Source organism: Macaca fascicularis, chromosome 10 (assembly GCF_037993035.2).
Source record: "Macaca fascicularis isolate 582-1 chromosome 10, T2T-MFA8v1.1".
NCBI classification, from domain to species: Eukaryota; Metazoa; Chordata; class Mammalia; order Primates; family Cercopithecidae; genus Macaca; species Macaca fascicularis.
The window spans coordinates 54,085,071-54,157,159 of NC_088384.1; the positions used below are offsets into that span (position 1 = coordinate 54,085,071).

General features: G+C 43.9%; 1 protein-coding gene and 1 pseudogene across 1 annotated transcript; both read right to left on the minus strand.

Moving 5' to 3' along the window:
* Positions 1-925: 925 nt before the first annotated feature.
* On the minus strand, positions 926-2,447 carry LOC135965335 (mediator of RNA polymerase II transcription subunit 28 pseudogene; annotated as a pseudogene).
* A 3,880-nt stretch (positions 2,448-6,327) lies between these two features.
* LOC135965527 (uncharacterized) lies at positions 6,328-47,745 on the minus strand. Its single transcript, XM_074003213.1, is given in 7 exon segments — positions 6,328-6,533; positions 6,536-7,314; positions 8,038-9,190; positions 31,536-31,631; positions 31,967-32,093; positions 34,757-34,832; positions 47,632-47,745. Coding segments are annotated over 6 exon segments (2,262 nt in total). The 5' UTR covers positions 34,805-34,832; positions 47,632-47,745; the 3' UTR covers positions 6,328-6,474.
* Between the last annotated feature and the right edge of the window lie 24,344 nt (positions 47,746-72,089).

Sequence of the window (72,089 nt, forward strand, 5' to 3'; positions counted from 1 at the left end):
GAAAACCTCACGCAATGAGAGCCTGAAACAATGCTTGTATTTCTTAACAGCAATTCAACAGAGTATCTAAAGTGGCCTGTGGAACGAACGAGAGAGCAAAATATCTTCCCAAAGGCAGAGGCGCTGCATGCTCTTGGTGGAGGTTAAGTAGCCAAGGATCGCACCTGCAAGCCCACCTCCACCCTGAGACCCCAGTCCCTTGGAATCAACTCCACAGCAAAAATCTTCCTTAATGGAAAATCTCTCTCTTCCAAAAATGTAAAATAAAAACAATATAAGCAAACAAAACTGAAAACAAAAAAAGATAATCAGAGCAAGCTTTAGCCTCTCATACTTCACCTATGCCCCAACTGCCATGTTACTGAGAACAGGGTCTGCCCCATTACTTAAATGGATTCCTTATTGCAGAACATGACAAAATTTAGCATATCACTGATCCTACTATGTCCCTCCCTATAAAAAAAAAAAAAAAGTAAACCAACACCACACAAAATATAACCTTACCCTGAATAAAAGTCAGCCTCAACCTAAGGATCCTACTGTAATGTGACTACCCTAACCCAGGAAACCTTAATCCTATTCTGACCTATTCACACAAAAAATCCCCATTCTAAGAGCTTTGGACACATTACAAACATGGTTGCATTAGATTCCTCTTCTGAAGTATTCTGAAGTCTTGAAACAGCAAATTTACATATTTTTCTATACTACCACTGAAGGGTAATTATCACAAAAGGCCTACAACCAAAATCCTAATCCCCTGATTCTCAGGCTATTGCAATTTTTTTTCCCTCAGATCAAATAATAGGAAATACACACAAAAAAATGAAAAGTCATACAAACATAAAAACACAGAATCTATAAGTGTCACCACACTGACAGTATTAACTGTGCTAAAGAGAAAAATAATTTGGTTTATTCAAGCTCTGGGCATTTTGTAAAGTACTTAAGACATTAACAGCTTATAAAAATAGTGAAAAAAATTTAGGTGGGAGCATAAAACTAACTCCTTCATTCAAAATCCCAAGTTCACGAGAAGGGATTTGTGGCTAACTGTCTGCACAGGGCGGCCTCAGACACCAGCCCAATCTTGGGCTGATGGCCTTGACCTTTGTGCTCAGGTCAGCTTCTGGGGTGCAGGGATGTTGGCAGATGCCTGCTTGAGGTACACGGAGGAGCCCTGAGGGCTGCTGGCTGGTGTTCTGTGCTGCACATTTGATGCCCTTCAGCCCCTGTTGCCAATGCCTCAGCTTTGTCAAGTGCTTCTGGACAGTGTGTGTTTCTGTTGTAATTCATTCCTTAGTTCTGAGATATCCTCTTTGGTAACTTGCTCTGGTGTCTGGACAAATAATTGCAATCGTTTTCTGTAGGAAAACATTCTGCCTGTGTTGCAATATCCAGAAACTCCTAGATATACTGATCAACACCAGTTTAAATGTTTTCCTGATCAATGCCATTGACATAGTCCTCACTCACCAGAGAAGCTAAGCAAGCCTTGAAAGATGACTCCAACTCATTCACCCGGTACTGTTAGAAGGTCTCAGAGTATCTGGTGCTGCCTGAAGAAGTGAAGCCTGGCCCCGGAGCTCCAGTGTGGGTGGTGGGATCCCTGGTAGCTGCTAAGAGAACATATCACCTAGTGGAGCCACCATGTCTTGAATAGCCTGTATTTCTTTATGATTCAATCTTGTTATATAAAATGCATCTAGGAATTTATTCGTTTCCTCTAGGTTTTCCACTTTGTTAGTGTGTAGTTGCTTATAAGAGTCTCTAATGATCCTTTGCATTTTTGTGGAATCAGTTGTAATGTTTTCTTTTTCATTTCTAATTTTATTTATTTGAGCTTCCTCTTTGTATTGTTGGTTAGTCTGGCTACTGGTTTATTGATTTTCTTTATCTTAAAAAAAAATAAAACAAACAAACAAAAAAAACACACAACTTTCCCTGTGATTGTTTCCTTGTAGATTTTGTCTCTATTTTGTTTTATTCTGCTCTGATCTTTATTCTGTCTTCCTTTTACTAATTTGGGGTTTGGTTTTTCTTTCCTTGAGGTGTCTCATTAGGTTATTTGAAGTCTTTCTGCTTTTTGACTCTAGTTATTAATTGTTACAAATTTCCCTCATGGCAATGCTTTTGTTGTATCCCATAGGTTTTAAGATGTGTGTTTCCAACATTTTTTACTTGAAGAAATGTTTTTATTTCCTTCTTAATTTCTTCATTGACCATCATTCAGGAATATGTTAATTTCCATGTATTTGTAGTTTCTAAAGTTCCTCTTGTTATTGATATGTAGTTTTATTCCATTGTTGTCTGAGAAGATACTAGATGTGATTTAAATTTTTTTTTTTTTTTTGAGATGGAGTCTCGCTCTATCGCCCACACTGGAGTGCAGTGGCGGATCTTGGCTCACTGCAAGCTCCACCTCGTGGGTTCATGCCATTCTCCTGCCTCAGTTTCCTGAGTAGCTGGGACTACAGGTGCCCACCACCACGCCCAGCTAATTTTTTGTATTTTTACTAGAGACGGGGTTTCACCATATTAGCCAGGACGGTCTTGAACTCCTGACCTTGTGATCTGCCCGCCTCAGCGTCCCAAAGTTCTGGGATTACAGGCCTCAATTTTTAAAAATTTGTTGAGGCCAGGCTTGGTGGCTCATGCCTGTAATCCTGGTGTTTTGGGAATCTGAAGCTCCTCAAGTGGGAGGATTCTTTGAGGCCCAGAGTTTGAGACAAGACTGGGCAACATAGTGAGACACTGTCTCTACAAAACGTTGAAAATTAACTAGGCATTGTGGTGTGCACCTGTAGTCCTTATTACTTGGGAGGCTGAAGAGGGGATCATTTGAGCTCAAGAGTTCAAGGCTGCAGTGAGCTATGATAACAGCACTGCACTCCTGCCTGGATGACAGAGCGAGACCCTGTCTTTAAAAAAAAAAAAAAGTTGAGACTTGTTTTGTGGCCTAATGTATTAGGTTTACCCTGGAGAATGTTCCATGTGATGATGAGAAGAATGTGTGTTCTATAGCTGTTGGATAAAAGATTCTGAAATATCTGTTAGGTCCATTTGGTCTAAAGTGCAGTTTAAATCCAATGTTTGTTGATTTTTCTGTTTAGATGATCCAATGCTGACAGTGGCGTGAAGTTCTCAATAGTTATTGTCTTGGAATCTTTATTTTATGTAGTATTTGCTTTATGTATCTGAGTGCTCTGTTGTTGGATACATATATATTTAGAGTTGTTATCTACTCTTACACTCTGATAGCATTTTTGCTATGAAGTGAATCTCCTGGGTTGGATGTTATATTACTTGGTATTTCATGTCTTTGGATCAGGCATGAGTAATAGTGCTGGCTGAGCCTTACAGGACTAGAAAGGCAAATCCATGTTTGGAATAAATCCAGGTATTTATCCCTGTGAGGCTGAATCACTGTTTTTTAGAGGCTGGCAGGTGGCTGATGTAGTCAGTTTGTCCCCAGGTAAATAGTTTATTTTCTTGAGGAATACTGTCATATTAGGGACTCAACTTTCTGCTGATACATGCTGGGTAGTTCTTGGCAATTTTTTTTTTTTTTTTTTAGATGGAGTCTCGCTCTGTCACCCAGGCTGGAGTGCAGTGGCGCGATCTTGGCTCACTGCAAGCTCCACCTCCCGGGTTCACACCATTCTGCCTCAGCTTCCCGAGTAGCTGGGACTACAGGCACCCGCCACCACACCCGGCTAATTTTTTGTATTTTTAGTAGAGACTAGGTTTCACCATGTTAGCCAGGATGGTCTTGATCTCCTGACCTCGTGATCCACTTGCCTCGGCCTCCCAAAGTGCTGGGGTTACAAGTGTAATCCCAAATATAATTATGTATTTATATATTATATATATGTGTGTGTGTGTGTGTGTGTGTGCATATGTATTTGTCGAGCTTTCCTGTTCATCATTATATTGTGCATTGCCCATTTAATCAGCACAATCAGTGAAATGAGTTTCTACTTTGTTGCTCCTATTAGGATGTGTTTTTTTTTTAGAATGTTAGAAATGTTGCAGAAACTAATTCAACCTTTTTTTTTTTGTTTTTGTTTTTGTTTAGACAAGGTCTCACTCTGTTGCCCAGACTTGAGTGCAGTGGTGTGGTCACAGCTCACTGCAGCCTCAACTCCCCAGCCTCAGGTGATCCTCCCATCTAAGCCTCCCAAGTAGCTTGGACTACAGGCATGTGCCACCACACCTGGCTAGTTTTTTGTAGAGATGGGATTTTGCCACTTTAGCCAGGCTGGTCTTGAACTCCTGCACTCAAGCGATCCACTCAACTTGGCATCAGAATGTGTTGGGATTATAGGCATGAACCACTGTGTCTAATCTCTAATTCAACTGTTTTACTTCACTTCTCCATATGCACATTCTACCAGTGCACTAACTTCATGTTGAGTAAGAAACAGGGAAAAAGTAGCTATGAGTTGCCTTATGTTTCCAATCCCATCTGTGTGATCATTTTCCTGCTCAAAAGGAACTTGAGCAGGAAATGTGTTGACCAGGTTCCTTGGCTGTTTATGCTAAGATGTTGTCTTCTGAATTCAAATCAAATTCTGGGTCCAAATGGACAGTGGTGTCTCTTGGGGCTGTCAGTGTCCCTGATTACTCAGATGTAAATGTGTTTAATACGGAAGAGAAGCACAGAATTCTGGTGAACCCACAATGTATAGTGAAACTCAAAATGAGTATGAGGAAAGTTATGGAAGTTGAAGGGCAAGCATCACAAATACCGTTTACAAAAGGATAGGCATATTGCATGTATCTTCCCTGTGCTGGACAGGGGTTGTGTACAGCTATGTAGGGCACATGTGCATTAAGCTGGCCTTAATTGTGAAGGTTCTGTGGTAATGAATGGTGGAAATGCTATTCATAAGGAAGGATGGGCCATTTCTACACACTCAGATGGTCTGTGGCTGGGAGCATGGCAGAGGCAATCTTGGGCATCCATGGAGATGTTCCTGTATCATTTTTCAGGATCCCAGATTTTCCTCACAAAGGGTCTGACCTCTACAAAATAGACATGCATTGGCTAAGCATTCCAACATCTGTAGAGCTCTGCCACTGTAACTACAAGGCCTTCAGCCTACATATTTGGGCAATGATTCTGCCTTCTATCCAAGAAAATAAAGGCCTCGTAAGCACTCATCAAGGAGTCCTGGTTTACTTAACCACTGTTTGCTAATGGCTGAATGACGTCTTCAATTTCTCAAGGTCCTTCTGCAGGTGGTAATGCAGATCAGCGATAATCAGTCTACTCCGCTCTTTGTAGGCACTTTCTCTACATTTTCTAAGGCCTGCATCATCACACATGCCACAGCATTCTCTATCATTGAAGCATTTTCTCAGGAAATCACCTGTGAAATATTTTGCAGCTAACCACCTACCTGTGCCCCACTAGCCAACCTGCTTTACTCCTGCCAGGCAGGTGAGTGGTCCCCAGATCCCTATTTTACCACCTGTTTTGTCAGACTGTTCTTGGTATCACTGTGTTGGAGGGAGTTCTCTGCAAAGACCAAGATGGGACTGCATGTACAGAGATTTTATTTCAAGATATGATTGTGAGAGAATGATGAGGGGAGCAGTTACTTAGTCTATTTGAGCTGTTATAACAAAATACCACTGGCTAGGAAATGTATAAAGAGGACTTTATTTTCCCAGAGTTCTGGAGGCGAAGTTCATCATCAAAATATCAGTAGGTTCAATTGTCTGTTGAGGGCTCATGTCTGTTTCTAAGATGATGCCTTCATGCTGCATCTTTTGGAAGGGAGGAGCATTGTGTCCTCACAGAGCAGAAAATAGAAGGGCCACAGGACAAACTCCCTCTATCAAGCCTTTTCATAAGGGCACCTGATCCCATTCACAAAAACTCTATCTTCATGACTTGACTTAATCACTTCCCAAAGGTCCCACTTCCTAATACTGTCACACTGTTTCAACAGTAAACAGTTTATGTAGCGTTTCAACATAAATTAAGGAGGGGACAAAACATTCAAACCAAGGAAGGCTGGGAGGGCAGCCAGAGGGAAGGAAAGTGCAAGAAGAGGTTTGGTGGAGGTGTCCTAGATTGCCTGCAGTCCAAGGAGGTTGGGGAGATTGTCAGTAACAGACTTCCCTTGGTATCCCTGCTCTGCAGTCACTGGCTAAGAGCAGTCCTTAGAAAAAACAGCCTGGCACAAATACAAGAACATGTGCTCAGTAGGAAAGAGACCATATTTCCCCAATAGCCTAAATAATGCCCTCCCCTCAACTGGCATCTCTGTTCCTTAAACATTGACCTCTTTTCTCCGAATCTCTTGGGGACACATGGGTTGAATTCAGGTTCTCTGTGGCCCTCTGGATTCTGTCTGCCTTTGTTATATCTTCACAAACAAGTTATGCAGCCTCAACTGAAGCTTGTAACAAAGCAAAGTTACTCTCCTGTGTGTGTCCTCTGATGGCTGGTGAGATATGGCTTCAAGATGAAGCCTCACCCACACTCCCTGTACAAAAACCCTTCTCACGTAAGTGTCTAAGTGCTTACTGTAGTCTGACTTATTGCTAAACTTTCGTCCACACTCTTGGCATTCATAAGGCCTCTCTCCTGTGTGTATTCTTTCATGCACAGTGAGGTCTGACTTACTGGTATAGCCTCGCTTACACTCCTGGCACACAAAAGGCTTCTTGGAGTGTATCCGCCAGTGGTGTCTGGTGAGACTTCTCTTCCAGCTGAAGCCTTGTCCACACACATTACACACGAAGGGCTTCTCCCCTGAGTGTGTCCTCTGGTGTGTGAGGAGATTTCCCTTCCAGTTGAAGCCTCGACCACACTACTTGCATACAAAAGGCTGCTTGCCAGAATGTGCAAGCTGGTGTTTCACAAGGTTTGACTTCCAGATAAATCCTTGCCCACATTCACTACAGATGAAAGGCTTCTCCCCCGAGTGTGTCTTCTGGTGGAAGAGGAGAGTTGACTTTAGGATGAAGCCTCGCCCACAATCCTAGCAATTAAATGGCCTTTCCCCTGAGTGTGTCCACTGATGTCTAAGATTTGCCTTCAAACTAAAACTTTTCTCACACTGCTTGCACATGAAGGGTTTCCCTCCTGAGTGTGTCCTCTGATGTATGGTGAGATTTGGCTTCAAGGTAAAGCCTCGCCCACAATCCCTGCAGAAAAAACGTTTCTCTCCCAAGTGTGCCCTCAGGTGCTTGTTATACAAGGACTTATCCCGAAACCTTCGCCCACACTCCCGACATCCATAAGGCTTCTCTTCTGAGTGTGTCCTCTGGTGTAATGTGAAGGTTGACTTTTGGATATGTGGGGAAAAGGAAGAGAGATCAGCCTGTTACTGTGTCTATATAGAAAGAAGTAGACATAAGAGACTCCATTTTGTTCTGTATTTGTGATGCTGTTAATCTGTGACCCTACCCCCAACCTTGTCCTTTGCAAGAAACATGTGTTGCGGTGACTCAAGGTTTAATGGATTTTGGGCTGTGCAGGATGTGTCTTTGTTAAACAAATGCCTGAAGGTAGCTTGCTGGTTAAAAGTTATCACCATTCTCTTAATTTCAACTACCCAGAGACACGTACACAGCCAAAGGTTGCAGGGACCTCTGCCTAGGAAAGCTAGGTATTGTCTAAGGTTTCTCCCCATGTGATAGACTGAAACTATGCTGCCAAAAAGTTTATGGAGATGTTTACATATGCATCTCAAGGCACAGCATTGTCCTTTGAACTTATTCATGTCACAGAGGTTTTTGTTCATATGTCTTACTGCCGATTTCCTCTTTTTTCTTTGATCCTATTGTCCTGCCACTCCCCTGTCTTTAAGATGGTAAAGATAATTATCAATAAATACTAAGGGAACTCAGAGACTGGGGCCGGCGTGGGTCCTCTGTAAGCTGAGCGCCGGTCCCCTGGGCCCCCGCTTTTCTTTCTCTATACTTTGTCTCTGTGTCTTATTTCTTTTCTCAAGTCTCTCGTTCCACCTTACGAGAAACACCCACAGGTGTGGAGGGGCAGGCCACCCCTTCAGGATAAAGCCTCGTCCACAGTCCTTGCACACAAAAGGCTTCTCCTCTGAGTGTGTGATCTGATGTTTCACGAGGGTTGACTTCTGAATAAACCCTTGCCCACATTCTCTACAAACGAAAGGTTTCTCCCCTGAGTGTGTTCTCTGGTGGTAGATGAGAGTTGACTTTTGGCTAAAGCTTCGCTCACAATCCTTGCACACAAAAGGCTTCTCCCCTGAGTGTGTTCTCTGGTGTCTGAGGAGACTTCCTTTCACGCTAAAACTTTGCTCACACTGCCTGCACGCGAAGGGCTTCTCCCCTGAGTGTGTCCTCTGGTGTGTGATGAGGTGTGACTTATTGCTAAAGCCTCGGCCACACTCCTGGCATCTGTAAGGCTTCTCTCCTGAGTGTATTCTCTTGTGCACAACGAAGTATGACTTATTAGTATAGCCTCGCCCACACTCCTTGCACACAAAAGGCTTCTCCCCTGAATGTGCCTTCAAGTGCTTGTTGTATGAGGACTTATCATTAAACCTTCGCCCACACTCCTGGCATTCATAAGGCTTCTCTCCTGTGTGTGTTCTCTCATGCACAGTGAGGTATGACTTACTGGTGTAGCCTCGTCCACACACCTTGCACAGAAAAGGCTTCTCTCCTGAGTGTGTCCTCTGGTGTCTGAGATTTGCTTTGAGGCTGAAGCCTCGCCCACACTCACTGCATACATAGGACTTCTCTCCTGTGTGTGTCTTCTGGTGCAAGAGCAATGCTGACTCATTTCTAAAGCCCTGGTGACACTCCCTGCATGTAAAAAGTTTCTGCCTGGAATGTGCTTTTTTGTGTATGATTACTATCGTCTTCTGGCTGAAGTCTTGCCCACGCTCTGCACACCTGAATGCTCCCCATCTTGAATTTTCTATTCCTTTCAATACTTTGTCTATTTCTGTAGGATTTTCCCTCTGGCCTTGACTAGACTCTATTTCCACTACACTGTTCCTCCTCCTTGAGCTTACTGCATGTCTTAGGGGTGGGCTGGAAAATGCCATGGGCTTAGAGCTTTTTTCTTTCTCTTGACCTTCAGCTGTGTCACTCTGGAAGCTTTGATCAGAAAATTGTAGTTGCTGTTGCCTCTGATGTGCAAGTCCAAGATTCTTGGGCCGCAGGACATGTTCTGCATATATTCCTGGAGAACAGACCAACAATGAGACTGAATCAGTAATGAAAAGTCTTCTATCAAATAAAAACCTAGGACCCAATTGCTTTACTGCTTAATTCTAGTAAACTCATAGAGAACAACAAACATCAATTCTTCTCAAACTATTCCAAAAACCTGAAGCGGGGCGGGGAGGAATTCTTCCTAACTCATTCTACAAGACCAGCATTATCCTGATACCAAAAACAGACAAGAACACAACAAAAACAGAGAACTACAGGCCAATATCCCTGATGACGCTAAATGGAAAAATCCTCAACAAAATACTAGCAAACCCAATCCAGTAACACAGAAAAGATAATACACCATGACCAAATGAGATTTATCCCAGGTATGCAATCATGATTCAACATACACAAATCAATACTTGTGATACATCACATCAACAGAGTGAAGGACCAAAAGACATATGATCATCTCAACAGATACAGAAAAGGATTTGATATAATTCAAAATCCCATTATGATAAAAACTTTTGTTTTTTTGAGACGGGGTCTCACTCTGTTGCCCAGGCTGGAGTGCAGTGGCATGATCATGGTTCACTGCAGCCTCAACCTCCCAGGCTTACACGATCCTCTCACCTTAACTTCCCAAATAGCTGAACTCCAGGTGCCTGCCTGTAGTCAAGCCACAGGTGCCACTGCCTGGCTAATTTTTGTATTTTTTGTAGAGATGGGATTTCGCCATGTTGTCCAGGAAAAGTACTCCAAAACTTGTCGGATATATGATTATATGAGCTTTCCTACATCATCTGTATAATTTCTAATTTTTCTGATCACTCAGATAATGAGAGTTAAGTTTGCTGATTCTATAAAGTTACAGGGTAACTTACAATGGTGTTATTTTGGCACTACCCACAAACAATCTTCTCATACCTGCACTGAACCAGCTTTGTCATTCTGCCAGTAACCTCACTTATGAGTTAAATAAAATCCTAACATGTACTCCCATTACATTAAACATGCACACTTTCAGAAGTCAGTGGTAGACAAGAAGCCTTTTATTTTAATTAACTGACAGACAAATCAGCAAGCAATTAATATGGGGGCGAGAGAAGGGAGTTGATAATGGACTGAACGTTAGCATCTCCCCCAAACTCATATGTTGATGCCTTAACCTCCAATGTGATGGTATTTGGAGGTGGAGTTGTTGGGAGATAAACAGGTTTAGTTGAGATCATGGGGTGACTATGAGAGGACACAGCAAGAAGGTCGCAGCCTGCGAGCCAGGATGGGGACCCTCACAATGAAGCAAAGGTGCCAGCACCTTCATCTTGGAATTCCCAGATTCTAGAACTGTAAGAAATAAATGTCTGTTGTTTAAGCCTCCCAGTCTATGATATTTTGTCATTTCTATGATATTTGAGATGACTAAGAAACGAGTCTCTTCCCACCTATGCAAACTGAGGGAGTGGCACCGATCATAAATCCAAAAGCAGAGACTTCATACCCATGAAAACACAGACCGGCTCCAAATTTCTCAGTGGATGCCCCCACATTTTTTATGGGGTGGTGGGAAGCAAGGAATGAGAAAGAACTCCACAGTCTGTATGAACCTGCTTTTTTGGGAAACAACAGGACAAAGTCAACAACAATAACCATAAAAAAAAAATCAACCTGCTAATTTTCTGACAGAGAGTATACTGTGTAATTCCACTTACAAGAAGTTCTAAGATAGGTGAAATTAAGGCATATTGAACAAAATCCAAATAGTGATTTTCTCTGGTGGATGTGGGGGCAGGAAATGACTGGAAAAAGGCATAAGAGTACTTCTGGGGTGAAAGTAATTGTTATGTGTTGTCATAGGGGTCCAGATTACATAAAGATATGCATATGTCAAAGCTCACTGAATGTTACACTTAAGATTTATGCATCTTACATAAGTCCTAAGAAGAACCACAAAGAAACATTATAATATTACTTATTGATATGCATGCTGAAGTGTTTATCAGTAAAGGATAATGATGTCTCCAATATTAAAGAGCATCAAAAGGAAGATGGACTTATGGAGAAAGCAATGTACAGCTGAATAAGTAAGTGATAAAGAATATGGAGCACAGAGCTAAATGCTGACTGTAGGTGGTAGACTGACAGGTGTTCATTCTATAAGCCTTTCAACTTTTTAGTATCCACCAAAATATAATTGTTTAACATTTGCTTTACAAAAAAATGCTGGAAGAAAGAAAGTATTATAGGCTGTAAACTCAAAATATACATGCCATGAAATAAGGAAAGTTAAATGATCATTACAGTCACCAAAAATATCTTAAGAACTAATATTAATATTAAATGAAATAGATAATAATATAGTAACTATTATTATGTTTTACAAATGAAATATGATGACCAGGATTTGCTTCAAAATAATCCAGGAATGGGAGATGAGGGTGAAAGTACAGAGGACACAAGATTCCCTGTAAGCCAATAAAATTATAATAATTCTAACCTTGCATGTATTTAATAGTAGGCTAAAATATACAAAGTAGGTCCTACAAAACTTAGTAGATACAGAACAATTCACTATGAATATAGAAGATGTAAAAATCATCTTTTCAAGTATTGGATAGTTCAAACTGCCCTCCCTAAAAAAAATCTGTAAAGACACAGAAGAGTTAAGCAACAACAACAAAAATTTTTATATATAATTGGCCAAGCATGGTGGCTCATGTCTGTAATCCCAGCACTTTGGGAGGCCGAGGCGGGTGGATCACCTGAGGTCAGGAGTTCAAAACCACCCTGGCCAACATGATGAAACCCATCTCAAGTAAAAATACAAAAAAAAATTAACCAGGGGTGGTGGTGAGCACATGTAATCCCAGCTACTCAGAAAGCTAAGACAGGAGAATTGCTTGAACCTGGGAGGCGGAGGTTCCAGGGAGCCAAGATCGTGTCACTGCACTCCCGTCTGGGTTACAAGAGTGAAACTCCGTCTCCAAACAAAACAAAACAAAACAAAACAAAACTTCATATCTTTAAATCTTTGTATCTTTATAAACTTGATCTACGAAGGGTTTCTTAAACAAGACATAAAGAGACTTCTAAGTACTCGAGGAGAACTGCAGCTAAGTAAGGCTAAATCTGTCCACACATTCACTAAATAGGATATAAAGGTCAATAGAAACAGATGACCCTGAAACTGACACAAAACAAGACAGAGAAAACTAAATTTATCATTGTCATAAGCAGAAAACTTAACATCACTTTTTAGCAGTCTCCTGTGGTCTCACTGTGAGGAGTGAGGGAAGCCAGTAAACTAGAATGAAAAGAGAAGAGAGGAAAACAGTGCCTAACTGTGAACTAAAACTGCTCCAAGAGAGAACAAGTCCACCCTAGAGGCAAGAATCATCATCATCATCGTCGTCGAGGCAAGAATCATCATCATCATCATCATCGAGTCCTGATGATCATCATTATCATGATCATCATGAGTCCTGATCATCATCATCATCATCATGAGTCCGGATCATCATCATCACCATCATCATGAGTCCTGATCATCATCATCATCATGAGTCCTGATCATCATCATCATCATCATCATGAGTCCTGATTATCATGATCATCATGAGTCCTGATCATCATCATCATCATCATGACTCCTGATCACCATCATCATCATCATCATGAGTCCTGATCATCATCATCATCATCATGAGTCCTCATCATCATCATCATCATGAGTCCTGATCATCATAATCATCGAGTCCTGATCATCATCATCATCATGAGTCCTGATCATCATCATCATGAGTCCTGATCATCATCATCATCGAGTCCTGATCATCATCATCATGAGTGCTGATCATCATCATCATCATCATGAGTCCTGATCATCGAGTCTTGATCATCATCATCATCATCATGAGTCCTGATCATCATCATCATCATGAGTCCTGATCATCATCATCATCATGAGTCCTGATCATCATCATCATCATGAGTCCTGATCATCATCATCAACATCATGAGTCCTGATCATCATCATCATCATGAGTCCTGATCATCATCATCATCAAGAGTCCTGATCATCATCATCATCATGAGTCCTGATCATCATCATCATCATCATCATGAGTACTGATAATCATCATCATCATCATGAGTCCTCCTCCTCCTCATCATCATCATCATCATCATCATGGGTCCTGATCATCATCATGAGTCCTGATCATCATCATCATCATGAGTCCTGATCATCATCATCATCATCATGAGTCCTGATCATCATCATCATCATCAAGAGTCCTGAGCATCATCATCATCAGTCCTGATCATCATCATCATCATCATGAGTGCTGAGCATCATCATCATCGTGTCCTGATCTTCATCATCATCATCATGAGTCCTGATCATCATCATCATCATTATGAGTCCTGATCATCATCGAGTCGTGATCATCATCATCATGAGTCCTGATCATCATCATCATCATCACCATGAGGCTTGATCATCATCATGAGTCCTGATCATCATCATCGAGTCCTGATCATCATCATCATGAGTCCTGATCATCATCATCATCATCATCATGCGTGTTGATCATCATCATCATCATGAGTCCTGATCATCATCATCATCGAGTCCTGATCATCATCATCATCATGAGTCCTGATCATCATCATCATCATCAAGAGTCCTGAGCATCATCATCACCATGAGTCCTGATCATCATCATCATCATGAGTCCTGACCATCATCATCATCATGAGTCCTGATAATCATCATCATCGAGTCCTGATCATCATCATCATCATCATGAGTCATGATCATCATCATCATCATCATCATGAGTCCTGATCAGCATCATCAAGTCCTGATCATCATCATCATGAGTCCTGATCATCATCATCATCATGAGTGTTGATCATCATCATCATGAGTCCTGATAATCATCATCATCATCGAGTCCTGATCATCATCATCATCATCATGAGTCCTGATCATCATCATCATCAAGAGTCCTCCTCATCACCATCATCATCATGAGTCCTGGTCATCATTATCATCATCATGAGTCCTGATCATCATCATCATCATGAGTCCTGATCATCATCAACATCATCATGAGTCCTGATCATCATCATCATGAGTCCTGATCATCATCATCATCATCATCATCATGAGTCCTGATCATCATCATCATGAGTCCTGATCATCATCATCATGAGTCTTGATCATCATCATCATGAGTCCTCATCATCATCATTGAGTCCTGATCATCATCATCGAGTCCTGATCATCATCATCATAATCATCATGAGTCCTGATCATCATCATCATCATGAGTCCTCATCATCATCATCGAGTCCTGATCATCATCATCATCATGAGTCCTGATCATCATCATCATCATCATCATGAGTCGTGATAATCATCATCATCATCATGAGTCCTCCTCCTCCTCCTCATCATCATCATCATGGGTCCTGATCATCATCATGAGTCCTGATCATCATCATCATCATGAGTCCTGATCATCATCATCATCGAGTCCTGATCATCATCACCATCATCAAGAGTCCTGAGCATCATCATCATCTTCAGTCCTGATCATCATCATCATCATGAGTCCTGAGCATCATCATCATCATGAGTCCTGATTATCATCATCATCATCATGAGTCCTGATCATCATCGAGTCATGATCATCATCATCATGAGTCCTGATCATCATCGAGTCGTGATCATCATCATCATGAGTCCTCATCATCATCATCATCACCATGAGGCTTGATCATCATCATCATCATCATGAGTGTTGATCATCATCATCATCATGAGTCCTGATCATCATCATCGAGTCCTGATCATCATCAGTCCTGATCATCATCATCATCATCATGAGTGTTGATCATCATCATCATCATGAGTCCTGATCATCATCATCATCGAGTCCTGATCATCATCATCATCATGAGTCCTGATCATCATCATCATCAAGAGTCCTGAGCATCATCATCATCATGAGTCCTGATCATCATCATCATCATGAGTCCTGAGCGTCATCATCATCATCATGAGTCCTGATCAACATCATCATCATCATGAGTCCTGATCATCATCATCATCAAGAGTTCTGAGCATCATCATCATCATCAGTCCTGATCATCATCATCATCATCATGAGTCCTGAGCATCATCATCATCATGAGTCCTGATCATCATCATCATCATGAGTCCTGATCATCATCATCATCATCATCATGAGTCCTGATCATCATCATCATCATGAGTCCTCATCATCATCATCATTATGAGTCCTGATCATCATCATCATCATCATGAGTCCTCATCATCATCATGAGTCCTCATCGTCTTCATCATCATGAGTCCTGATGATCATCACCATCATCATCATGAGTCCTGATCATCATCATCGAGTCCTGATCATCATCATCATTATCATGAGTCCTGATCATCATCATCATCATCATGAGTCCTGATCATCATCAACATCGAGTCCTGCTTATCATCATCATGAGTCCTGATCATAATCATCGAGTCCTCATCATCATAATCATGAGTCCTGATCATCATCATCATCATCATCGAGTCCTGATCATCATCATCATCAGTCCTGATCATCATCATCATGAGTCCTGATCATCATCATCAGTCCTGATCATCATCATCATCATGAGTCCTGATCATCATCATCATCATCATGAGTCCTGATCATCATCATCATCATGAGTCCTGATCATCATCATCATCATCGAGTCCTGATCATCATCATCATGAGTCCTGATAATCATCATCATCATGAGTCCTCCTCCTCCTCAACATCATAATCATCATCATGGGTCCTGATCATCATCATGAGTCCTGATCATCATCATCATCATGAGTCCTGATCATCATCATCATCAAGAGTCCTGAGCATCGTCATCATCATCAGTCCTGATCATCATCATCATCATGAGTCCTGATCATCAACATCATCATCATGAGTCCTGATCATCATCATCGAGTCATGATCATCATCATGAGTCCTGATCATCATCATCATGAGTGTTGATCATCATCATCATCATGAGTCCTGATCATCATCATCATCGAGTCCTGATCATCATCATCATCATCAAGAGTCCTGAGCATCATCATCATCATCAGTCCTGATCATCATCATCGAGTCCTGATCATCATCATCATGAGCCTGATCATCATCATCATCATCATGAGTCCTGATCATCATCAACGAGTGGTGATCATCAGCATCATCATGAGTCCTGATCATCATCATGAGTCCTGATCATCATCATCATTATGAGTCCAGATCATCATCATCATCATCATGAGTCCTGATCATCATCATCATCATCCAGTCCTGATCATCATCATCATGAGTCCTGATTATCATCATCATCAGTCCTGATCATCATCATCATCATGAGTCCTGAACATCATCATCATCATGAGTCCTGATCATGATCATCATCATCATGGGTCCTAATCATCATTATCATCATCATGAGTCCTGATCATCATCATCATCATGAGTCCTGATCATGATCATCATCATCATGAGTCCTGATCATCATCATCATCGAGTCCTGATCATCATCATCATCATGAGTCCTGATCATCATCTTCATAATCATGAGTCCTGTTCATCATCATCATGAGTCCTGATCATCATCATCATCATGAGTCCTGAACATCATCATCATCATCATGAGTCCTGAACATCATCATCATCATGAGTCCTGATCATCATGAGTCCTGATCATCATCATCATCATCATCATGAGTCCTGATCATCATCATCATGAGTCCTGATCATCATCTTCATAATCATGAGTCCTGTTCATCATCATCATGAGTCCTGATCATCATCATCATCATGAGTCCTGAACATCATCATCATCATCATGAGTCCTGAACATCATCATCATCATGAGTCCTGATCATCATGAGTCCTGATCATCATCATCATCATCATCATGAGTCCTGATCATCATCATCATGAGTCCTGATCATCATCATCATCATCATGATTCCTGATCATCATCATCATGAGTCCTGATCATCATCATCATCATGATTCCTGATCATCTTCATGAGTCCTGATCATCATCATCATCATCTTGAGTCCTCATCATCATCATGAGTCCTGATCATCATCATCATCATGAGGCCTGATCATCATCTTCATAATCATCATGAGTCCTGATCATCTGCATCATCATCATGAGTCCTGATCATCATCATCATCATGAGTCCTCATCATCATCGAGTCCTGATCATCATCATCATCATCAGGGGTCCTGATCATCATCATCATCATCATCATCATGAGTCCTGATCATCATCATCATCATTCTTGATCATCATCACCATCATCATTAGTCCTGATCATCATCATCGAGTCCTGATCATCATCATCATCATCATGAGTCCTGATCATCATCATCATCGAGTCCTGATCATCATCATCATCATCATCATGAGTCCTGATCATCATCATCATGATTCCTGATCATCATCATCATGTGTCCTGATCATCATCATCTTGAGTCCTCCTCATCATCATCATGAGTCCTGATAATCATCATCATGAGTTCTGATCATCATCATTGAGTCCTGATCATCATCATCATCATGAGTCCTCATCATCATCATTGAGTCCTGATCATCATCTTCATGAGTCCTGATCATATCATCATCATCATCATCATCATCATCATGAGTCCTGATCATCATCATCATCATCATGGGTCCTGATCATCATCATCATCATCATCATGAGTCCTGATCATCATCAGTCCTGATCATCACCATCATCATTAGTCCTGATCATCATCATCCAGTCCTGATCATCATCATCATGAGTCCTGATCATCATCATCATCATCATCATGAGTCCTGATCATCATCATCATCATGAGTCCTGATCATCATCATCATCATGATTCCTGATCATCATCATCATGTGTCCTGATCATCATCCTCATCATCATAAGTCCTGATCATCATCATCATCATTAGTCCTGATTATCATCATCATCATCATCATCATCATGAGTCCTGATCATCATCATCATCATGAGTCCTGATCATCATCATCATCATGATTCCTGATCATCATCATCATGTGTCCTGATCATCATCCTCATCATCTTGAGTCCTCATCATCATCATCATGAGTCCTGATCATCATCATCATCATCATAATGAGTCCTGGGCATCATCATCATCATCGAGTCCTGACCATCATCATCATCATCGAGTCCTGATCATCATCATCATCATCATGAGTCCTGATGATCATCATCATCATGAGTCCTGATCATCATCATCATGAGTCCTGATCATCATCGAGTCCTGATCATCATCATGAGTCCTGATCATCATCATCATGAATCCTGATCATCATCATGAGTCCTGATCATCATCATCATCATCATGAGTCCTGGGCATCATCATCATCATCGAGTCCTGACCATCATCATCATCATCGAGTCCTGATCATCATCATCATCATCATGAGTCCTGATGATCATCATCATCATGAGTCCTGATCATCATCATCATGAGTCCTGATCATCATCGAGTCCTGATCATCATCATCAGTCCTGATCATCATCATCATGAGTCCTGATCATCATCATTGAGTCCTGATCATCATCATCATCAGTCCTGATCATCATCATCCGCATCATCATGAGTCCTGATCATCATCATCAAGTCCTGATCATCATCATCATGAGTCCTGATCATCATCATCATGAGTCCTGATCATCTGCATCATCATCATGAGTCCTGATCATCATCATCATCATGAGTCCTGATCATCATCATCATGAGTCCTGATCATCATCATCATCATCATGAGTCTTGATCATCATCATCATCATCATGAGTCCTGATCATCATCGAGTCCTGATCATCATCATCATGAGTCCTCATCATCATCATGAGCCCTGATCATTATCATCATCATCATCATCATGAGTCCTGATCATCATGGAGTACTGGTCATCATCATCATCATCATCATGAGTCCTGATCATCATCTTCGAGTCCTGATCATCATCATCATCATGAGTCCTGATCATCATCATCATCATCGAGTCCTCATCATCATCAGTCCTGATCATCATCATCATTATGAGTCCTGATCATCATCATCGAGTGCTGATCATCATCATCATCATGAGTCCTGATCATCATCATCATCATGAGTCCTGATCATCATCATCATCGAGTCCTCATCATCATCATCATGAGTCATGATCATCATCATCGAGTCCTGCTTATCATCATCATCATGAGTCCTGATCATCATCATCATTGAGTCCTGATCATCATCTTCATCATCATGAGTCCTGATCATCATCATCATCATCATGAGTCCTGATCATCATCATCATCATCATCATGAGTCCTGATCATCATCATCATCATCATCATCAGTACTGATAATCATCATCATCCTCATGATCAGGACTCATGAGTCCTGATCATCATCATCATCATCATGAGTCCTAATCATCATCATCATCATGAGTCCTGATCATCATCATTATCAGTCCTGATTATCATCATCAACATCATGAGTCCTGATCATCATCATCATCATCATGAGTCCTGATCATCATCATCATGAATCCTGATCATCATCATCATGAGTCCTGATCATCATCATCATCATCATCGAGTCCTGATCATCATCATCATGAGTCCTGATAATCATCATCATCATCATGAGTCCTCCTCCTCCTCCTCATCATCATCATCATCATCGTGGGTCCTGATCATCATCATGAGTCCTGATCATCATGATCATCATGAGTCCTGATCATCATCATCATCATAAGTCCTGATCATCATCATCATCATCATCAAGAGTCCTGAGCATCATCATCATCAGTCCTGATCATCATCATCATCATCACGAGTCCTGAGCATCATCATCTTCATGAGTCCTGATCATCATCATCATCATCATGAGTCCTGATCATCATCATCATCATCATGATTCCTGATCATCATCATCATGTGTCCTGATCATCATCCTCATCATCTTGAGTCATCATCATCATCATAAGTCCTGATCATCATCATCATCATTAGTCCTGATCATCATCATCATCATCATCATCATCATGAGTCCTGATCATCATCATCATCATGAGTCCTGATCATCATCATCATCATAATTCCTGATCATCATCATGTGTCCTGATCATCATCCTCATCATCTTGAGTCCTCATCATCATCATGAGTCCTGATCATCATCATCATGAGTCCTGATCATCATCATCATGAGTCCTGATCATCATCGTCATAATGAGTCCTGAGCATCATCATCATCATTGAGTCCTGACCATCATCACCATCATCGAGTCCTGATCATCATCATCATCATGAGTCCTGATCATCATCATCATCATCATCATCATGAGTCCTGATCATCATCATCATGAGTCCTGATCATCGAGTCCTGATCATCATCATCATGAGTCCTGATCATCGAGTCCTGATCATCATCATCATAATCATCATGAGTCCTGATCATCATCATCATCATCATCATGAGTCCTGATCATCATCATCGAGACCTGATCATCATCATCATCATGAGTCCTGATCATCATCATCATCATCATCATCATGAGTCGTGATAATCATCATCATCATCATGAGTCCTCCTCCTCCTCATCATCATCATCATCATGGGTCCTGATCATCATCATGAGTCCTGATCATCATCATCATCATGAGTCCTGATCATCATCATCATCATCGAGTCCTGATCATCATCACCATCATCAAGAGTCCTGAGCATCATCATCATCTTCAGTCCTGATCATCATCATCATCATGAGTCCTGAGCAGCATCATCATCATGAGTCCTGATTATCATCATCATCATCATGAGTCCTGATCATCATCGAGTCATGATCATCATCATCATGAGTCCTGATCATCATCGAGTCGTGATCATCATCATGAGTCCTGATCATCATCATCATCACCATGAGGCTTGATCATCATCATCATCATCATGAGTGTTGATCATCATCATCATCATGAGTCCTGATCATCATCATCGAGTCCTGATCATCATCATCAGTCCTGATCATCATCACATCATCATGACTGTTGATCATCATCATCATCATGAGTCCTGATCATCATCATCATCGAGTCCTGATCATCATCATCATCATGAGTCCTGATCATCATCATCATCAAGAGTCCTGAGCATCATCATCATCATGAGTCCTGATCATCATCATCATCATGAGTCCTGAGCGTCATCATCATCATCATGAGTCCTGATCAACATCATCATCATCATGAGTCCTGATCATCATCATCATCAAGAGTTCTGAGCATCATCATCATCATCAGTCCTGATCATCATCATCATCATCATGAGTCCTGAGCATCATCATCATCATGAGTCCTGATCATCATCATCATCATCATGAGTCCTGATCATCATCATCATCATCATGGGTCCTGATCATCATCATCATCGTGTCCTGATCTTCATCATCATCATCATGAGTCCTGATCATCATCATCATCATGAGTCCTCATCATCATCATCATTATGAGTCCTGATCATCATCATCATCATCATGAGTCCTCATCATCATCATGAGTCCTCATCGTCTTCATCATCATGAGTCCTGATGATCATCACCATCATCATCATGAGTCCTGATCATCATCATCATCATGAGTCCTGATCATCATCATCATTATCATGAGTCCTGATCATCATCATCATCATCATGAGTCCTGATCATCATCAACATCGAGTCCTGCTTATCATCATCATGAGTCCTGATCATAATCATCGAGTCCTCATCATCATCATCATGAGTCCTGATCATCATCATCATCATCATCGAGTCCTGATCATCATCATCATCAGTCCTGATCATCATCATCATGAGTCCTGATCATCATCATCAGTCCTGATCATCATCATCATCATGAGTCCTGATCATCATCATCATCATGAGTCCTGATCATCATCATCAAGTCCTGATCATCATCATCATGAGTCCTGATAATCATCATCATCATGAGTCCTCCTCCTCCTCAACATCATAATCATCATCATGGGTCCTGATCATCATCATGAGTCCTGATCATCATCATCATCATGAGTCCTGATCATCATCATCATCAAGAGTCCTGAGCATCGTCATCATCATCAGTCCTGATCATCATCATCATCATGAGTCCTGATCATCAACATCATCATCATGAGTCCTGATCATCATCATCGAGTCGTGATCATCATCATCATGAGTCCTGATCATCATCATCATGAGTGTTGATCATCATCATCATCATGAGTCCTGATCATCATCATCATCGAGTCCTGATCATCATCATCATCATCAAGAGTCCTGAGCATCATCATCATCATCAGTCCTGATCATCATCATCATCGAGTCCTGATCATCATCATCATCATGAGCCTGATCATCATCATCATCATCATGAGTCCTGATCATCATCAACGAGTGGTGATCATCAGCATCATCATGAGTCCTGATCATCATCATCATCATGAGTCCTGATCATCATCATCATTATGAGTCCTGATCATCATCATCATCATCTTGAGTCCTGATCATCATCATCATCATCCAGTCCTGATCATCATCATCATGAGTCCTGATCATCATCATCATCATGAGTCCTGAACATCATCATCATCATCATGAGTCCTGAACATCATCATCATCATGAGTCCTGATCATGATCATCATCATCATGGGTCCTAATCATCATTATCATCATCATGAGTCCTGATCATCATCATCATCATGAGTCCTGATCATGATCATCATCATCATGAGTCCTGATCATCATCATCATCGAGTCCTGATCATCATCATCATCATGAGTCCTGATCATCATCATCATAATCATGAGTCCTGTTCATCATCATCATGAGTCCTGATCATCATCATCATCATGAGTCCTGAACATCATCATCATCATCATGAGTCCTGAACATCATCATCATCATGAGTCCTGATCATCATCATGAGTCCTCATCATCATCATCATCATGAGTCCTGATCATCATCATCATGAGTCCTGATCATCATCATCATCATCATCATGATTCCTGATCATCATCATCATGAGTCCTGATCATCATCATCATGATTCCTGATCATCATCTTCATGAGTCCTGATCATCATCATCATCATCTTGAGTCCTCATCATCATCATCATGAGTCCTGATCATCATCATCATCATGAGGCCTGATCATCATCTTCATAATCATCATGAGTCCTGATCATCTGCATCATCATCATGAGTCCTGATCATCATCATCATCATGAGTCCTCATCATCATCGAGTCCTGATCATCATCATCATGAGTCCTGATCATCATCATCATCATCATGGGTCCTGATCATCATCATCATCATCATCATCATGAGTCCTGATCATCATCATCATCATTCTTGATCATCACCATCATCATTAGTCCTGATCATCATCATCGAGTCCTGATCATCATCATCATCATCATGAGTCCTGATCATCATCATCGAGTCCTGATCATCATCATCATCATGAGTCCTGATCATCATCATCATGATTCCTGATCATCATCATCATGTGTCCTGATCATCATCATCTTGAGTCCTCCTCATCATCATCATGAGTCCTGATAATCATCATCATGAGTTCTGATCATCATCATTGAGTCCTGATCATCATCATCATCATGAGTCCTCATCATCATCATTGAGTCCTGATCATATCATCATCATCATCATCATCATGAGTCCTGATCATCATCATCATCATCATGGGTCCTGATCATCATCATCATCATCATCATGAGTCCTGATCATCATCATCATCATCATGGGTCCTGATCATCATCATCATCATCATCATGAGTCCTGATCATCATCAGTCCTGATCATCACCATCATCATTAGTCCTGATCATCATCATCCAGTCCTGATCATCATCATCATGAGTCCTGATATCATCATCATCATCATCATGAGTCCTGATCATCATCATCATCATGAGTCCTGATCATCATCATCATCATGATTCCTGATCATCATCATCATGTGTCCTGATCATCATCCTCATCATCATAAGTCCTGATCATCATCATCATCATCATTAGTCCTGATTATCATCATCATCATCATCATGAGTCCTGATCATCATCATCATCATCATGAGTCCTGATCATCATCATCATCATGATTCCTGATCATCATCATCATGTGTCCTGATCATCATCCTCATCATCTTGAGTCCTCATCATCATCATCATGAGTCCTGATCATCATCATCATCATCATAATGAGTCCTGGGCATCATCATCATCATCGAGTCCTGACCATCATCATCATCATCGAGTCCTGATCATCATCATCATCATCATGAGTCCTGATGATCATCATCATCATGAGTCCTGATCATCATCATCATGAGTCCTGATCATCATCGAGTCCTGATCATCATCATGAGTCCTGATCATCATCATCATGAATCCTGATCATCATCATGAGTCCTGATCATCATCATCATCATCATCATGAGTCCTGGGCATCATCATCATCATCGAGTCCTGACCATCATCATCATCATCGAGTCCTGATCATCATCATCATCATCATGAGTCCTGATCATCATCATCATCATGAGTCCTGATCATCATCATCATGAGTCCTGATCATCATCGAGTCCTGATCACCATCATCAGTCCTGATCATCATCATCATGAATCCTGATCATCATCATTGAGTCCTGATCATCATCATCATCAGTCCTGATCATCATCATCCGCATCATCATGAGTCCTGATCATCATCATCAAGTCCTGATCATCATCATCATGAGTCCTGATCATCATCATCATGAGTCCTGATCATCTGCATCATCATCATGAGTCCTGATCATCATCATCATCATGAGTCCTGATCATCATCATCATCATGAGTCCTGATCATCATCATCATCATCATGAGTCTTGATCATCATCATCATCATCATGAGTCCTGATCATCATCGAGTCCTGATCATCATCATCATGAGTCCTCATCATCATCATCATGAGCCCTGATCATTATCATCATCATCATCATCATGAGTCCTGATCATCATGGAGTACTGGTCATCATCATCATCATCATCATCATCATGAGTCCTGATCATCATCTTCGAGTCCTGATCATCATCATCATCATGAGTCCTGATCATCATCATCATCATCATCATGAGTCCTCATCATCATCAGTCCTGATCATCATCATCATTATGAGTCCTGATCATCATCATCGAGTGCTGATCATCATCATCATCATGAGTCCTGATCATCATCATCATCATGAGTCCTGATCATCATCATCATCGAGTCCTCATCATCATCATCTTGAGTCATGATCATCATCATCGAGTCCTGCTTATCATCATCATCATGAGTCCTGATCATCATCATCATTGAGTCCTGATCATCATCTTCATCATCATGAGTCCTGATCATCATCATCATCATCATCATGAGTCCTGATCATCATCATCATCATCATCATGAGTCCTGATCATCATCATCATCATCATCATCATCAGTACTGATAATCATCATCATCCTCATGATCAGGACTCATGAGTCCTGATAATCATCATCATCATCATGAGTCCTAATCATCATCATCATCATGAGTCCTGATCATCATCATTATCAGTCCTGATCATCATCATCATCATGAGTCCTGATCATCATCATCATTATGAGTCCTGATCATCATCATCATGAATCCTGATCATCATCATCATGAGTCCTGATCATCATCATCATCATCATCGAGTCCTGATCATCATCATCATGAGTCCTGATAATCATCATCATCATCATGAGTCCTCCTCCTCCTCCTCAGCATCATCATCATCATCATCGTGGGTCCTGATCATCATCATGAGTCCTGATCATCATGATCATCATGAGTCCTGATCATCATCATCATCATAAGTCCTGATCATCATCATCATCATCAAGAGTCCTGAGCATCATCATCATCAGTCCTGATCATCATCATCATCATCACGAGTCCTGAGCATCATCATCTTCATGAGTCCTGATCATCATCATCATCATGAGTCCTGATCATCATCATCATCATCATGATTCCTGATCATCATCATCATGTGTCCTGATCATCATCCTCATCATCTTGAGTCATCATCATCATAAGTCCTGATCATCATCATCATCATTAGTCCTGATCATCATCATCATCATCGAGTCCTGATCATCATCATCATCATGAGTCCTGATCATCATCATCATCATAATTCCTGATCATCATCATCATGTGTCCTGATCATCATCCTCATCATCTTGAGTCCTCATCATCATCATGAGTCCTGATCATCATCATCATGAGTCCTGATCATCATCATCATCACGAGTCCTGATCATCATCGTCATGAGTCCTGAGCATCATCATCATCATTGAGTCCTGACCATCATCACCATCATCGAGTCCTGATCATCATCATCATCATGAGTCCTGATCATCATCATCATCATCATCATCATGAGTCCTGATCATCATCATCATGAGTCCTGATCATCGAGTCCTGATCATCATCATCATGAGTCCTGATCATCATCGAGTCCTGATCATCATCATCATCAGTCCTGATCATCATCATCCTCATCATCATGAGTCCTGATCATCATCATGAGTCCTGATCATCATCATCATCATGAGTCCTGATCATCATCATCATGAGTCCTAATCATCATCATCATCATGAGTCCTGATCATCATCATCATCATGAGTCCTGATCATCATCATCATCATGAGTCCTGATCATCTTCATCATCATCATGAGTCCTGATCATCATCTGCATCATCATCATGAGTCCTGATAATCATCATCATCATGAGTCCTGATCATCATCATCGAGTCGTGATCATCATCATCATCATGAGTCCTGATGATCATCATCATCATCATCATGAGTCTTGATCATCATCATCATCATGAGTCCTGATCATCATCGAGTCCTGATCAACATTATCATGAGTCCTCATCATCATCATCATGAGTCCTGATCATTATCATCATCATCATCATCATGAGTCCTGATCATCATGGAGTACTGGTCATCATCATCATCTTCATCATCATGAGTCCTGATCATCATCTTCGAGTCCTGATCATCATCATCATCATGAGTCCTGATCATCATCATCATGAGTCCTGATCATCATCATCATCAATGTTAATCATCATCATGAGTCCTGATCATCATCATCATCATGAGTCCTCATCATCATCAGTCCTGATCATCATCATGAGTCCTGATCATCATCGAGTGCTGATCATCATCATCATCATGAGTCCTGATCATCATCATCATCGAGTCCTCATCATCATCATCATCATGAGTCATGATCATCATCATCATCGAGTCCTGCTTATCATCATCATCATGAGTCCTGATCATCATCATCATTGAGTCCTGATCATCATCCTCATCATCATGAGTCCTGATCATCATCATCATCATCATCATCATCATCAGTACTGATAATCATCATCCTCATGATCAGGACTCATGAGTCCTGATAATCATCATCATCATCATGAGTCCTAATCATCATCATCATCATGAGACCTGATCATCATCATCATCATCAGTCCTGATCATCATCAACATCATGAGTCCTGATCATCATCATCATCATGAGTCCTGATCATCATCATCATCCTCATCGAGTCCTGATCATCATCATCCTCATGAGTCCTGATAATCATCATCATGAGTCCTCCTCCTCCTCCTCCTCATCATCATCGTGGGTCCTGATCATCATCATGAGTCCTGATCATCATCATCATCGAGTCCTGATCATCACCATCATCATGAGTCCTGATCATCATCATCATCATCATCATGAGTCCTGATCATCATCATCATCATAAGTCCTGATCATCATCATCATCATGAGTCCTGATCATCATCATCATCGAGTCCTCATCATCATCATCATCATGAGTCCTGATCATCATCATGAGTCCTGATCATCATCAACATCATCATGAGTCCTGATCATCATCATCATCATCATGAGTCCTGATCATCCTCATCATCATCATCATGAGTCCTGATCAAAATCATCATCGAGTCCTGCTCATCATCATCATCATCATGTGTTGATCATCATCATGAGTCCTGATCATCATCATCATCGAGTCATCATCATCATCATCATCATGAGTCATGATCATCATCATCGAGTCCTGCTTCTCATCATCATCATGAGTCCTGATCATCATCGAGTCCTGATCATCATCATCATCATGAGTCCTGATCATCATCATCATCATCATCATGAGTCCTGATCATCATCATCATCATCAGTACTGATAATCATCATCATCCTCATGATCAGGACTCATGAGTCCTGATAATCATCATCATCATCATGAGTCCTAATCATCATCATCATCATTGAGTCCTGATCATCATCATCATCAGTCCTGATCATCATCATCAACATCATGAGTCCTGATCATCATCATCATGAGTCCTGATCATCATCATCATGAGTCCTGATCATCATCATCGAGTCCTGATCATCATCATCATGAGTCCTGATCATCATCATCATCAGTGTTAATCATCATCATCATGAGTCCTGATCATCATCATCATCATCATGAGTCCTGATCATCATCATCGAGTCCTGATCATCATCATCATCATCATGAGTCCTGATCATCATCATCATGATTCCTGATCATCATCATCATGTGTCCTGATCATCATCATCATCTTGAGTCCTCATCATCATCATGAGTCCTGATCATCATCATTATGAGTCCTGATCATCATCATCATGAGTTCTGATCATCATCATCATCGAGTCCTGATCATCATCATCATCATGAGTCCTGATCATCATCATCATCATGAGTCCTCATCATCATCATCGAGTCCTGATCATATCATCATCATCATCATCATGAGTCCTGATCATCATCATCATCGAGTCCTGATCATCATCATCAGTCCTGATCATCATCACCATCATTAGTCCTGATCATCATCGAGTCCTGATCATCATCATCGTGAGTCCTGATCATCATCATCATCATCGAGTCCTGATCATCATCATCATCATGAGTCCTGATCATCATCATCATCATGATTCCTGATCATCATCATAATGTGTCCTGATCATCATCCTCATCATCTTGAGTCCTCATCATCATCGAGTCCTGATCATCATCATCATCATCATGAGTCCTGATCATCATCATCATCATCATGAGTCCTGATCATCATCATCATCATCATGATTCCTGATCATCATCCTCATCATCCTGAGTCCTCATCATCATCATCATGAGTCCTGATCATCATCATTATGAGTCCTGATCATCATCATCATCATCATGAGTCCTGATCATCATAATCATCATGAGTCCTGATCATCATCATCATCATGAGTCATCATCATCATCATTGAGTCCTGATCATCCTCATCATCGAGTCCTGATCATCATCATCATAATCATCATGAGTCCTGATCATCATCATCATCATCATCATCATGAGTCCTGATCATCATCATCATGAGTCCTGATCATCATCATCATCATCATGAGTCCTGATCATCATCATCATCATGAGTCCTGAGCATCATCATCATCATCATCATGAGTCTGATCATCATCATCATCATCATCATGAGTCCTGATCATCATCATCATCGAGTCCTGATCATCATCATCATCATGAGTCCTGATCATCATCATCATCATCATGAGTCCTGATGAACCACTGCAGTGACTAAGGGGACTTAAGAGGGTGCACAATTCTAGACCACAGCCCCACTCAGGCAGTACTTTTGGGGGAAATGGGGGAAGGAGGAAGGTGAAGTGACCTCTGGCAACAGTAGTACTGCTTAAAACATTAAAAGACAAGGAAAAAAGCTATGGGAATTGAAGAAGAATAATGGACAGAGATTTTAAGAAGCTAAAATAGAACTTAAACAAATTTACAAAAAAAAAAAACCCATCAAAAAATGGGCAATGGATATGAACAGACACTTCTCAAAAGAAGACATTTATGCAGCCAACAAACTTAGAAAATATGCTCATCATCACTGGTCATTAGAGAAATGCAAATCAAAACCATAATGAGATACCATCTCATGCCAGTTAGAATGGCAATCATTAAAAAGTCAGGAAACAACAGGTGATGGAGAGGATGTGGAGAAATAGGAACGCTTTTACACTGTCAGCGGGAGTGTAAATTAGTTCAACCATTGTGGAAGACAGTGTGGCGATTCCTCAAGGATCTAGAACTAGAAATATCATTTGACCCAGCAATCCCGTTACTGGGTATATACCCAAAGGATTATAAATCATTCTAGTATAAAGACACAGGCACATGTATGTTTACTGCAGCACTGTTCACAATAGCAAAGTCTTGGAACTAACCCAAATGCCTACCAATGATAGACCAGATAAAGAAAATGTGCCACATATATACCATGGAATACTATGTGGCTATAAAAAAGGATGAGTTCATGTCCTTTGCAGGAACATGGATGAAACTGGAAACCATCTTTCTCAGCAGAGTCACATAAGAAGTGAAAAATCAAACACTGTATGTTCCCACTCATAAGTAGGAGTTGGAGAACACATGGACACAGGGATGGGAACATTATACACTGGGGAATGTTGGGGGTTGGGGGGCAGGGGGAGGGATAGCATTAGGAGAAATACCTAATGTAAATGATGAGTTGATGGGTGTAGCAAACCAATATGGCACATGTATACCTATGTAAGAAACCTGCATGTTGTGCACATGTACCCCAGAACTTAAATTTTAAAAAAAAAGAAAATCAGTATATAGAAGAATAAGATCCAAATTATGTCAAAAAATTTATATTTACTTATACGGAAAAACAAATAAAAAACAAAACAAAACAAAAAGAAGCTAACATAGGAATACCCTGACAGTATCAGGAAGGGGCGACAGACTTAGGCTTGCAGTCGGGCAGTCACGAGGAAAGTCACAAATGAGGAGACTGAGTGGGAGAAAGAAGCCTAGCAAGTAGGGGGAAAGGAGGCTTCCTGGGAGAAGGAGTCCAGGGGCCCCAAGAGAACCCCTTACTCAGCAAGGACTGAAAGGCAGGCAGGGCCAGGTGGTCTGAAGAGCAGCCAAGGAGGCCAGAACAGCTTCCAGGTCCCCTGGCCTCAGAGAAGCCTCCTCCCTCCTGAAAGGCTGAGTGCCTTGTGCTCTGTCTGCCCTGTCTATCCCCGCACCTGCACGGGGGCCTGGCCGGCATCTTCTCTCTTCTCCCCAGGGCGCTTCCCCTTGCCCTAGCCACCTGATGAGTTCTGGTTTAGGATGGAGAATTCCTGCTCACAGGGAAAAAAACCATAAGGTGACTCCTGGTTGTAGGCTCCAGGGGCCATTTGCTGGAGCCACCCAGGGCAGGAAGGGAGGGAGACTCAGAGGGGGAAGGCTCAGGAGGACCCTGTCTACCATGCTCAGAGTGCAAACCCCCAGGGGGAGCCGCAGGGTGGGAAAAGAGGCCTGCAGGTGCCCAGTGGCAGTCAGTATGAAACTTTACCAAAGGTAGACCTTCCTCAGGGGAATAGAGAAAACAACATTCTTGTCTCTGAACCTAACCCTATGGCAACATCAGAGGCGCCACAGGTCAAATGTTAGGCTCGAGGGAAGCCACGCTTACCTAGTGAGACCAGGTGGCTGTAGTTCTCCAGTGTCACCTCCCTGTACAGGGCTCTCTAAGCAGGATTCAGCAGCCTCCAATCCTTCTGGGTGAAATCCACAGTGACATCCCCAAATGCCAAGAAAGCCTGTAACACAAAACCCAGGCATGCTCACCAGGGACAGTGTTGCACTCAGGCAGTTGGAGGATTCCAGGTTCTGCCACCTGTGCCTGGAGTTCCAAGACCTCCGTCTCTGCCTGGCCCCAGTATTTATGGTGCTAGGTAGTCTTAATGGGGCTTCCTAGAAGCACAGAGAGTTTCAACTGCGTGGAGCTTTAAACCTAGGCAGGGAGAAGAGGGAAACTCAAAAAATTAAGTAACAGTGTTTCCTACAAACATATGAACAGTAAATAACACATTACTAAAGTTTTACGGTACCCTGAGCCATGTTCTGAGTTAGATACTCCATGAATTTCTAAATGAGCAAGACACAGCTCTCATGGATCTTCTGATAAAATGACAACCGATCATTTGGGACCTGCGCTGGAAAATGTAAATCTCCACTGCAGGATCCCAGAATTCAGATCCAGGTTAGATCTGATTTCTACCAAAAATCCAGTGCTGTATAGGGCAGTCTGAGCACATCTGAATTAGTGGATGGAGCACTTTTGAAAGAGCCCTTCTCACAGTACATCTGTTCTGCAACTACGCACATGACCAGTTTGGCATCTCTGTAGGTGCCTGATGAATTTAAATTCCATTTGTGGCCAGGCACGGTGGCTTGTGCCTGTAATCCCAGCACTCTGAGAGGCTGAGGCGGGCGGATGACTTGAGGCCAGGAGTTTGAGACCAGCCTGGCCAACACGGTGAAACCCTGTCTCTACTAAAAATATAAAAATTAGCCAGGTGTGGTGGTGCATGGCTGTAATCTCAGGTGCTTGGGAGGCTGAGGCAGGAGAATCGCTTGAACCTGGGAGGAGGTTACAGTGAGCTGAGATTGTGCCACAGCACTCCAGCCTAGGCGACAGAGCAAGACTCTGTCTCATAAATAAATAATCAATTCGTGAAGCTCATCAGACTACTAGACTCATGAGTCAGAAAGCCTCTCCTTTGACCCTTAACTGTCAATCCCTATTTCCCCCAGCACTGATCTATCATGTCACACCTACTGTAAAGATCCTCAAAATCCAGGCAGGCTGGGCATGCTGGCTCATGCCTATAATCCTAGCACTTTGGGAGGCTGATGCAGGATTGCTTGCATCCAGGAGTTTGAGACCAACCTGGGCAAAATAGCGAGACCCCAACTCCACATACACAAAAATAAAAAATTAGTTGAGCATGGTGGCAAGTGCCTGTAGTCCCAGCTAGTTGGGAGGCTGAGGTGTGAGCACTGTTTGAGCCTGGGAGGTCAAGGCTGCAGAGAGCTATTATTGTGCCACTGCACTTAGCCTGGGCAACAGTGAGACCCTGACCACCATCCCCCCAAAAAACCCAAAAGAAAAACCAAGAAAACCCCAGAAAGCTTAAAGACCAAGTTGGGCTCCTCAGGCTGGCATCCAGGCCTCTGTCCTCAGGAGGGTCAGAGGTAGCCAGCAGTCTTTAGGAATAATCAGATGACAGGGGCCAATGAGGGAGGTAGGTGGGAGCTATCTCAGCAGTTTAGGCCACGCTGTGAGGAGTCTGCAGGAAGTGGCAGAGCTATGGGAGGTGGCAATCCTACACTGTCAAACCGTGAGGACCCTGGTGAGCTTGGGCATCTGTGGCCAACTGACAATGCAGGCTCGGCACAGGGCAGTGACTGCTCCTCAGAGACGTGGCCGATCCAGGGCTGTAGGTGCAATCTCCCAGTTTGGTAATGCTGAAAGCCCATCTAACCATCCAACATGCTGTCTGCCAAACCAGAGATATTCAGGTGCCCTGTGTGACTCTGCACCTCCACTAGAACACACAGAAAATCAGCTGTGGCCACCCCAAGCCAGCACCTGGCAGACTTCTGAGTTGGGAGCCTAAAGGACCACAGTCCACTCCTGCACCCACATCTAGGCCATGCTTCTCGCAGCTGTTCCAGGCAGTGGCCATGCATTTTAAGGACATCAAGGCAAGCCCCTTCCGATCCAGGCGCTCCTCTGATGGCCCACTATGGCTTGAAGACCTGCTGGCCTGGCTGAGCCTCCCAAGGCTGTACTTGGTCTCCGATACTTCCACGCAATTTTATCCCCCTCTCCTCACTGGAGTCTGATGAGGCTCCAGTCATCCCCTTTTCTCTCTTGCAGGCCTTTCCTCTAACATGAGCCCAGCCCATCTCATTGCATCTTGGGATCTGCTTCCCCTAGGACCTGGATTCATCCACCAGCCGTCTGTGAGAACGTTGACTGCTAAAACCCTTTGTCCCTGCAGTTGAGCAGTCTGCCCAGTGGCAGCCTGAGATTGAGCACACTTCTGCCTCTTCCCCATCTCCTGTACTTGCCACATCTCTCGCAACTGCCCAGGGAACCCCTCCCACTGGAGGCCTTTGTGACCTCCCTCTCTGCCCTACCCTTCATTGACACCAACCCAACATCATCACTGGACACCTGAGTGTGGAGATTCCTGTCTTTGGCTGTAAATGCTCCCTGGGTGTTGTACACAGATCACTACTTGATAAGTGACACCCACAGGCCAGTCACTTGCTGGAGGACGCCAGGAAAGACAGATCACTCCCCAGGAGCAGTGCTGGCCTTGGTCCGGTGCTAACAATGTGACTGCTAGGGCCAGTGAAGGAAACGAGCCTATCCTGTGACAGCAAGAAGGACAGTTCTGGGAAGTCTCACCTGTCTCCTGGCTCCCTGGGGTCCCATGACTGTCTTCCTGCTCTCCATGGAGAAGGGAAGCTTGCAGATGGCTGATCTGTGGGAGGAGAGAAGTCAAAGGGTGGCTGGGTGCAGCTGCCCTCCCCACATGTGACACAGGCCTGATTCCAATACCAACTGGGGATCTGGGGAGAGCACATCTGCACAATCCCCCTGTGGGGGTCTGGCCAAAAGGTCTAGGGAGCCAGGCTCCCTGCAAATCCAGGACAAGCTCATCTGGGAGTGAAGACCCTGTGTCCCAGGAGCTGGGTGAGGTTTGTTGCTTACATCACTGAGGGGCTAAAAGGATGTGCAACACCTGCAGATGAGGTCTTGAGTTTAAGGTTAGGGCTCAGAGTTGCAGGTGTTCTTTGCATTGGACAGAACACACAAAAGCTGTCTGTCTCTTCTAGCCTCCGTCTACCTGGGTTTAAAGTCAGGATAATCACAGGGGCAGACAAACTTAAGAAGGCCACAGGCAGATGGCATTGGCAGTTATTAAGTACTGTACAACACCAAAGCCTGTAACAAATTAATAGCATGGGGAGTGTGAGCCTTCAAGAATAAAAGTCCTCAGACATGTGGTCAATCTAAGGCAGTGAGTGATCCAATGCAATTTGGATCCTGATTGCAACAAAGAATACATGAGGAGTTTTAGCAGCCAGTGAAATCTGAACACTAATTGGATATTAGATTATCAAACATTGATTTTGTTGTTATAAAAATATTTTGGGTTTTAAAAGCATGAGCCCTTCCTTGTATACAAACTTTCAGAACATTCATGAGTGAAAATGATGTCTGGATGTGCTTAAACACCCCTTCTCACCCTCAAAAGTCAATTGAGCATTATTGGCCACACTTGATAATTTTTAGAACTGAATAATGTGTACTGGGTTCATTGTACTATTTTCTCTGAATTTTTGGAAAATAATTCCAGTAGAAATACAGGAAAAGAATTAATTGTAAATTAAAGTGGTGGGTACAATGATTTCATTAGAGTACTCACTATACTTTTAAGTGAATGTTTTGATAAAAAAAAAATTCAAAGTAAAAACAGACATACAAGGGTGAAAAGAAGGAAATGTGAAGGAACAAAGATGCTATCGTGGTGATTATGATGAACACAGCATACATCCACTGGCCAGCAACTTTGAGACAGAAGAAGTGAACAAATACTACGGTGTTATGAAAGGAAAATAAAACTAGGGACCCCAGTCCACTATGCCAAAAGGAAAGCATGTAAGAAGCTGCCTTTTCTTTTGTTCCAAAGGAGATAGCTACAGATAAAAGGTTAAGTATCTCCATAGTAGCTGCTCTATGCACACCTTATCTTACATAAAGTGCTGATTTACTGAGTGTGAGATGAACACATAACTGATTATTCTCCTACCTGCTCCTTTTCTCTTGCCACAGGTGGATTACCATACCCTCCCTCTTTCCCCTCCAGCCTACTTTTCCCTTTTAAACAATGAAGCTCTCAAACTCATATTTGGGGAAAGCCACTGACCTCTCTCTGGGGCATGTGCTCAACCTTGGCAAAATAAACATCTATTAGCACATCAAAAAGCTTATCCACCATAATCAAGTGGGCTTCATCCCTAAGATGCAAGGCTGGTTCAACATATGCAAATCAATACATGTAATCCAACATATAAACAGAACCAAAGAAAAAAACCACATGATTATCTCAATAGATGTAGAAAAGGCCTTTGACAAAATTCAACATCCCCTCATGCTAAAAACTCTCAATAAATTCGGTATTGATGGAATGTATCTCAAAATAATAAGAGCTATTTATGACAAACCCACAGCCAATATCATACTGAATGGGCAAAAACTGGAAGCATTCCCTTTGAAAACTGGCACAAGACAGGGATGCCCTCTCTCACCACTCCTATTCAACATAGTGTTGGAAGTTCTGGCTAGAGCAATCAGGCAAGAGAAAGAAATCAAGGGTATTCAGTTAGGAAAAGAAGAAGTCAAATTATCCCTGTTTGCAGATGACATGATTGTATATTTAGAAAACCCCATCGTCTCAGCCCAAAATCTCCTTAAGTTGATAAGCAACTTCAGCAAAGTCTCAGGATACAAAATCAATGTGCAAAAATCACAAGCATTCTTATATACCAGTAACAGACAAACAGAGAGTCAAATCATGAATGAACTTCCATTCACAATTGCTTCGAAGAGAATAAAATACCTAGGAATCCAACTTAAAAGGGATGTAAAGGACCTCTTCAAGGAGAACTACAAACCACTGCTCAGTGAAATAAAAGAGGACACAAACAAATGGAAGAACATACCATGCTCATGGATAGGAAGAATCAATATTGTGAAAATGGCCATACTGCCCAAGGTAATTTATAGATTCAATGCCATCCCCATTAAGCTACCAATGACTTTCTTCACAGAATTGGAAAAAACTGCTTTAAAGTTCATATGGAACCAAAAAAGAGCCCACATTGCCAAGACAATCCTAAGTCAAAAGAACAAAGCTGGAGGCATCACACTACCTGACTTCAAACTATACTACAAGTCTACAGTAACCAAAACAGCGTGGTACTGGTACCAAAACAGAGATATAGACCAATTGAACACAACAGAGTCCTCAGAAATAATACCACACATCTACAGCCATCTGATCTTTGACAAACCCGAGAAAAACAAGAAATGGGGAAAGGATTCCCTATTTAATAAACAGTGCTGGGAAAATTGGCTAGCCATAAGTAGAAAGCTGAAACTGGATCCTTTCCTTACTCCTTATACGAAATTAATTCAAAATGGATTAGAGACTTAAATGTTAGACCTAATACCATAAAAACCCTAGAAGAAAACCTACGTAGTACCATTCAGGACATAGGCATGGGCAAGGACTTCATGTCTAAAACACCAAAAGCAACGGCAACAAAAGCCAAAATTGACAAATGGGATCTATATTAAACTAAAGAGCTTCTGCACAGCAAAATAAGCTACCATCAGAGTGAAAAGGCAACCTACAGAATGGGAGAAAATTTTTGTAATCTACTCATCTGTCAAAGGGCTAATATCCAGAACCTACAAAGAACTCAAACAAATTTACAAGAAAAAACCAAACAACCCCATCAAAAAGTGGGCAAGGGATATGAACAGACATTTCTCAAAAGAAGACATTCATACAGCCAACAGACACATGAAAAAATGCTCATCATCACTGGTCATCAGAGAAATGCAAATCAAAACCACAATGAGATACCATCTCACACAAGTTAGAATGGCAATCATTAAAAAGTCAGGAAACAACAGGTGCTGGAGAGGATGTGGAGAAATAGGAACACTTTTACACTGTTGGTGGGATTGTAAACTAGTTCAACCATTATGGAAAACAGTATGGTGATTCCTCAAGGTTCTAGAACTAGAAGTACCATATGACCCAGCCATCTCATTACTGGGTATATACCCAAAGGATTATAAATCATGCTGCTATAAAGACACATGCACACGTATGTTCATTGTGGCACTATTCACAATAGCAAAGACTTGGAATCAACCCAAATGTCCATCAGTGACAGACTGGATGAAGAAAATGTGGCACATATACACCATGGAATACTATGCAGCCATAAAAAAGGATGAGTTCATGTCCTTTGTAGGGACATGGATGCAGCTGGAAACCATCATTCTCAGCAAACTATTGCAAGAACAGAAAAGCAAACACCGCATGTTCTCACTCATAGGTGGGAACTGAACAATGAGATCACTTGGACTCGGGAAGGGGAACATCACACACAGGGGCCTATTATGGGGAGGGGGGAGGGATTGCATTGGGAGTTATACCTGATGTAAATGACGAGTTGATGGGTACAGCACACCAACATGGCACAAGTATACATATGTAACAAAACTGCACATTATGCACATGTACACTAGAACTTAAAGTATAATAATAATAATAATAAAAACATCTAAATTGGTACTTGATTCTGATACTTTTTGGTTTACACGCAGTTAGAGAAGAAAAGCAGTGAAATTTCTTCTTCTGATGGCAGTTGAAAGGCGATTTATAACATTTATTTTTGTTGTTTCTGTACACTTAAATAGTTTACATCCTTGCATGTCTCATCTGTGCTATCTTTACCTATTCCAAAGTCACAAAGATATTCTCCTACATTCAGTCTTAGAAGTTTAAACATTTTGTTTTTGGTGGTAGTATATGTATTTCATTTTTTAACTGTTTGCTGCTAGGTTACAGAAATACAAGTGCTCTTTAAAAATACTGACCTTATTTTCTCAAGTTCCTAAACTGTGTGTTACTAGTATCTAGTTGTTTAACTACAGATTCTTCCATGTACACACTCACATCTGTGAATAAAAAGTTTTTCTTGTTCTATTTCAACGTTTATGCCTTTTATTCCTTTTTAATACCTTAACAAATTACCTTGATATTCTAAGATAATGCTAAAGAGTGATGAGAATCAACATTAATGCTTGTTCCTGATCTTAGTGTGAACACACTTCACCATTAAATATGATGATTGCAGCCAGGCTGTCACACATAACCTTTGTTTTATTAAGGGAAATTCTTTCTATTCCTCATCTGCTGAGAATTTTTACCCTGAATAGGTGTGAAATGTTATCAAATATTTTTCTGCATTAAGATACTCGTGTAGGTTTTTCTCTTTTGCTCCCTGAAAGCAGTGAAAGGAAAAGAAAAACGTGGGAACTCAAACCACTCTGCCAAAAGAAAAATATTAAGCTGAAAGCTGATTCATGCAAGAAGCTGCCTTTCCTTTCCTTCCTGAGCTGAGAACCACAGATAAAAGGTAAAATATCTCCGCCGGGCTCAGTGCAGTCGGTGGCTCACGCCTATAATCCTAGAACTTTGGGAGGCGGAGGCGGGTGGATCACGAGGTCACCATCCTGACCATCCTGGCTAACACGGTGAAACCCCCTCTCTACTAAAAATACAAAAAAACTAGCTGGGCGTGGTGGCAGGCACCTGTAGTCCCAGCTTCTAGGGAGGCTGAGGCAGGAGAACGGCGTGAACCCAGGAGCAGGCGGAGCTTGCAGTGAGCGGAGATCGCGCCACTGCACTCCAGCCTGGGTGACAGAGCGAGACTCTGTCTCAAAAAAAAAAAAAAAAAAAATAGCCGGGAGTGGTGGAGGGCGCCTGTAGTCCCAGCTACTCAGGAGGCTAAGGCAGGAGAATGGTGTGAACCTGGGAGGCGGAGCTTGCAGTCAGCAGAGATTGTGCCACTGCACTCCAGCCTGGGCGACAGAGACTCAGTCTCAAAGAAAAAAAAAAAAATTAGCAGGGCATGGTGGCAGGTGCCTGTAGACCCAGCTACTCGGGAGTCTGGGGCAGGAGAATGGTGTGAACCCACGAGGCGGAGCTTGCAGTGAGCGGAGATCACGCCACCGCACTCCAGCCTGGGGACAGAGCAAGACTCCGTCTCAAAAAAAAAAAAAAAAAAAAAAAAAGTTAAATATCTCCACAGGTAGCTTACTCTATGTTCACCCTATCGTTGGTTTTTTAGGCACAAACTCCATTTGGCTAGAATATATCATCCTTTTCATGCATTGCTGGATGCTACTTGTCCATATTTTGGTGAGAATTCCTGACTATTTTCCTCTAGAGTGATTACATATAAGGGCACATGAGAACTCTGTTGAAATGTTCTGTATCTTGATTGAGGTGATAAGTGACCTGTGTCAAAACTCATTAAAGTATACAGTTAAAAGCAGTGCTTCTTATGGTACCCAAGTTACACCTCAACATTGATTAAAAATCCTCTCAGAGACCAAATATATATGGGTAAAATAACAAGACATCTGGATTTGTTTAAAATACTTTGGCACATAAACAGGGGGAAGGGATAAATCTAACAAAACTATCTATGGTTTTAAAATTTATCGAATCTGGATGAAGGCAACATGGGGATTCATATTACCATTCTCCCAATTTTGCTACCCATTTGAGATTTTTCATAATACTAGTTTACAGAAAAAGCATTAATCATATTGCTAATTCTATGCTTACCAAAAAATTGCCTAAAATAATCTTATAGGAACAAACTTCATTTGAAAATACTCAAAAGTCCCCAGTATTCAAGAAACTGCCCAATCAAGAAAAAGCCACATTAGAAACAGGAGGCAGTTGGCTGGGCACAGTGGCTTTCCTGTAATCCCAGCACTTTGGGAGGCTGATGCATGTGGATCGCTTGATCCCAGGAGTTCAAGACCAGCCTGGGCAACATGGCAAAGGCTTGTCTCTACAAAAAATATAAATATTAGCCATGTGTGGTGGCACGTGCCTGTAGTCCTAGCTACTCCTGGCTTGAGCCCAAGAGGTTGAGGCTGCAATGAGCTTTGTCACTCCAGCCTGGGCAACAGAGCAAGACACAGTCTCAGGAAAACAACAACAACAACAACAACAACAACAACAAAAACAAAACAGGAGACAGTCATATTTGCATCCCAATACTCCTTATTCCCAGTGTTCTATCCTGTCCAAGTGCTGCCTAACGGAAAAATCTCATGGTGAACTTGCCTATAGATCCCTGGGGCAAAAAATTACAGGTGCAGAATACAACAGAGCTTCTAAAGCAGCATCCCAGTTTCCACTTCCTTCCCTCAAATCTGAGAAAGCAGAGTAGACCTTTCTTACAAGGTTCTAAGCTGTTGGAGGCTGCCTGAGGGACTGCTCTCTCTGTTTTGAGGATCTCACACCTTAGGGAGGAAAAGCACTGGATCATGCTTGGCAAAGATGCAGACAGACTGAAAAGCAGATGCCTGGGGCAAGATATTATGGGTAGAGACATGCAACAGACCATCAAGGGCCCAGAGGAGAGACTCTTGGGACAAATAAGTATTTAAAAGCAGTTGCCTATGAGCAAATGGAAAAAGCCACAAGCAAAGGTAAGATCCATGCTCAAAAAAGGCCTGAGAAAATCTTAAAACTTCTCCTCAGACTGATACCAAAGCTTAGAACCAATGCCAAGGTAATAGCAAAAATCCTCCCTGGAAAAGAGTCAGTCTGCAAAAATTGGAAAAGGAGGTTGTTTTTTCCCACAATGCCTAATTTCTAACAACAACAACAACAACAACAACAACAAAAACTCAGAAAACATGGACCAATAGTGGAAGAAAATAAAGTGATGCAAACCTTCCCTGGAGAAACATAAGCTTCAGGCATACTAGACAGATTTTAGACTGTCTAAAATATTCTCAAAAACTCATGTAAACACATATAGAGAAAAGGAAATCAGGAAAATATATATGAACAAAATAAAAATATCAACAGAGATTACAAAAAGGAAGCAAACGAAAATTCTGGACCTGAAAACATAGTAACTGAAAAATTCAGTAGAGGGGTTTAACAGCAGATGAGCAGGCAAAAAAAAATAATCAGTAAACATACAGGGAAGAAATTACAGAGACAGAGAAGCAGGAAGAGAAAACAATGACATAAAGTAAACAGAGCCAAGAGAGTTATAAGGCACCATTAACTGGACATATATATGGGTGTCTAGGAGAAGATGCTGATAGATTACTGAAGAAATAATGGACAACACTTCAAAATTTGAAGACAGACATGAATCTACAAGGCCAGCACACTCAACAAACTCCAAGAATAAATTCAAGGAGGTCCCTACCCACACTTCACAACTACGCTTACATGAAACCAGCTTCAGGAACACAGGACTGGCGGGGGGAGAGAAGTTAAGAATAGTGGCATCATGCCTCTCTCAGGGAAAAACTGTCACAATAGACTGAGAACTGGAGAGGGAGAGGGTTCCATCTTGTCATTTTCACAGCCCATAGTGGAGTTTCTCTCAGAGCGGACCAAAATGGGGGTGGGGAGGGTAGCAGTTTGTGTGTCAAATGTTACAGACTCTCACTGTTCTCAGAAAGGCTCGGTTGATTTTTCTGAATAAATGTTTCTCTAAATTCCTGAGTGGTCTTAAGACAAATTCTGTGTAGTTTAAATGGTTGTTTTTGGTTTTCTAAATTACAAGTTACGGTGTTTTACTGGAGATATAGTCCACATAGCTCCTCACTGCCATTTCAGAATCCACATTTCTGATTATAGTTGGGACCAGAACTAGGGCCAGGCAATTAGGTAAGTGGCTGTGATCATTATTTGTCCTCATGGGCAGAGAGGCAAAAGACAGTGGAGAAGTAGAATTAGGAGATAAGCCTGGCAGGCAGAAGGAGGAAGCGGAGGAAAAAGCCATGACAAGGAAAGCATGAACAAGCCTCAGCACCTAAGCAAGCAGATGGGTAGTTTGCCAAGGTAGGGAAACTTCCTTTACCTAGATCACAAAGAGAGAAGTAAAACAGACAGGGGGCACTACTGAGCTGGTTTCTAGATGTTTCTTCTCTCATGCTTCCCATCTTAATGAACCTGAGTGTGAAATCTGAATTGTGAGGAGAAATTTTTGAGACCTGGACAATTTCTGCATAAACTGGGTAATGGGTGAAATTAATAAATTGCTAATTTTGTTGAGTGTGATTCTGGTACTCTAGTTATGTTAAAAAGCAAAACAATAACAACAAAAATAGTCCTCAGAGAAGCAGCTGCAGTAAATTTACAGATAAAATGGTGTCTTGGATTGGCTTCAAGATGCTCTATCCTGAAAACAGAAAGCGTGGGGTGGGGAGGGGGTTGGATGAAGTAAGAAGAGCAAAGTGTTAAGGTGCAAGTAGGGAACAGAGAGATTTGTTATATATTCTCTCTACTTTAGTTCCTTCTTCAATATTTTTCATTGTAAATTTGAAAAAAAAATTGAATATCCCTTCCAAGATAATTTGGAGAGGAAAAACAGAGGAAACCTTCATTTCCAGGGTGTGAGTGGAGAACACTGCAAACTGTTTGATCTCACTCCTGCCATCTGTTGACATCTGTGGGACTTAATATCCAGTAGGAACAGAAACTGAGAGCCAGAAGAAAGTGGTTTAAATTAGTTACCAATAAATTAGATATGAACATAAGGCAAACTTGAAACATTTAGCTCCTCCACATACATTTCATTAAAATTTTCCTAAGATTAAAAAACAGCTCCTACATTTTTGGGGATGAAAAATGTTCATATGTTGATTTGAAGATCAAGACTTCACTATATACATTTCTTAAAACTCATTAACTAGAACTTAAAATGTGAGAAATTTTGTCTCAATTATACCTCAGTGAAGCTAATTCTTAACAGAAACCCCCAAAATCCCAGCTTGCTCCACAACCCAGTCCACTTGATCCCAGATATGTTACATAAAGTAAAAATTATTATTTTTTGAGACAGAGTCTCAGTGTCCCCCAGGCTGTAGTGCAGTGGCATGTTCTCTGCTCACTGCAACCTCCATCTCCTGGATTCAAGCAATTCTCTTGCTTCAGCCTCCAGAGTAGTTGGGATTACCGGCGTGAGCCACCATGCCTGGCTAATTTCTGTATTTTTAGTAGAGACGAGGTTTCACCATGTTGGCCAGGCAGGTCTCGAACTCCTGAGCTCAGGTGACCTGCCGACCTTAGCCTCCCAAAGTGCTGGGATTACAGGTGTGAGCCACCATGCTCAGTAGTGAAAATTATTTCAACTGATTAACACACTACTTCTTAGTCTGGGAAATGGGGATTCCAATTCTTAACTTCCACACTGGTTGAAGAGATGAATATGGCAATGACTATAAAGCCCTGTCCCTGGGACAGGACAATGGCTCAGCACATGCTGACAGAATAATTTTTTACAAGACCTGGTCTGCACCATGAATGCAGCAGCCTGAATAAAGCACTGAGAGAAGAAATGTAGGGACAATGATGGAAGTGCCCTGAATGAGGGCATCAGATCTGGGGAACCTTCCCCACGAGGAGAACCAGCTGAGAGGTTCTGAGCCTCAGACGGGACAGTGTAGGGCACAAGATGTCAGACATTAGCAAAGGAAACCCATGATGGTTTAGGGCAGAGAAGGCACTGCAGGAAGGCAATACATAAGAAGTCCCCACCTGGGGTTGGGCTGTCCTCCCTTACCCTGCAGGCAGTCCTCTCATGGGTAACATGGGAGTGGAGGAAGAGGAGCTGGGGACTAAAATAGTTCTAAAATTAGCTCTGTGATCCTCAAAGGTGGCCTTGGAAATCCTCAGTACCAGGGTAGAGCCTCTTCTTGTTAAAAAAAAGGACCCAAAGTCTTCCAGAGAAGAAAACCATTGTAGGCAGGTTCCTGGGAACAGATTCCGAGTGTGGGCATCACAACAGAGCCTGTCCTGAAACGATGCTTACACTAAACACAGCTTATCCTGTCGGTGCTTCCAGAATAAGGAAGTGTTGATATTCATTATAATATTTAACACATTGAGAATTTAATATATGCCAGGGACGGTTCCAGGCATGGCACAAATTTTTCTGCCTTCAATCTTCACAAATGTTCTATGAAGTGACTATTACCCACCAATTTCAGATGATGAAACAGGCACAAAACATTTAAATACCTTTCTCAAAGCAACGCAGCCAAGAAAGTGATAGAGCCTGGGTTTCAGTTCTCACTGTAAAGGGTTATGTCTTAACCAGTAGGCAGGGCTCTGACATTTCTCAATGAATCTGCACAGGTTAGGAGGGGATCTGGGTCAAGCTAGATTAGCTTGCAAGGTCATGAGGTATATCTTGACTGATGGGTCTCTCTACCATGGGGTTCTGCTTACAATTTTTCCGTAATGAAATGATTAAAATCAGTTATTTGGCCAGTCCACAGCCCCAGAGGCATTTAAAAAAACTGCTGGGCCCAATGGTTGCTGTTACTCCCACTCCAATAACCAAGGAAGCCCTACCAACCTGGTGAGGATGAAACTCACCTTTTTTCCCTTGCCCAAATGCGTATATATGGGGCTTGGGGAGTCCTGCCCTAGAAACCATAAAATCTAATCAGACGAGTAAACTCTTATATAATGTGGCTCACTTTCCAACCTGACTCTGGTACAGCATCACATGACAGCAGATGCTGAAGGAAGTTATTTTAGCCCAAAATATACTTCTTTGACAAGTTTTGAAGTGGCTGCCACAGGCGCAACATACTGAAATGGATAGCCCCGCAAAGCTGCCTTTAGTGGGAAAATTTGCATCTGTAGCAAATCTCCACTAATGTAGCCAGATCTCCTTCGTTCTAAGCCTTTCCTAGGTCTGGAAGAGACAGCCAGTTTGACGCATGGTGGCTCACACCTGCAATCCCAGCACTCTGGGAGGCCGAGGCAGGTGGATCACCTGAGGTCACGAGGTCAAGACCAGCCTGAGCAACATGGTGAAACCCCATCTCTACTAAAAATACAAAAATCAGCCAGGCGTGGTGGTGGGCATCTGTAGTCCCAGCTACTCAGGAGGCTGAGGCAGGAGAACTGCTCAAACCGGAGAGGTGGTAGTGGCAGTGAGCTGAGATCACGCCACTGCACTCTAGCCTGGGCGACAGAGCAAGACTCTCTCTCAAAAAAACAAAAACAAACAAAGAAACAAAAATAACTGAAAACATACATTTACCATCTATTCTGTGTGCTGCCAACTAAGAGGCTTCATCTACATAACAAGAACTTTGATCTATGCAATCCCCTTAACTCTGGCATACTTCTGATTCCAGTCTTTAGGCAACAGCTTAAGTCTCTCAACCAATTGTCCACTAAAGAATACCTAAGTGCCCCCATGAGGTGTAAACCCGTTTGGAGATACTGGATTTTTGGGAGGAACCCATGTGTATCTTTCTCACATTGATTTATGATTTTCTGAGGCAGGATCTCGCTGTGTTGCCCAGGCTGGCATGCAGTGCAGCCAACATAGCTCGTTACAGCCTCCACCTCCCGGACTCAACTGACTGGGCCACCGAAGTAGCTGAGACCACAGGCATGGGACACTACGCTCTGCTAATTTTTTATTTTTCTAATTTTACGTAGAGACAGGGTGTCTCGCTGTGCCGCCCAGGCTGCTCTGGAACTCCTGACCTCCCACAGTGCTCAGGCTGATTTATGATTTTACCTGAAATTCCTGTCTCCCTGGATTGTATAAGATTAACCTGCAAGCCGACCACCTCGGGCACTTTCTCAGGACCTCTTGAGACTGAATAACCTGGGCCACAGTCACTCACACTGACTCAGAATAAACCTCTTTAAATATATTTTGCCATCATTAGCAGGGCTCCAGGGAAGAGGCCACCTGGGTCCCCACAGCTACCTCACCTCCCGCGGACGCTGCCCCACGCAGAGCCCCCCACACACGTCTAGAAGTGCCCGTGCCAGGACATCTGGTCCCGGCCTACCCTCCCACCCAAGGAAGATAGTCCCAAGGCGGGCTGCCCCCAACCCAAAGCAGCGACCCTTCCCCAAAACACGCGGGCGAAGTCCTCCCCGGTCCCGCCTCCCACAACAAAGTCTGGAGCATCAAGAGTCGGAGGGAACCCGAGTCGGACCTAGTCCATCAGTCTCTGGGCTGTAAGCCCCACCCAACCGGTGGACCCAGTCTGTGGCGGAGTCCCCCACCACCTCCAGCCAAACGACCCCCGTGGCAGCTACCTAGGCCGCTGGCCCGTCCCCACTCGAGGAGCGGCGACCCTGGCACACGGAGACCTGGGTTGCTCGGCGCCCCTGTGAAATCCTGGCTGCCTAACCGCCACTACACGCAACCGGGGACGGAGACGGAGTAGCGGCCCAGACCCGGGGCGCTCGGCGAGCCGCAGCACCACAGCCCACTCCAAGGCGTGGCCTGGGTCTCCGCCCCTCCCCAGAACATGGAGACGCCGGGCCTGAGGGAGGGCGCGCTACGGCCCCAGCAGCGCCCTGGCGTCCCAGGCCTTCCCGGCCCTTCTTCCTGCGCAGGAAGCGCGGGCTGGAGAGAGGGACCCGCAGGAGCGCGACTCACCAAGGCGGCTGACGGCGAACGGAGGAGGTGAGGTCACCGACGGTGGACTACCCACCTCCCAGCTCGGTGACGCCCAGGGATCTGGACCGCTCGGCGCCGCCCGGGCTACGCTACGCAGAAGCCTCTGCGCGGCCGGGAATACGCTACCCAGAATCCTCGGCGCGACCCGTGGCTCTGCGACCCTCCGCTTCGCATCCCCGCAGTGGACTACGCTCCCCAGAGTCCTCAGCGAGTAGTCCAGGTACACGCCCCAGAATGTTGGTCAAAGCCGTCCACAGGGGACTGCCCGACCCGGAATCCTTGGAAGAACTCCCCTGACCGCGACCCTGTGGTCTTTTGGACGCGGAGGGATCCTTTCAGAACCGGCGATTTCTTTATGTAGCCTTGTACATACAATAAGAATATTTGTCCATTTCTATGATATAGGTAAATAATTTTACCACGGTCTTTGGATTATTGTTATATCTTTTTTCTTTTCTTTTCTTTTTTTTTTTTTTTTGCTATGTAGTCCTTTTGATCTCTGAGAGATTTTCCTACGGATTTTGTGGTTTTATCATTTGCATTTAGATCTCTCAATGGTTTTTCTCCAGGTATACACTGTGAATATATACTTATTTTTAAAATTTTCCAATATTTTATTTTCCCATTAAATTTATTAAAAATATAGTCTTTTACCACATAATTTAAGGTTTCAGCTACATCACTGAGTATACTCACAATTTACATTTGCATTTCAGTTTCTAATTTTCCCCCATATATCTAATTATGCATCAGTGCCACTTCAGGGCAAGACCCTGGCCCTGAAGTGGATTTGAAGGGATCCTGTCCCTGGTTTAATCTTGCTCTGCCTTCGCCCGTCCCTCTCCTGGCCCTACCATGGCCCTGCCCCTTCCCTGGCTCTGCCCTGGTCTTGTGCTTACCCTGAGTGAGAACTTGACCCTGCCCCAGCCTTGTCCCAGACCTGGCCATGGCCTTGCCCCTGCCCTGGGCCGGCGCTGGCACTGGCATGGACCCTGGACCTGGCTCTTGGCTACTTAAGGCCATACCCTGGCCCAGTCCTCCTCCTGACCCTGTCCTGGCCCTAATTTGCCCTGGCCCTATCCTGGCATGCTATTCTGGCCCCACCCCAGACCCTGTCTCTGTCCTGGCTCTAGCTAAGTTGGCTATGGCCGTGTTCCTGACATTGCCCTTTCCTGGTCCTGGCCCTGGCCCTAGCCCTGCCCCGGCCCTGCTCTGAACCCCGGCCCTGCAATGGACCTGCCTTGGCCCTGCCTATACCCTGCCTCTGGCCCTACCTCTGCCCTGGCCATACCCTTGCCCTGGCCTGGACTCTGACCCTGGTCTTTGTCCTGCCCCAGCTGTGGCCCTGGCCCTGCCCTGCCTGTACCCTGTTCTATCCTGGGCTGGCCCTGCCGTTGTCTGGTCTTGCTATTGCCCTGCCCTAGCCTGCCTTGCTTGTGCCCTAGATCTGCCCCGGCCTTTGCTCTTGTCTTGGTTCTAGCACTGAGTCAGCCCTGGACCTTCCCTGACCTTGCCTCAGCCCTGGCACTGCCCTGGCGTTGCCTTGGCATTTGCCCTACTCTCTCTAATGCCTGGCTCTGGTCCTGCCTTGCTCTGCGCTTGTTCTGTCCTGGCACAGCCCTGGCCCTGGCCCTGGTCCTGCCCTTATGCAGGCCTGACCCTGCCACTGCTCTGGCTTTGACCTGGACCGTGGCCATACAGTGAACCTGCCTTGACCCTTTCCTGGCCCTGGCCTGGAACGTGGCCCTGCCAAGGACTCGCCCTGGCTCTGTCATGGCCCTGGCGTTTTCTTGGATTTGGATGTGTCCTATCCCTTATTTGCCCCAGCCCTTCCCTGGCTCTGCCCTTCCACTTCTCTGGGGTAGGGGGACAGGGTCAGGACCAGGCCAGGGGAGGGTCAGGACCAGGGTAGGGCTTTGGTAAGGCCTGAAGATGGGAAGGGCCAGGGCAGCGGCAGGGCCAGGGAAGGGTGTTAAGTTGAGGCTCTTAATGCTACCACCCCTCGCATCTTCCTCTAGGCTTTTGTGGCTTTGCCCGCCCAGCTGCTCTGTGCCAGGAGGAGGAGGAGACACCTGGAGCCTGAGACACCACGGCTTGCCTCGTAGGGGTAGGTGGCAGTGACGGAGACTGCAGCGTGCTGGAACGGTAGGAGAGTGATCATTCTAGGAGGTCAGGCGGCTGCAGCCAGGGTTGGGGGTGAGGCTTACAGCGATGGCCGGGCTGCGGCAGTGGCCAGGTGGTAGAAGCCTTGTAGGGTGGGCTGTTGCATTGGCAATGGGCCTGGCTTTGCCCTGCCACTGCCGTGGACCTGGCCCTGTACTGTCCTGCCTTGCCCTGGCCCTGCCCTACTGTTACCTGGACTGTCTCGGCCCTGCCCTGCTCCGATCCCATCCTGGTTTTGCCTTTGCACTGGCCTTTCCCTGAACCTGTGCTGGCCCGGCCTTGGCTCTGGCCCTGCCTCTTGTCCTGACCCTGGTCCTGTCATGGCACTGGCCCTGCTAGTGGTCATGGTCCTGCTCCTGTTCTGGCCTTGACCTGGCCTTGGACGTGTCCTGGCCCAGATTTGTTCTGGCCCTGCCTTGGCCCATCCCTGCCCTGGCCCCACCGTGGCCCTGCGTGTTGTGCCCTCTCCTGGCACTGACTTTGCCCTGTCATGGCACAGTGGTGCCATTGACCTGCCTTGCACTGCCCTGGTTGTGCCCTGGCCCTGCCTGGCACTGGCCTCTCCCTGGATCTGCTCTGACCCTGCCTTGGCCTTTGCCCTGTCCTCACTATGTCCTGGCCCTGGCCTTGTTCTGGCTTAGCCCGGGCCCTGGCCCTAGCCCTGGTCCTACCGTATCCCTGGCGTTGCCCTTATCCAGACCCTGCCCCTGCCTCTGCCCTGGCCCTGGCCTGGAACCTGGTCCTGTCAAGGACTTGCCCCGACTCTGCCATGGCCCTGGCCCTGCTCTGCCTTGGTCCTGGCCCTGACCCAGACCCTTTCCTGGCTGTGCCCTGGCCATGGCCTTTCCTTGGCCCTGAGTTGGCAGTGGTCTGCCCCTGGTCTTGCCACCACCTTACCCTGCCATGCACTGGATGTGTCATCAGCCTGCCCTGGCCCTACCTTGTCCCTCACCCTAGTCTTCGCTAGGCCCTGCTCTGGACCTGGCCCTAGCCCAGACCTGGCCCTGACCCTGGCCCTGGCCTTTGTCCTTCATAGCCCTGGGCCTGAAATGGACTTGGAGGTGTCCTGGCCCTGGAGTGACCTGGCTCTGCCTTGGCCTGTCCTTGCCCTGCCCCTACCATCAGCTTGCCCTGTTCTGCCCTGTCCTAGTACTGACCCGGCTGTGTCATTGCCCTGCCCTACCCTGCCTTGGCTGTGCCCTGGCTCGATTCCGGCCCTGGCCCCGCCCTGTGCATGCCATGACACTACCTCAGCCTTGACACTAGCCTGGTCCTTTCCTGGCATCAGCCCTGCTCTTTCTATGGACCGCCTTTTGTCGTGTCCTGCGCTGGCCATTCCATGCCCTGCCCTGCCCTGACTCAGCCCTGGCCTTGGCATTGCCCTTGGTCCTGCCATATTTCTTGCCCTGTCCCTATCCTGGCCTTGGCCCTGACCCTTACCTTGCTCTGGCCCTGCCCTTGCCCTTACGCAGCCCCTGGCCCTGTCATGGACCTGCCCTGGACCTGTCCTGGCCCTGGCCCTGCCCTGCTTCAGACCTTGCCCTGGTTCTCCCCTGGCCCTGACCGTGAAATGCCTGGCCCTACCCTGGCCTTGCACTGCCCTGGCCCTTGCCCTGACTCTGGTCCTGTCACTGGAAAAGCCCCAGCCCTGTTGCTCGTCTTCCCATGGCCCAGACCCTGCCTTGGCCCTGCCCTGACACTGTCCTGGACCCTGGATGTGCCAAGAACCTGCACTGTTGTTGCCCTTGTTTTGCTCCTGTCCCGAACCTGATCCTGCCCAGGCCATGGCCATGGCCCTGTCCCTGCCCTGGCTGTTCCCTGGCCCTGCTCAGGTCTTGGCACTGTCCCGGCCCTGCCCTGCCTTGGCCCTATGCTTTCCTGGCCCTGCCTTGCCTGCCCTGGTCCTGCCTTGGCCGTACTCTAGCTTTGACCCTGCGCTGGCCCTACCTTGGCCTTCACCCTAGCCTTGCCTGGGCACTGTGCTGGACCTGGCCATAGCACAGACCTGGTTGTGGCCCTGGCCCTGCCATGGCCCTGTCCCAGACCCTAGCCCTGCCAGGTACCTGTCCTGGCCCTGCTCTGGGCCTGGCTTTGTCCTTGGTTCTTAGATGACCCTGGCCCTGCCGCTGCCACTGCCCTTGCCCTGGCACTGGCCTTGGACATGTCCGTGGTCCTAACCCCGGCCCTGCCCTGGAGCTGTCACTGTCTTGGCCCTGCCTTGGCCCTGGCCCTGGCCCTGGCCCTGGCCCTGGCCCTGGCCCTGCCACAGCCATAGACCTGCCCTGGTTGGTCATGCCCTGCCTTTACCCAGTGCTACCCTGGGCCTGCTCCACCCTGCCCTGGCTCTGCCCTGCCTTTGGCCCCGCCCTGACCCCGCCTTGGCCCTCACACTGGCCCTAGTGCAAACCTGGTCCTTGCTCTGGCCTTGGCCCGGCATTGACCACTGCTCCTGACCCTGGTCGTGCCATGGCCCTGGCCCTGCCAATGATCCTGACTGTCCTGGCCCTGGCCCTGTCTTGGCCCTGTCCTGGCCCTGGCCCTGGCCTGACCCTGGCCCTGAAGTGGATTTGAAGGGATCCTGTCCCTGATTTAATCTTGCTCTGCCTTCGCCCGTCCCTCTCCTGGCCCTACCATGGCCCTGCCCCTTCCCTGGCTCTGCCCTGGTCTTGTGCTTACCCTGAGCGAGAACTTGACCCTGCCCCAGCCTTGTCCCAGACCTGGCCATGGCCCTGCCCCTGCCCTGGGCCGGCGCTGGCACTGGCATGGACCCTGGACCTGGCTCTTGGCTACTTAAGGCCATACCCTGGCCCAGCCCTCCTCCTGACCCTGTCCTGGCCCTAATTTGCCCTGGCCCTACCCTGGCATGCTATTCTGGCCCCACACACCCCTGACCCTGTCTCTGTCCTGGCTCTAACCAAGTTGCTTGTCCTGTCATGGCTGTGTTCCTGACATTGCCCTTTCCTGGTCCTGGCCCTGGCCCTGCCCTGTCCCTGCTCTGGCCCTGGTCTGAACCCCGACCCTGCAGTGGACCTGCCTTGGTCCTGCCTAGAGCCTGCATCTGGCCCTACCTCTGCCCTGGCCATACCCTTGCCCTGGCCTGGACTCTGATCCTGGTCCTTGTCCTGCCGCAGCTGTGGCCCTGGCCCGGCCCTGCCTGTACCCTGTTCTATCCTGGGCTGCCCCTGCCGTGGCCTGGTCTTGCTATTGCCCCGCCCTAGCCTGCCTTGCTTGTGCCCTAGATCTGCCCTGGCCTTTGCTCTTGTCTTGGCTCTAGCACTGACTCAGCCCTGTCACTGCCCTGGCCTTGCCTTGGCATTTGCCCTACTCTCTCTAATGCCTAGCTCTGGTCCTGCCCTGCTCTGCTCTTTTTCTGTCCTGGCACAGCCCTGGCCCTGGCCCTGCCGTATCCCTGGCCGTGGTCCTGCCCTTATACAGTCCTGACCCTTCCACTGCCCTGGTTTTGACCTGGACCTTGGCCCTACAGTGACCCTGTCTTTACCCTTTCCTGGCCTTGCCAAGGACTCTTCCTGGCTCTGTCATGGCCCTGGTGTTTTCTTGGATTTGGATGTGTCCTGTCCCTTATTTGCCCCGGCCCTTCTCTGGCTCTGCCCTTCGACTTCTCTAGGGTAGGGACAGGGTCAGGATCAGGCCGGGGCAAGGTCAGGACCAGGGTAGGGCCTTGGTAAGGCCTGAAGATGGGAAGGGCCAGGGCAGCGGCAGGGCCAGGGAAGGGTCAGGGCCAGGGATATGGTGAGACTAGGGGCAGAGCCAGCGCTAGGGCTGTGCCAGGGCAGAGCAGGTGAGATTACATTAGGCTATTATTTACAAATTTTGTTTTATATTTTTAAGGTAACTATAGTATAATAATAATATCTGTATTATGTTGTTTGTAATAGCAGTAGTATTTGTAGTAAATCATTACTAAATTTTAACTTATACTTTCTTTGCTTTCGGTAGTGTTCTATGAGTATAATTTTATAAATACGTATATTTGTGAGGCATCGATTCTCACAATTACTCTCTGTGCTAGGTACTTATGGCATCCCCATTTTCCTAACATAGGAAACAGACCTAACGAGGTTAAGTCCTTGGCCAGATTACTCCCAGCACTTTGGGAGGCCAAGGCAGGGGGATGGCTTGAGCTCGGGAGATTGGGACCAGCCTGGACAACACTGTGAAACCCCATCTCTACTAAAAATGCACAAAAATAGCTTATTAAAGTTTCTTGTATCTTTCTGGTTACAAAACACTGGTCAAATACACAGGGCATGGTTTGGGCAGGGCCGGGGACAAGGTCAGGCCAGGAATGGGCCAGGGCCAAGGCAGGGCCAGAGCTAGACTTGGAGGTGTCCTGGCCCTGATTTGCCCTGCCCCAACGTTGGCCCAGCCCTACTCTGGCACTTCCTGCCATGCCCTGTCCCTGGCCTGAGCATTGGCCCTGGCCCTGTCCTGCTTCTGGCCCTGTCCTGGAGTTGACCAGGCGTTGCCATGGCCCAGTCCTGCCATCGCCTTGCCCCCTGTCCTGGTGTTGCCGTGGCCCTGCCTTGGCCCTAGCTCTGCCTCAACCCTCGACCTGCCCTGACCCTGCTCAGCCCTGGAACTACCTTGACTCTGCCTTGGTGCTGGTCCTCTCCTCTCTATGGCCTGGCTCTGGCCCTGCCTTGTACATGCTCTGACCTGCATGTCCCAACCTGGGTCCAGCCCTGGTCCTACCGTGTTCCTGGCCTGGCTGTACCCTTGTTCTGGCCCTGACCCTGCCCTGGCCCTCTTCTGGCCCTTCCTTGGTCCTGCTCTGCCCTTCCATGTCCTGGCCTTGCCCTCACCCTGCACTGGCCCTGCACTGGTCCTGCTCAGCCCTGATACTGCCTTGACCCCGACCCTGCCTTCTCCCCAGCCTTGTCCTTGCCCTGCCCTGGCCTGACCCTGGGCCTGCCATGTCCATGACATGGCCCTGGACCTGCCTTGCCATTCTCTGTCCTGGTCCTGTATTGTCCCCACCATGCTCTGGTCCAGCCCTTGCCCTGGCCCTGTTGCCAGTACTGCTACTACTATAGCCCTGCCCTGTATTTGGCCATGCCCTGTGTTACCGTACCCCTGCCCTGCGTTGGCCCTGGCCCTACCCTGGCCTCCTCTTATCCAGGCCTGTCCCTACCCTGGCCTTTTCCACCCTGGCCTTTTCCACCCTGGCCTTTTCCACCCTGGCCTTTTCTACCCTGGCCTTACCATTCCCTGGCCTTGTCCTGCCCTGGCCCTGTGCTGTCTTAGTCCTGCCCTGGCCCTACCCTCACCCTACCCTGACCCTGCCCTACCCTGGCCTTGCCCTGCCATGACCTTGCCTTTGGCATGCCCTGGCTCTGGTTCTGCCCTGGCCCTGCCCTTGCCCTGGACCTTCCCTGGCCAGTTTTTTCCCTGGTCCTTCTCTGGCCTTGCCCTGGCCCCTTTCTGGTCCTGCCGTGTTTCTGGCCTGCCCTGTCCATGTCCCAGACCTGGCTCTGGTCCTGGACTTACCTGTCCCTGCCCTGCCATACGCTGACCCATTCCTTGCTCTACACTGAACCTGGCCTGCCTTGGCCATGTGCTACCCTTGCCCTTCCCTGACCCTCTGCTGGCCCTGGCCCTGCCGTGGGCCTGGCCCTGCCATGTCCCTGCCCCGGCCCTGGTTCTGCTGTGCTTTGGTCCCTGGCCTTGGTCCTGACTTGTCGCTGGCTGTGACCCTGCCCCTGGTTTTTCTTTGGCCGTGACCCTGTCCCCGTTCTGTCCTAGTCCTGGCCCTGTCCCAGTTCTGGTCCTGCCCTGGCCCAGCCCTGACTGGTCACTGCACTACCTTGGCCCTGCCCTGCCCAACGCTGCCCATGCCGGCGCCCTGACTTAGCCATGCCCATGGCTCTGCCCCGGGTCCTGCCATTGTCCTTACCCTGCCACTGGTCCTGCCATATCCCTGACCCTGACTTGGCCCTGGTCCTCATCTGGCTCTGGTCCTGCCCTGCTTCTGGCCCTGCCCTGGCACTACCTTGGCCCTGGCCCTGCCAAGGCTCCCACTTTCCCTGGCCTTTCTTTGACCTTGTGCTACCCTGGCCCTGCCATGCCATGGCCCTGCCTCTGCCTTGGCCCTGCTCTGGGCATGGCCTTGGCATTTGGCCTGGCCCTGCCCTCCCTGCCCTGGACCTGCCCTACCACTACCTGGCCTGTCCCAGCCCTGCCCTGGCCCCCTCCTGGCTCTGTCTTGGCCCTGTGCTACCCTGTCACCCTGTCCCTGCCCTGTCCTGGCCCTGCCCTTGCACTGGCCTTTCCCTGACCCAGGCCCTGGATTAACAAAGCTGTACAATCATCAATCACCACTGATTCTGTGCAGAACATTTTCATCTTCCCAAAAAGAAACCTGTTAGTAGTCACTCCCCGTCCCTCTCCCCTCGCAGCCCTTGGCAACCACTATTGTAATTTTTTGTCTCTGTGGATTTACTTACTCTCAACTAGACATTTCGTATGAATGGAAACATTCACATGCCTTTTGTCTGGCATGTACCAAGATTTTTGAAGTATACTTTTTAATTTTTGTCTGATGTTTTCTAGATTTTAAAATTTAGATTTTTTAATCTTTCTGGATTTAGTTTTTTTTGTTTTTGGGTTTTTTTTTTTTTTTTTTGAGACACAGTTCTTGTTGTTCAGGCTAGAGTGCAATGGCATGATCTTGGCTCACTGCAACATCTGCCTTTGAGGTTCAAGCAGTTCCCCTGCCTCGGTCTCCCTGATTTAACCTGGCTCTGCCTTGGCCTGTGCCCGCCCTAGCCCTACCATGGCCCTGTCCCTCCCCTGGCTCTGCCCTAGTCCTGTGCTGACCCTGACCCAGACCTTGGCCCTGCCCCAGCCTTGTCCTAGACCTGGCCATGGCCCTGCCCCTGCCCTGGACCGGCGCTGGCACTGGCATGGACCCTGGCCCTTGCCCTGGCCCTTTGCTAGTTAAGGCCATACCCTGGCCCAGCCCTGGTCCTGATGCTGTCTTGGCCCTAATTTGCCCTGGCCCTACCCTGACCCTGCTATTCTGGCCCTGGCCCTGGCCCTGTCCTGGCCCTAGCCCCATTGCTGGTCCTGCCATGGCCCTTGTCTTGACATTGCCCTTTCCTGGTCCTGGCCCTGGCACTGCCCCAGCTCTGGCCCTGGTCTGAACCCTGGCCCTGCAGTGGACCTGCATGTAATCCCTAATAGCTGGGATTGCTGGCATGTGCCACCATGCCTGGCTAATTTTTTATTTATAGTAGAGATGGGGTTTCTCCATGATGGTAAAGCTGGTCTTGAACTCCCACCCTCAGGTGATCCGCCTGCCTTGGCCTCCCAAAGTGCTGGGATTACAAGTGTGAGCCACCATGCCTGGCTAAAAAATGTGTTTTAAAAAATGTATTACAAAAAAGAAAAAAAAAATGTAGCTAGATGTAGTGGCAGGCACCTGTGATCCCAGCTACTCGGAGGCTGAGGCAGGGAGAATTGCTTGAACCCGGGAGGTGGAGGTTGTAGTGAGCTGAGATCATGCCACTGCACTCTAGACTGGGCAACAGAGCGAGACTCCATCTCAAAAAAAAAAAAAAAGCTTATCATAGGGTTAAACTTTGGAAAGGATTTTCCATAAGAATCTTAACATAAAGATTCTTGAATGACATAATGTACAAGGTCTTTGATAGCAATGCGACCCAAAGCACAAAGATGTTTTACTAGTCTTGTTGGTGTCTCAGATTGGCTCTCGGTAAGTAATGGGGACATACTGTGAAATTTTAATTCTGTATAGACAGTTCAACTTAACAGGTTCGAGTGATACAGTCCAAATAGATGACTTTCTTCTGGTCTGGCTTAACATAAACCTTGAAAAATCTGATAGAGTAAATATTTAATATATCCTCAGTTCTTAACCACACTTCTTCCCCTTTTAGACAGCATCACAGGCAGGACACCCTTCCAATGGTACACACAATATTATGTACAGTTCTCACACAAGAAAGCACATAATCTCAGTGAGAATGATGTTCTCACAAGGTCAGTGATACTCAGTGTGCACAGTTGTCCGAGTGTAGTATGAAACCAAATCATTGGCAAGAACCCCAGTCTGATTATTAATAATAAGAATCTACTTGTGACACAGCTTTTCTTTGTTGAAACAAAATATTGTTTTGACATCATGGTTGAAACATTGGTCTTAGGCCAACACTCTCTTTTATCTGTTGTTGTTGCCTAGCCTTTGAGCGGTATTTTATGTAGGGCAAAAGGCTCCTTCCTGTCTCTTTGGTCAAAGCAAAGGAGGAGTACAGATGACTGAGAGAGTGATCACGCTGCTGTGCCCACCTATGAGATAGCCCTTGTTCCTGGGTTGCGAGATATTTTATGGTCAGGGTGCAGTAGAAAGAGCACACAGGTAGCAGTAAAGAGAGGTTACCCTGACTGCAGCTCTGCCTCTAACTTCCTGAGTAACCTCAGGCTAGTCGCACAGTGACTGCTCCCCACATTCCTTTTTGTAAGCTCCAAGGATCGAATCAGACAGTAGCCTTTAAGTTTCTTCTGAACTTTGATACTCAACAATGCCAATGATGTTGGCAGCATGAGCTTCATAGATTATGGGCCTAGTGAAACATGAAAATACATGGCTCCTTGTTCAAAAATTAAGAATTTCAAGATGCAACAGCAGAGCATTGTAAACCAAGTGCACAACCCCTCTGAGACCAGGGCTCTCTGCAACTGCCCAGTCATAACCCTTGAAGACAGCCTGGTGTCAGCTTCCCATTACAAAGCTGATTTGTCACTCAGGGCTCAGAAGTTGGATCTTCCAGCCTGAAAGTGGGAGGAGAGCACATGCTATGCTAGTGACAGCCAGAGATAATACAAAGAGGACTTAACAAGGGCCCAGGCACAACACACATTGTTACACAGAAGAAAAGAGGGTCACCTACGGACTCAACACAAAAATGACCCTCTGTCCACATCTCCTCTCCAGGTTTCAGTCATGGTAAGGACTGTCCCAGATTTCAGAGCCTTCAAAGAAGATCTTAACTCTGAAATCTGGGCAAAGTCTGGGGATAGCAGTTTGTGTGCCACCTCACTCTCCTGTCTCTTTCTCTCTGAATTAACATCTTTTATTAGGAAGCCCAGCAGAATACAGTCAAAAGCATATAGGTGACTGCCATTCCCCTCTTGCTGAAATCGCAGCCACTTAGGATCAGCGTGATGGTGATCAGTGGTGGCTCAGGCCTTGAACATGTGAGAATAGACTGTGTTGTCAAGGCACTGATGCAACACACTTCTGCCTGGCTTGGTGCATTTTCTCAGGTCTCAGCACTCACAGCGGATGCTCATAATCCTACACACAATCCCCAGATGTCAATGAGGATCACTGGCCAGCCATACCTCAGTGCATGGGGGGTAGTAGGGATATCCACTAAGGCCCTACCTTCCACCACCCAAATGCTTCCGATCAGAGGGTTGAGCTTGGGTAATTTTGGGATGCGTGACAGGATGGTGTCAGCAGACTGGCCAAATCCACATTCAGTATTTCCCATCATGAGATCTTTGGTGTCAGTTGACATTAAAGACTGAGAGTGGTGAAAAAACACCTCTGGTGAATCACTTTCCAATAGGCTGAGAATGCAGCTTTCAAATCACTTCCATTACTTGGCTTAAAGAAAATGGAAAGCTAAGTGAAAGACAGAACACAGGGCTGATGGTCAGAGGACCTAAGATCCCGCTCTCAATTCCCACTTACAGACTGAATGACCAAAGGGAAGTCATTTGCCCTCGTGTATGTCTGCTTTCCCATTGAAAAATGGCAACAAACTACTTGCTTCGTTGCGACCCTGTGACCAGAAAATGAGGCATCCTATAAAATATACATTTAAATATAAAATCACTGCCAGGTGTGGTGGCTCACACCAGTAATCCCAGCACTTTGGGATGCCAAAGCGGGTGGATCACCTGAGGTCAAGAATTTGAGACGAGCCTGGCCAACATGATGAAACCCCATCTCTACTAAAAACACAAAAAATTAGCTGGGCATGGTGGTGAGTACCTGTAATCCCAGGTACTCAGGAGGCTGAAGCAGGAGAATCGCTTGAACCTGGGAGGTGGAGGTTGCAGTGAGCTGAGATCCTGCCGCTCTACTCCAGCCTGGGTGACAGAGAGAGACTCCGTCTCAAAATAAATAAATAAAAATAAAATCACTCTGCAACTAGTGGGTACAAGGGTACAACCTGAGTTTCTTTTTTTTTGTATGTGTATGTCTGTTGCCCAGGCCATCACCCAGGCTGGTGTAATCTCGGCTGTCGGAGTAGATAGGATTATAGGAGTCCATCGCCATGCCCGGCTAATTTTTGTATTTTCAGTAGAGACAGGGTTTCACCATGTTGGCCAGGCTGATCTTGAACTCCTGACCTCAAGTTATCCACCCACCTCAGCCTCATGGGATTAGAGGTGTGAGCCACCATATGTCCCCATCATATTCTATTATTGGGCAAAACAAAATGTAAACCACGTACTCAAAACAGCAAATATTGTGGGTGACAGCGACACTGGTATTCAGAAAGATGAAGAAGTGTAATTAAGAAACCAGACAAAGAAGTAAACATGCCATGTAACTTTCAAAAGACCAGCCACATTGTGTTTATTTTAATATTGTTTAATGGTAACACCTAATAAAGAGAGCGTCATGATGGTATGAACTAAATTTTCAGTCATAATGAATGCTACAAAACTTAACCTCCCAAGTTTAAATAGGCTACAATGTCTTGGGAAAAATGCAAGAAGAATTACTGATAAAGGTGACGGTTTTTCACACCTGAAAATAATGTTTTTCCTCCAGCCTATCTTGATCAACAACCAGCAGCAACATATTGCAGTGGCATGTGCTTGTCACTACATGCCTAACTTACTATAGACTGAGGATCATGGAGATTTTGAACGTAACTTCCCACATGACAGGAGATTAAATAGACCACATTGGAAGAAGGCAAGAAGAAGCTAGGTGTCTGGAGTACCAAAAGTAAACCAGCCAGTTCTAGAGGCAGGAAAACAGCAGAAAATATACTTTCAGATGGGCTACTTTCTCAATAGTTCTTGCTTGCAAGAGCTCTAGGGAATGTATGAGTTACTGGGTAAGAATGTGATAGAAAAGGGGCCAGCCTTGGGAAAATATGCAATGGAAGAAAACCAGTGTCTCCTCATTTACAACTGTCTTTCTTCTCTTCCTTTGTAATGCTTCCTTTCTTGGGCTATTCCTTCCCCTAGAATACCCTGCCTGTCACCCCATGAGAACCTGCTCTTGAGATGGCATTTCTAATACCTATAATGAGATGTTAGATCAATGCCTTATCTCTCAGTGTGTGTATATACATATTAAGCTTTCTGTCTATGCTGTGCTTTCTCATGCAGGGATATCAGACATTAATGAACCAGTTAAGAAGATACTGGGATGCAGAAGAACTTTCCCAGTGTCCCGGGAGCCGTTCTACACAACATCCTACACCATGGCTTTGGATCTGCTGTGCTTCGTTTCTTTACTTGTGAAAACAGAGTAACAGTAGCACCTGCCTCACAGGATGGTTCTGAAGATTAGAGGGTTCTTTCATGCAGAGCTCTAGAGCAGCTTGAATGGTATTGGTATATAGACATACTACTAATTTTTGTACATTGACTTTGTATCCTGAAACTTTACTGAATTCATTTGAGTTCTGGGGGTCTTTGGGAAGAAACTATGGGGTTTTCCAGTTATAAAACCATATTACCAGCAAGGAGAGAAATTTGACGGTGACTTTTCATATTTGGAAGCCTTTTATTTCTTTCTCTTGCCTGATTGCTTTGGCTAGAACTTTCAGTACTCTCTGGAATAGAAGTATAGAGAGAGAGAATCCTCATCTTGTTCCTGTTCTTAAGGGAAGTGCTTCCAGTTTTTGCCCATTCGGTATTGTGTTAACTGTGGCTTTGTCATAGATGGTTCTTATTATTTTGAGGTACATTCTCTTTGATGCTTAGTTTGTTGAGGGTATTTATCATAATGGAAGATTGGATTTTATTGAAAGCCTTTTCTGCATTGACTGAAATTATCATATAATTTTCATTTTTAATTCTGTTTATGTGTTGAATTATATATATTGATTTGCATGTTGAACCAACTTTGAATCCCAGGAATGAAGCCTTCTTGATTGTGGTAAATGAACTTTTTGATGTGCTGCTGAATTCAGTTTGCTATTATTTTGTTGAGAATTTTTGCATCTATATTCATCAGAGATATTGGTCTGTAGTTGTCTTTTTTTGTTGTTGTATCTTTGCTAGATTTTGGTATTAGGATGATGCTGGCTCCATAGAATGAGTTAGGGAGGTATCCCTCCTCTTCAATTTTTTTGGAATAGTTTCAGTAGAATTGTTACAGCTCCTTGTACATCTGGTAGAATTCATTGTGAATCCATCTGGTCCAGGGCTTACTCATTGGTAGGTTTTTTACTACTGATTCAGTTTTAGAACTTGTTATTTGTCTGTTCAGGATTTCAAGTTCATTCTGATTTAATCGTGGGAGGTTGTTTGTTTCCCAGAATTTATTGATTTCCTCTAGGTTTTCTAGTTTTTGTGCATAGAGGTGTTCATAATAGTCTCTGCGGATGTTTTGTTTTTCTTGGGTTTGGTTATAATGCCACTTTTGTCATTTTTGTTTATGTTTATTTGGATCTTCTCTCTTTGTTTTTCTTTGTTAATCTAGCTAGCATTCTATTGATCTTGTTTATCTTTTCAAAGGAACTAACTTTTGTTTCTATTGATCCTTTGTATGGATTTTTGGGTTACAGTTTCTTCATTTAGCTCTGCTCTGATTTTCCTTCTTTTCTTGTGCTAGCTTTGGACTTTGTTGGTTGTTGGTTTGTTCTTGTTTTCCTAGTTTTTTGCTTAGGTGTGAGGTTAGATCACTAATTTGAAATCTTTCTAACTTCTTGATGTAAGTGTTTAGTGGTATACACTTTCCTCTTTATACTGCCTTTGCTTCATCCTAGAGATTTTGGTGTATTGTGTCTCTGTTTTCATTTATTTCAAAGATTTTTTTTATTTTACCTTAATTTTATATTTTAGTGAAAGATGCATGTGTGGAAGAGGCTTGCTAAGGGAGATGTAATGTCATAGGAGACCATTTATTTTTAAGATCAAAGGTCACATGTTTGATTGTAGCATTTGTTATAGATGTTTGATTGGGAAAGAAGCCAGGGTGAAGATTTAGGAGAAAAGAAGTAATAGAGTAGAATTAAAGTCTCTGAGACTTTGGGGGAAATTTTAGAACACAGCCTGGGAATGGGCCATGGTTAGAGAGAGTAACAGCACTTCCTTTGAGATTGAAGGGGCTAAAAATGGATAAGTTTGGTAGAGATTGGTTATCTATGGTCTTTTGGGGGAGTTGATGGAGGACAGAAAGTGGATAACTAGGTATTGAGGGAGTTCATACATTGTTATGAATATGTATGAGAGAATTATAGAATATGAAACTGTAGCATTGAAAAAGACTTTGAAAGTTGTTGAAGATTGGGATATTGGTACCAATTCTTCATTTCCTGTGACAGTATATTGATACCATTTGCTGTGTAGTATTACCGTGCTTTTCTATTGGGGATAGAATGTAGATCTTTGAAAATGGGCTTTGCCATGTGACTTGCATTGGACATTGAGATGCTAGAAGATATGATGTGAGCAGGAGCCTTATATGTGCTTGTGTTTGGCTTCATCACCACGACTCGGACATTCCATGAACAGCCACCACTTTTTCATTCTGGACTCCAGAATGAACATACACAAAGCAGAACTTATTTCAACCCAAAGGTGTGGATCCCAATGAATACCCTTTAAGGAGATGTACCAAACAAATATGGGCATATAGGGAGGGCAGAGGTGGAGGTCATTTTCAGCTGGCAAGCAAGCTCATGAAGATTTAGAAGCCATTGAATTGACCAGACTCAGTCAAGAGTATGATGCCTCTTCCATAGTAGTTGCTTAGTTAAGTATTAACTCTCCTCTTCCTCCTCTGTCTTTGGCCTTGGAGATTAGCTGAGATGCTAAAGAGAGAAGTCCTATTTTATTAATATGTATGTACTGGATAGTGAAGATAAATATCTCAGAGGTGAAGAGGCCTCAGGTTACAAAATCTGTGTTTGTGTTTTAACAATTAGTGGTGATGAACATGTTCTTTCAGTCCTGTTGGTGTATGTATGTAGCATCACATTTGGAGAAAACATTAGAAGTCCAGATTTGCATGAGAATCCTGACTTAACTGACACTCTTGCACTCTCCATGATAGGCCCTGATCACAGGGTCCTTTGTTACATTTCAAAGGTGGATTTTTTTAAAAATACCTCTATTGAGGCATCATTTATTTCACAAAAGTCACCCACTTTAAAAAATGATTCAATTATTTTTAGCGTATTTATAAAACTATCATTGAAATCAGTGTTAGAACATTTCTACCACTCCCAAAATCTTCCTTGTACCTATTTGCAGTCAGTACCTGTTCTCACATCCAGCCCCAGGATAACACTAATCTATTTTATGTCTTTTTAGATTTACCTTTTTCAGAGGTTAATTTTTCTGGAGGCTTTATTCACTTGGATTCACATTGGTTGGAAGAATGCATGAGACCAGATTTGTTGGTAGTACTGACACAGTAATTGCTTTTGGCTTCCTGGTGATGGAAATGAGCTTCTTTGCAGCTGCTCTGGGAGCTCCCAGTCTTATTGATGAGAAATAGTACCAGAAACCAACTAGCCTGGGACCTGTATCAGTCAGGGTCCAGGCAGGAAACAGAAACCACTGCAATCATTTTAACAGAAAGAATTTAATATAGACCATTGCCAAAGGGCATCAAATAATTGAAAGATAAACAGAGAGAATTAAAGTATTATAGAAGGGTACAACAGCAGGAATTAACTACCAGCTCCTGGGTTGAGAAACAAAGGCAAATAATGGAATTATCACAATTTAGAAGTTTGGAGGAGGGTATCTCTGGGGGTGGGACCCATGAACTTGAGGGGATGGAAACAGACAATTGGCGCTGATGCCCCTTAGTGAATGCAAGCTAGATTTAACTGAATTCAAATTCTGCTATTGGAACAACAACTGCTTCTGATTGAACTGAAGCAGTTAACTGCAAGCTAGATTTAACTGAATTCAAATTCTGCTACTGGAACAACAACTGCTTCTGAAGTCATTGTTAAGATGATGCTTATAGTAATGGAAAACCGAAAGGAAACAGACCTCAGTGAACATCTTTCTTTTCCTCTGGCAGAATTTAACGGGGAGCAGAGGGCAAAGCAGAAAGGTGGTTCACAGAGCCTGAGATTGATCATAATATTGAAAGACACAGTCCTACAGGCTATATTCCCAAATGTTGAAATCGCAAAGATCAAAATCTCTAAAGTTTAAAATTCCTGGTGTCTAAAATCCCGATAATCACAGTCACAAGACAGTTGCATCATGTTAGGCGGAGCTATTACCTTGTTACCGTCCTTACACAGAAGAAAATAGATTTCAATTGAATCCCCAAACCATAATGACAGATTTGGAACTAGGAATGACCAAGACTGCTAAAAGAGAATGTGAAAGTATTACCAGTAAGGTGTGTTTTTTCCATTGAGCCCAAAGCATTTGGCAGAAAATTCAGACGAGTTGATTGACCATGATGTACAGCAATGACAAAAACTTCAGTTTAAAAAATGCATCATTTGCCCGCATTGACATTCCTTTCAGCACATGACATTTCAGGAACTTTTAATAAATTAAAGCCACATTTGTTGAGGAAGCCAGCAAAGCTACTGGCTGGTTCAAAAATAATTATATGCATGGTAGGATAAGAAGACACTTATACAGTGGTGTTATTATTTGATCACTAGTATTATTTCTGCCAAATTGGTCTATGTATAAACGCATGTAGAATGGATTTCTACATACCCAAAACAACATAGAAGCATGACACTGAAGGTAGGAAGATTTAATAGGGAATGCCTGTTTTGGTGTATATGGAATCATAGAAGAATTTTGAAAAGAGCAGCACCATGTAGAAAATGAATATTCTCTGAGGAAGGCCAAGTCCTAAAAGAAAAAAAGCAGTTGTTCATTGTGATACAAGACTTCAATGTATATTTAATGATCATGAAATCCAGCCATCCCTTAGTGAACTATCTCCCTGCAATTGCCCATAATTTTTCCCTGTAATACACTATTTCATATGTCAGATTTCCTTTTTAGTTTTTCCTTTTCTTTTTCTCACTATTTTAAATTTTCAAAATATATCTTACAATTTGCTATGCTACATATTTTATCTTGCATTATTTTCAATACTGGAAATATAAATTATGTAAGGACTTTTAGAGAGTTCTAATTTGTTTAATGCATTTTTTTTTTTTTTTTGCAAATTTGACTTCATGAAAGTGCTTTATCACAATGTGACTTTGTTTGCAAGCTTTGTGTATGTATGTAAAAATGTTGGAACTGTCTCAATAAATAAAGATATGTCCATACATCTGCATTTGTGTAAGATACAATTTCTCAAAATCTTGGCTCTTCAGACAACTGCATATGTGGTGGTGATTCATCACAACTTTTGCTCCATCTGATCAGAAAACTTGGGTTTTTAGTCACGGTATTTCAGATGACTGTAACTCTAAAGCTGGGTATACACATTACCAACTATAGTGATACGTGTTTATACTTTTCAATTTTTGACTCATTTCTTTGTGAGTACAGTTCACCTGCTCATAACAGTCATACCCATGTGACTGTCATTGGTATACCTGAGTGCTTATGCTTGCAAAAATATGTATGTTATTTTGACTACTTTATTGTGTAAAGTGATCTATGAAGTGTTTTGTCATGTTTTTATATGTTTCTCAAATCCCCTTTAAAATGCAAATATCTTTTAAATAATTTTAAAATTATTTTTCCCAGAATTATATTTTTGGACTTGTGATCTTTCAGATTTTTGACATTTGAGATTATGGTGTTTGGGAATTGTGTCCTTCAGGATTATCAGAAGCTCCTAAAATCCACCATTCAGCCCATTACAATGTTCTATAGAGCTGATTCTTTAACCTATGGACCTCCAGTTGCAGTTTCCCACTAGTACCTTGATACAAATCATATCTCACAGAATTAATATAAAATAAAAACTGATTTATATTTTTCAAATATTTTAACTAAACATGCATAATTAGATATGTCATGGGCCAAAGTTGGCTGAGTTAATAATTCTTGAACAAGGTAAATGAGTTTGCATTTGAGTCAATGTTGAGATTGTACACCTATTATTCTGAATAAATGGTTATAAAAATGATGGAGAGTAGCAATTATAAAAATTATCTTTTCTCCTGGAAAATGGAGTTTGTATCTGTAACAAATCCATTTAAAAATAATTTGTTCAGATTTCCTTTCCTCTCTATTTATGCATTCTTCTGTCTCCATTCACCATTTATATCATATTCCAACACAATTATAAAAATTATCAATGTATTACAGTTATTGTGCTAAGCATTAATGAATGAGATATTTTAGTCCTTATTTTACAATTCAGGAAATCAAGAGTTAGGAACTATAAATAATTTTCACTGAGTGACATACTTTAAAACACAAAGTCGATTCTAAAATTCAGGTTTGTCTGATTTCAAAGCCTGTATATTCCATGCTAATAAATTTTACTTTAAAATTAAAATTTAATTTTATTATTGTCTTTTAGAGACCAGGTCTTGCTCTGTTGCCAAGGCTGGAGTGCAGTGGTGCAATTATAGCTCACCAGCAATCTTGAACTCCTGGATTCAAGTGATCTGCCCACCTCATCCTCCCTAGTAGCTGGTACTACAGGTGAATGCCACCACACCAGAGTAATTCAAATTGTTTTTGTTTTTGTAGAAACAGGATCTCACTGGTCTTAAACTCCTGGTCTCAAGCAATCCTCCTGCCACTGCCTACCAATGCACTGGAATCACAGATGTGAGCCATAGTGCCCAGCCCATACTATTTTTATGTTTATATTCTACATCTTGTTTATGAAGTTCCAGACATTGGTATACTTCAGTAATTCACTGTCTCAGTTTTCCACAGATGCAAGCATTGAGAATCAAAATATACAGTTTTCACCTATTTAAAATTCATGCTTTGCTTGATAGATTTCTTGTTTAATCTTTCATCCAAAAATGCCAACTTGGAATCATCTTTTTTTCATCTGAGTTCAAAATTTCCTTGATATTCAAGGTTTCCACAAGCTCCTCATTGAGCTATCCTTAACAATCCAAAGGAACAATACACATTTGCTACCTCCTCATTAATAATTACCTATTCAAAGGCATTGTATTGATGAGTTTGGGTGATATATCCCTGTGTATGGTGTGAGAGATGTGGTTCCTCTTTAACATAGTATCTTTTCTGAGGGAAGATAAAACGGATTATCTATCTCTAGGCTGTTTGGAAAGTTCATTATTTTTCTAAACTCTGAGGAAATTAAAACTCAGATTTTCCACAATTACTTGTCCTCACATATTTTCTATAAACAAACTTCATTTATAATGCATCTTCCTGGATGGATAGACAATATAAACACCAACACTGTTTCACCAATGTTTTCAATCATCCTAATGCCTAACAGAGTGTTCAATAAATATTTGTTGAGTAGGCATGTACATGAATAAATTATTTTCCCCTCTGTCAATTTGAAAAAAAAAATCATTTAATCTAGTAATACCTTACCTATCTGTTGTCTTGCTGGGAATATTGAAACTCAAAAATCTAAAACTAAAGTTACTGTATGTGTTTGTTTAGTAGGTGTGACAAGTGATCTAGGTTTGCTTTATTTTTATCACTTTGTCCATTTTGCAACTTTGTCATTTGTTCGAAAAGCCAATGCCAAACATTTGAACTTAAAATAAAGTTGAAATGTACAACTCAACAATAGAAAGGCAAAGGACCAAATGAGAAAGATGGACAGTAGATTTGAATAAACATTTCTCCAAAGAAGGTATACTAATAAGTACATGAAAAGTCAATCAGCATCATTAGTCATTAGAGAAATGCAAATCAAACTACAATGAATTCCCCTTCATACCTACAATGATGGCTGTAATACAGAAAATGGAAAACAAATGTTGGTGAGGATATTGAGAATTTGAAACCCTTGTATGTTGCTGGTGTGAATGTGAAATGATGCAGCAACTGCACAAAATTGGCCATTCCTCAAAAATTAAAAATAGAATTGTCATATGATCTAGCAATTCCACTTCTAGATATATACAAGAGAACTCAAAACAGGTGTCCAAACAGAAACATCTATATGAGTGTTCATAATAGCATTATTAATATTATTCAAAAGCAACCCAAATGTCCAGCAACTGATATATAAAAAACAATGGTATGCCCATACAACGGAATATAAATCAGTCATAAAAGGTACTTCTATACAGATGGATCTTGGAAACATGCTAAGTGAAATAAGCTAGACACATAAAGCCACATCTTGATCAAGCTCATTTACATGAAATACCCAGAATAGGCAAATCAATAGAGGCAAAAAGGAGATTAGTTGTTTTTAGGGCCTGAGAGGGAGAGAGGAAACAGGGAATGGTTGCTTAATGGGCACAGAGTTTTTTTGTGTGGTTACAAAAACGTTTTGGAATTAGATAGTGATGATGTTTGCATCACATAGTAAATGCACTAAATGTCACTGAATTGTACATTTTAAAAATAAATTTTATGTATATTTCAGGTATACAACACGATGGTAAGGGATACATGTAGATAGTAAAATGCTTACTATAGTGAAGCAAATTAAAGTATCTACCATGTCACATAGTTACCCGTTTTGTTTTTTGTGTTGCAGGAACAATTAAAATTTACTCATTTAGCAAACTTCCAGAATACAGTATGTTTTATTAACTATAGTCCTCATGTTGTACGTTACGTCTCTAGACTTGTTCATCTTACATATTTGTGACTTTGTGTGCTCTGACCTGCATCTTCACATCTCCTCCTCCTACCCCCTTGAGTTTTATTCTCTATCTCTGTGTATGTGACTTTTAAAAACATTTTCTAAATTCACTAAACACTTTAGTGAATTTCATATAAGTGTGTAAGTTTTATATGAGTGTGAATTTTACCTTAATTTAGAAAGATGAGTGAACAGAATCTCATTCAGAAAAAAAAGGATATTTAAGACAAAGCAAAGGGGGTAACATGAGGAATGGAAGAGCAAACAATGGACTGAAGAATGGACCCATTAATAATATTAATAATAGAACAGGAAGTAAAACACATTTCTTCAGCTGCTCTGCTTTTCTAAGATCTTCAAATAAGACTTGTATTAGGGGCGGAGCAAGATGGCCGAATAGGAGCAGCTCCAGTCTCCAACTCCCAGCGCGAGCGACACAGAAGACCGGTGAGTTCTGCATTTTCAACTGAGGTACTGGGTTCATCTCACTGGGGAGTGCCGGATGATCGGTGCTGGTCAGCTGCTGCAGCCCGACCAGCGAGAGCTGAAGCAGGGCGAGGCATTGCCTCACCTGGGAAGCGCAAGGGGGAAGGGAGTCCCGTTTCCTAGCCAGGGGAACTGAGACACACAACACCTGGAAAACCGGGTAACTCCCACCCCAATACTGTGCTTTAAGCAAACAGGCACACTAGGAGATCATATCCCACACCTGGCCGGGAGGGTCCCACACCCACGGAGCCTCCCTCATTGCTAGAGCAGCAGTCTGTGATCTACCGGCAAGGCAGCAGCGAGGCTGGGGGAGGGGCGCCCGCCATTGCTGAGGCTTAAGTAGGTAAACAAAGCTGCTGGGAAGCTCGAACTGGGTGGAGCTCACAGCAGCTCAAGGAAACCTGCCTGTCTCTGTAGACTCCACCTCTGGGGACAGGGCACAGTAAACTAAACAAACGCAGCAGACACCTCTGCAGACGCAAACGACTCTGTCTGACAGCTTTGAAGAGAGCAGTGGGTCTCCCAACACGGAGGTTGAGATCTGAGAAGGGACAGACTCCCTGCTCAAGTGGGTCCCTGACCCCTGAGTAGCCTAACTGGGAGACATCCCCCACTAGGGGCAGTCTGACACCCCACACCTCACAGGGAGGAGTACACCCCTGAGAGGAAGCTTCCAAAGCAAGAATCAGACAGGTACACTCGCTGTTGAGAAATATCCTATCTTCTGCAGCCTCTGCTGCTGATACCCAGGCAAACAGGGTCTGGAGTGGACCTCAAGCAATCTCCAACAGACCTACAGCTGAGGGTCCTGACTGTTAGAAGGAAAACTATCAAACAGGAAGGACACCTACACCAAAACCCCATCAGTACATCACCATCATCAAAGACCAGAGGCAGATAAAACCACAAAGATGGGGAAAAAGCAGGGCAGAAAAGCTGGAAATTCAAAAAATAAGAGCGCATCTCCCCCGGCAAAGGAGCGCAGCTCATCGCCAGCAACGGATCAAAGCTGAATGGAGAATGACTTTGACGAGATGAGAGAAGAAGGCTTCAGTCCATCAAATTTCTCAGAGCTAAAGGAGAAATTATGTACCCAGTGCAAAGAAACTAAAAATCTTAAAAAAAAAGTGGAAGAATTGATGGCTAGAGTAATTAATGCAGAGAAGGTCCTAAACGAAATGAAAGAGATGAAAACCATGACACGAGAAATACGTGACAAATGCACAAGCTTCAGTAACCGACTCGATCAACTGGAAGAAAGAGTATCAGCGATTGAGGATCAAATGAATGAAATGAAGCGAGAAGAGAAACCAAAAGAAAAAAGAAGAAAAAGAAATGAACAAAGCCTGAAAGAAGTATGGGATTATGTAAAAAGACCAAATCTACGTCTGATTGGGGTGCCTGAAAGTGAGGGGGAAAATGGAACCAAGTTGGAAAACACTCTTCAGGATATCATCCAGGAGAACTTCCCCAACCTAGTAGGGCAGGCCAACATTCAAATCCAGGAAATACAGAGAACGCCACAAAGATACTCCTCAAGAAGAGCAACTCCAAGACACATAATTGCCAGATTCACCAAAGTTGAAATGAAGGAAAAAATCTTAAGGGCAGCCAGAGAGAAAGGTCGGGTTACCCACAAAGGGAAGCCCATCAGACTAACAGCAGATCTCTCAGCAGAAACTCTACAAGCCAGAAGAGAGTGGGGGACAATATTCAACATTCTTAAAGAAAAGAATTTTCAACCCAGAATTTCATATCCAGCCAAACTAAGTTTCATAAGTGAAGGAGAAATAAAATCCTTTACAGATAAGCAAATGCTTAG